General features: G+C 41.1%; 1 protein-coding gene and 2 long non-coding RNA genes across 5 annotated transcripts in view; 1 reads left to right on the top strand and 2 right to left on the bottom strand.

Annotated features, from left to right (window-relative positions):
* Positions 1-7,721: 7,721 nt before the first annotated feature.
* LOC131723361 (uncharacterized) lies at positions 7,722-12,245 on the bottom strand. The gene is made up of 3 exons (XR_009320245.1): positions 12,194-12,245; positions 9,029-9,055; positions 7,722-8,507 (listed from the first exon to the last, which is right to left on the bottom strand). It is a non-coding gene; the product is annotated as an uncharacterized LOC131723361 (long non-coding RNA).
* A 952-nt stretch (positions 12,246-13,197) lies between these two features.
* LOC117966590 (uncharacterized) lies at positions 13,198-16,104 on the bottom strand. Its single transcript, XR_009320247.1, has 7 exons — positions 15,976-16,104; positions 15,126-15,359; positions 14,889-14,915; positions 14,418-14,456; positions 14,296-14,331; positions 14,067-14,093; positions 13,198-13,400 (listed from the first exon to the last, which is right to left on the bottom strand). It is a non-coding gene; the product is annotated as an uncharacterized LOC117966590 (long non-coding RNA).
* Positions 16,105-44,918: 28,814 nt separating this feature from the next.
* LOC117966612 (butyrophilin subfamily 3 member A3-like) overlaps positions 44,919-60,948 on the top strand; it is a gene marked incomplete at its 3' end in the record, with an annotated part of 19,129 nt that continues 3,099 nt past the window's right edge. Inside the window, 4 exon segments of one of the 3 annotated variants that reach the window (XM_059017010.1) lie at positions 44,919-45,072; positions 45,311-45,406; positions 55,217-55,246; positions 55,597-55,754. 3 annotated transcript variants of the gene reach the window in all.

Here is a 60,948-nt window from a genome sequence, read left to right as displayed (position 1 = left end):
CTGGAGATATTTCTGAAACAGCAGGGTTTCGGCTTGCCCTTGTCCACTAGAGCAATGGCTCTCATCCCTGGTCCTGGGGACACACTGTCCTGCTGGTTTTTCTTCCAACCGAGCTCTCAGTTACTTAATTGAAACCTTAATTGAACTAATAATTTGCTTAATTTGACTTTTTAAATCGATTAGCTTACAAAATGTTGGAGAATTCAAGTTCCTTATATAATTTTATATTTAACTTGAAATCTCTGATTAGTTCAATTAAGGGTATATACAGTATATAGTGTAGTGCTGGGTCAAAAGAGACCAAAAATTGGGACTGCACGATGGGGGGGGGTGGGGGGAGCGTGGAAGCGTGTTTCGTGTCTAGGCAGTGCTGGCGTGCTGTCCTGGGTGTCACGTGCACAGTGCAGCTGTATTATTATTATTATTTATTTCTTAGCAGACGCCCTCATCCAGGGTGACTTACAATTGTTATAAGATATCACATTATACAATATTTCACATTAAACAGATTTCACATTCTTTTTTTACATACAATTACCCATTTATACAGTTGTTTTTTTTTACTGGAGCAATCTAGGTACCACCAGTCAGCTGTTTGCGTGGGACCGAGGGTCTGAGCGATTGGACCGTGTGTATGTACTGTACATATATATATATATATATATATATATATATATATATATATATATATATACACACATTAAGTATATATATATATATATATATATATATATATATATATATATATATATATATATATATATATATATATATATATAATGACAGGGAGATATCCCTGCTAGCAGATGGTAAAAGAAAGACATTTTTTCAATATATTTTCACCTGCAGTGACAGGTCATGGCCACTAAGGGTCGGTAATGGGTTCATTTGTTGTTTTATTTGACCTGTTTCTGGGTTCGGGGTAGGGAATTGGCTACAGCTGGTTAAGTACCAGTCAATTTAGCAATTGGGACCCAGCTGTAGCCCATATAAAGTGCAAGCCAATAGACAAAAGGTGGCTACCAGTGTTTCTGGGGTTGTTGTTGGATGAAAAGTTTAAATGGACTCAGCAGATAGACAAAATAATTGTGAGATGTAAGGCAAGGATGAACCTGCTGAGGAGTAAATCAGGGAACTCATGGTGAGCAAGTATGAACACTCTGTTAATGATCTATAGGGCGCTGATCAGGCCTATACTGGATTATGGATGTATGGTATATGAGGAAGCAGCTAGTAAGGAGCTGGGAACACTGGATGTGGTACAAGCTAGGGCTCTGAGAATATGCAGTGGAGTGCTGTGTTCATCGCCAGTTGCAGCATTGCAAGTAGTTGCTGGGGAAATGCCTCTCTTTTTAAAAAGGAAGATGATGAGAATTAGGTATTGGGCTGAGATAATGAATGGAGGAGATGGAAACCATGTTCAAAGGATTTTTGAACACTATGAGTGTGATAAAATATTAGGGTGAGAATTAAGAAAGATATTGAGGAGCAGGTAACATTGAAAGACTGTATAGGAAGGGTGAGACAATAAAATACAAACTCTGTCATCAGTCTTTAAAAATCCCGTGATTGATCTGTATTTATAAAAAGTTAAAGGAGGAAAGAGGGGTTTTCTGTGAACTGGTGGGGAAATGGGTAAACCGTTTATGGGAAAATTACTGTAAGATTTTTACAGATGGGTCTGAAAATACAGCTAATGGTAGGGTTGGATCAGCTTATTACATTCCAGAATCTGAGGTAGGAAAATGTGTACGTATTACAGATAACGTGTCTATTATGACGACTGAACTAATAGGGGTTATTTTGGCATTACAATGGATTATAGAGGTTAAGGTAGAGAGGGCAGTCATGTTTCAGATTCGTTATCAGGGCTACAGGCAATTAAAAATTAAGTGAAAGGGGATAGAAGGGATTTAACACAGGAGGTAATGTATCTAGTATCAGAATGTGTGTGTTTAGGATTGTATGTGGTTTTTGTGTGGATTCCAGCGCATATAGGAATAGAGGGGAATGAGAGGGCAGATGGGTTAGCAAACATGGCAGTGAAGAAAGTGAATGTGGGTATGGATGTTCATTATGGGTCAAGGGAGTATTATAAAATAATAAAAAAAAAATATAGTAGATGAATGGCAGAATACATGGAATAGAGAAAAAAGGGCGTAAATTATATAAATCACATGGATGGAGGGAATAGATAGGAGGAAGTGAACCTAATAAGGCCGTTTATAGTGCATTCAACTTTAAATGAACATTTATATAGAATCTGAGCGCATGAGAATGGGTTATGTATGAGATGTGGGGTTATGGAAACTGTGGAACACCTTTTGGTTGAATGTGCTAGATATAGGGAAGTGAGATTAGAGGTAGGGGGATTTGAACATTCAGAATCATATTTTTTTTTAGGGCTGGTATAGGGGATGGTAATATAATAGATAAGGGTATGGTCAGGTATATAGGGAAAATCGTTAGGAAAACAGGGAGATTTAACCAGTGACAAAAATAAAATCAGGAATCAAAAAGTGTTCAGCTCATAATAACGATAATCAAAACAAACAGTAGGTGGCGACAATAAGCTTCAGCGGAAGCTTGGTGGTCATGGCGGGCAGGAGAGAGCAGTGTGAAAGCAAGAGAACGGTGAAACCTTAAGAGCAGAATTATGTGTTTTTCTGTACATTTTGTCTGTTTTTGTTTTTTTGAATGTTGAACTGAGTGTTTAACTGTGTGTGGAGGAAAAGAGGCTAACTCTCCTCATAGTCAGGGAAAACCCCTACAGTTTAGTTAGTGCCTTTTATGGCAAGGTTTTGTTTGTTTGAATCTTTGTGAAGTTGTTTATTTTGCAGCTTGTTTGGAGTTAACTTGTGTGCTTATAATTAGGGGTCTACCTAAATCGCGATTTTTGCGGAAATCGGGAAATTGAGGGGTCCCCGCTAAATTCACCTCTTTTAGGGGCAAATGCATACCGGACAAGCACGGAGAGAAAAAAAAAAAAGATACCTTGTTTAAATGAACTACTGTACAATGCAAGCGACGCAAACTACATATCTTCCTTCTGTAGATAGGCTTTTTTTTATTCCTTCGCCGTCCTGTGTGCATTGCACTAAGGCAAAAAAAAAAAAAAATGAAAAAACGTCCTTAGACAAATAACATTTTCTTATTTGCAATGTCTGAAACTGAAAATACAACCTTGCAAAACTATTTTTTTTACTCTAGTCTAATTATCAGCAGTATTAGGATGTCACTGTTTAAATCATTCCAAAAATAAAATGAACAAAAAAAGTAATGAGAATGTGTGCATATCTATCTATATATCTATCTATACAGTGCCTATAGAAAGTCTACACCCCCTTTTAAAATGTTCACCTTTTGTTGCCTTAAAGCCTGGAATTAAAATGCATTACATTTTTTTTTCATTTATCTATGCATCACTACCCCACAACTTCCAAGTGAAAAAAAAATATTCTAGAAATTTGGAGAAAATTAATTAAAAATAAAAACTGAAAGAGCTTGGTTGGAGAAGTGTCCACCTCCCTTGTAATAGCAATCCGAAATTAGCTCAGGTGTAACCAATCGCTTTCAAAATCACACACCAAGTTAAGCGGCCTCCACCGGTGTTAAATTGTAGTGATTCACATGATTTCAGGATAAATTCAGCAGTTCCTGTAGGTTCCCTCTGCTGGGTAGTGCATTTCAAAGCAAAGACTCAACTATGAGCAACAAGGCGTTTTGAAAGTTGTTGAAAGGCACAGATCAGGTGATGGGTATAAAAAAAATATCAAAGGCCTTGAATATCCCATGGAGCAAGGTCAAGACGATTATTAAGAAGTGGAAGGTGTATGGCACCACCAAGACCCTGCCTAGATCAGGCCGTCCCTCCAAACTGGATGACCGAGCAAGAAGGAGACTGATCAGAGAGGCTACCAAGAGGCCAATGGCAACTTTGCAAGAGCTACAGGCTTTTATGGCCAAGACTGGTCAAAGTGTGCATGTGACAACAATATCCCAAGCACTCCACAAATCTGGCCTGTATGGTAGGGTGGCAAGAAGGAAGCCATTACTCAAGAAAGCCCACCTTGAATCCCGTTTGAAGTATGCAAAAAAACACTCAGGAGATTCTGTAGCCATGTGGCAAAAAATTTTGTGGTCTGACAAAACTAAAATGGAACTTTTTGGCCTAAATGCAAAGCGTTATGTTTGGCGCAAACCCAACACAGCACATCACCCAAAGAAGCATGGTGGTGGTGGCAGCATCATGTTATGGGGATGTTTCTCATCAGCAGGGACTGGGGCACTTGTCAGGATAGAAGGGAAAATGAATGGAGCAAAGTACAGAGAAGTCCTTGAGGAAAACCTGCTGCCCTCTGCAAGAAAGCTGAAACTGGGACGGAAGTTCACCTTTCAGCATGACAACGACCCAAAGCACACAGCCAAAGCTACACTGGAGTGGCCAAGGAACAAAAAGGTAAATGTCCTTGAGTGGCCCAGTCAGAGCCCCGACCTAAATCCAATCAAAACTTTGTGGCATGACTTGAAGATTGCTGTCCATCAACGCCCCCCAGGAGCTTGAACAGTTTTGTAAAGAATGGCCAAATATTGCCAAATCTAGGTGTGCAACGTTGATAGAGACCTGTCCCAACAGACTCACAGCTGTAATTGCTGCCAAAGGTCCTTCCACCAAGTATTAACTCAGGGGGGTTGAGACTTATCCAATTATGATCTTTCAGTTGTGTATTTTTAATATATAATTTTTTTCTCAATAAAACTTTTTTCCCCCTTAACAGTGTGGAGTATGGTGTGTAGATAAGAGAAAAAAAATCCTAATTTAAATGCTTGAAACTCTGAGGCACTGACACAACAAAATGTGAAAAAAGTTCAAGGGGGTGTAGACTTTCTATAGGCACTGTGTATATTGTAACATAGCAGGGAGGGGGTTAAAATCCTCCCTGCAAAAAAGATTTACGCGTGTACATTTTGTTAATTATTTTATTGTTAATTATCCCTTGCACCTGGTGGTAATTGTAAATTAGAACCAGGTGCAGGGTATTTAAGAGAGGCAGTCAGTCTGCTCAGGACTGCTGTGTAGAAGGAGTGCTCTGCTTCCAAGCAGTCATTAAAAGAAAAAAAAGTTTCAAGAACGGAGTGTTTTGTTATTGGTCAGGTAAACGGCTTAGCCGTCCTGTGTGTTAGTTTAGGTTGCTGTCTGTGAGAGCTAGGTGTTTATTTTTGTTTGTTTATTAAAATTAGCGCGTCAGCTCGTTTGAAAATCTATTTCAGTGTCCTGGGTCAATTTTTAAAGGGGCAACAAACTACGAAGGGTGAAGTTCTGTTACTATGTTTATATATACACACACACACACACAGAGTGCTCCCTCGCTATAAGGCTCTCGGTAATTGGGGGACAAGCCTCAGCATTTCTTGCAGCAAAAAAATAAATACATTAGGAACAATAACCACGTAATAGGCCTATTTAGTTATAAAACGAATGCTGAATAAGATGTCTGTGTTATAAAGTGCCAGCACAGCTTTTCTCCAGTTCAGATATTGTATCAAAAGGGAGAGACAGAAATGCAAGTTATACTGAGAAGTTGTTTACAGTTTGAACAACACCAGTATTGTATTTACTGTAGAAATATTGCATGAATCACAGAACATGCTGTAGGAGCGTTATATCCGAGGTGCGTTATAACTGAGAGCCTTATAGTGAGGGAGGGAGCACTGTGTGTGTGTGTGTGTGTGTGTGTGTGTGTGTATATATACAGTGCCTATAGTAAGTATTCACCCCCCTTGGACGTTTTCAGTTTGTTGCGTTACAACCTGAAATCTTAATGCATTTAAACTGGATTTTTCCCCCTTTGATTTACACAACCTACTCAACACTTTCAATGTGTGAAAAAATTGGGGGGGGGGGGGGGGTGAAAAAACAAATCAATTAAAAATTGGTAAGTATTCACCCCCTTTGCTATGACACTTCTAAATAAGCTCAGATGCAACCAATTGCCTTCAGAATTCACACAATAAGTTAAATGGAGTCCATCTGTGTGCAATAAAAGTGGTTCACATGATTTCAGATTAAATACACCTGTCTCTGTAAGGTCCCACAGTTGGGTAGTGCATTCAAAGCAAAGATACTACCATGAAGACCAAGATGCTTTCAAAACAACTCCGGGATAAAGTTGTGGAAAGGCACAGATCAGGGGAGGGGTATAAAAAGAATCTGCTTAGAGCAGGTCGGTCGTCCTCCCAAACTGAGCAGCCGGGTAAGAAGGATATTGGTCAGAGAAGCCACGAAGAGGCCAATGACAACTCTGAAAGACCTACAGTGTTCCATGGCTGAGATGAGAGAAACTGCCCATGTGTCAACAATAGCTGCGGTACTCCACAAATCTGGCCTGTATGGAAGAGTGGCAAGAAGGAAGCCATTTCTGAAAAAAGCCCATGGAATTTGCAAAAAGGCATGTGGGAGACTCTGAAAACATGTGGCAAAAGACTCTGTGGTCCGATGAAACAAAAATTGAACTATTTGGCCTAAATGCAAAGCATTATGTCTTGTGCAAACCCAACACAGCACATCACCCAGGTAACACCATCCCTACTGTGAAGCATAGTGGTGGCAGCATCATCAGCAGGGACTGGGAAGCTTGTCAGGGTAGCGGGCAAAATGGATGCAGCTGAATACAGGCAAATCCTTGAGGAAAACCTGCTTCAGTCTGCAAAAGACCCAAGACTGGGACGGAGACTCATCTTTCAGCAGGACAATGACCCCAAGCATACAGCCAAAGCGACACTGGAGTGGCTTAAAAACAAGAAAGTGAATGTCCTAGAGTGGCCCAGTCAAAGCCCAGACTTGAATCCGATTGAGAATCTGTGGCAAGACTTGAAGATTGCTGTCCACCAACGATCCCCATCCAACTCGACAGAGCTTGAACAATTTTGCCAAGAAGAATGGGCGAATATTGCACAATCCAGATGTGCAAACCTGGTAGAGACTTACCCCAAAAGACTCACAGATGTAATTGCTGCCAAAGGTGGTTCTACCAAGTATTGACTCAGGGGGGTGAATACTTATCTAACCAAGACATTTCAGTTTTTTTTAATTTTCATTATCTGTTGTTTCACATTAAAAATTATCTTGCCTCTTCAAAGTGTTGAGTAGGTTGTGTAAATCAAAGAAAAAAAAAATCCCATTTAAATGCATCAAGATTTCAGGTTGTAACACAACAAACTGTGAAAATGTCCAAGGGGGGCGAATACTTACTATAGGCACTGTGTATATATATATATATATATATATATATATATATATATATATATATATATATATATAACTTTCCTAAGCAGATGCAGGGCTTGATCTAAGAAAAGTAATTCTCTGAATTCAGCTTTTTAAATGAGGTTTAAACATACTAGCATAGTTTACATGTTCATAGAGTGCTGTGGTTATATCCACTCATGAGGATAGATCCAATGGAGCCCACAGTCGTGGATTAACTGCAATATTCTATGAACCTTTGTGGTGTATTTTCTTTTTTCTTTCTTTCTTTCTTTCTTTCTTTCTCTCTCTCTCTCTCTATCTATCTATCTATATAATTGTGACAATATATATGTTTTCATAAATAAATAACAAAACTCCTTCATTTCATTTTTTTGTAAAAATATTTTATAAAAAAGACAAGCACATTCTCGACAGGATTCAAACTGCACTGCTCTAAAAGGCTATTCCTGAACATGGATCGTAAGCACATGTATGCAGGTACTCTTTTCCAGTATGCATAATCTGTGCCAGGCTTGTGGTGGTGACACAACACATTGACACTGTACGAAAATAGTGCGTGGAGACTGACCCACTGGGGACACCCTTTCCCAGCCCAGACTGCAATGTTGGATATTTGCATATTCCCATTACTTAACGCCTCACCTAAATCATTATAATGACTCTGTGGTGATCCATACACTTGGGTCACAATACTGTTATGTTGAGACCCTGCCATTATAAAATGTCTATTTATTATGATGTTTAACACCGACGATTATCAAGGGGTCTCCATCATGTGATCCTGGGCTGAAGATAGGGTAGACCTGCCCAGATAATCCACCTTCAATAGTGTGAATGTGAAATCTGGTCTTGGCATTAAAAACATTGTAAAATGCTATCTTCTTTTCATCATAATCAAGACAAACACCCACTTTCTCGAGCTTCTTCTTTCCTGGCAGTGCGATCGTGACAATGGACTGGCTCACAGCCTCATACTTTCCCCCTCCCAGTCTCAGAAGCCAATAGCCCTCCTCTGGTTTCTCAGGTATGTTCTTCTCATCAGGGTGTGTGGAGACCCCCAGAGCCCAGTAGCCCCTTTCTCCCACCTTCACCTCCCAGTAGTGCCTCCCGGAGGTGAACCCCTCATTGCCCCGCACACTGGGCCACTCTGCTGATTCTTCTCCTACGAATGTTATTAATCTGTTTTTAGACACTGTGAGGCTCCGGTTTGCTGGATCAGGGGGCAGAGTCACCTCAACTGTGGATAAGGAATGAGAGGCACAAAATGCATCACACAGGAGTGTTATATTACTATGGGGCTGTCATCTATTTACTGTATACATAGTTCTGTATAACTTCAAGATATAGAAAAATGAAAGAAATAATGCCCATTTTTGGCACCTGGTTCTACACAAACCCATGTTACATTTGCATCTTTCTTTATTTTAATTTAGTGTCCAATTATTTCACCCCAATTGAGAATTATGGTCCCTCAATGCAGCACCGCCACTCAATAGAACATTGGCAAGCCAATCGCCTCTTTACACCCAGAAGCTCCACAGAGGATGTGAGCTACTGGCCCTTGGAGGACGATTTTGCCTCCCTAACCTGTGGGAGCATCAGAGCCACAGCTCCCTATGGACTCTCCAGCGATGATCAGCAACTTGCCATAGTCAGGACACAAACCTGCGTTCGTATTTGTTTGCATATTAAATGAATAACAATCTCAGTAATGCAATGAATTGAATTATTTAGTTAGTTAAAAAAAAAAAAAAATACCTGCTGTCCTGTGGATTTTTGCCCAATCTAGAATAAACAGAAAATAGGAAAATAAATAAATAGAAAAGACAGTTGAATCTTCATTCTTACAGCCAAATCTTGTTGTATCTGTTAACTGAGAGGGATACTTAATACTAGGGATGGGTTAGTGTAGTCAAAAACACGATTACACGAAAATAAAAAAGAAAACTATTCGAATAGCATATTACATATTCGAGTATTCAAAAAAAGCGTTTTTAAATGCTGATGCTTGACAAGTGTTAAACCCTAAGTAAGGCATTTTTATTTGCATATTAAACATAAGGACCCTAATTAAATATGCATGCTTGTAACAGCATGTGGCGGAGTGTCCCGCCCCTTTGTTTATTATTTATTTATATTATGATTTATGTTTATATTACGGCGAAGCGCTGCTTATTTGTTATTGTTTTAGATTTTAAAAACCTCGTGAGGATGCGTGACTGACCAGCTACCGATTATTTAACTAGCTGACAGTTGTGCATCCTTTCCAGACGCGTGCAGACTGTGGCCAAGGGGTAATAAGATAATTAACAGCTAGTTAACCCCTCGGCCATAATATAAAAGCCTGCAGCCCCCCGCGCTCAGGGGGAGAGTGTACAGAGGAGAGTACGGGAGCGCAAGCAAGAACAGAGTTATTTAAAAACTAAACAACTGCTAAGCGTGCTGGTTTTTACCAGCACGAGACTTATTTGTTTGGCCAACGCGCCTTTTTGTTTTGTAGTGTTTTGTGTTTGTTTAAATATTTTGTTTTATTATTTAATAAAATAGCTGCAACAATGTCACTGCAACAACAGCTTGGCCACACAGCAACATTCTACAGTAAACATATTCTATTTGAAATTGTTGCCAATTTGATTTCCTTGTTTTCAGCTAATGTTAATAGATCTCTGCTTGAGTTCCCCTGTAATGACTGTACACAGCAGCTTCTGCAGCTGTTGCTAGGCATTCGTGAAATGAAATAAAATAAAATGTTTATAGCAAGTGCTAAAAGAAGTAAGCCAAACTTGGGTAACATTGAAATTAGAAAGGTAATTTAACTTTATTATGAATATAAAGACATACTAAATGCTAAGCAGAACAATGCAGTGACCAATAAGAAAAAGTAAGATACCTGGAAAGGAGTTATTGCTTAACTTAGACAGCAGTTCAATGTAAAACATCTACTGTTGACTGTCTGTGAAAGGATGGTGTAATGTCAACATTTGTACTGACCATTACAAGTACAACCAGGTATGTTCCTTCTTTTGAATTATTTACAGGTTATTGAATAAAACAAGTAACTTGACTTAGATTCATCTGAGGCCAGTGCTTAATGGCTAGTTGTAATTGGTAGTAATGCTAAAGAATAAGTAGCAGGGTTCTGAAAAAATATAGCTTTACATGTCCCCACGTGTTGCTACAACTGTTTAAATAAACGTACCTGTAATTTTTATTTTCATTGTTAACATCCTGACAACTTTTTACACTTATAACTTTAAAGTCTGTTACAAAGCTCTGTTGGAAATGTCTGCTCTAGTGCACTGGGGTTTGAGATCTGTCCTCTAAATCACTGCAGGAAGAGTGATTTAAAAAACAAAACATAAGAACAAGTGCTCTGGCTTTTCTGTTCCGTACCACATCACAGATCATTATTGCTGTGTTACCTGTTTGACAATGTGGGCAGTAATCCTTACACTATCAGTGCACTAGAGCAGACATTTTGAAAAGATCTTTGAAACAGGCTTTAAAGCTGTAAGTGTAAAGTTGTCAGGATGTTAACAATGAAACGAGGACAATTGACGTGTAATGCTATATTTTTCGGAACCTCGCTTTAAGCTATTGTAATGTTGGAATGTATTTTCTATTGTTTTGGCCAGGTTACAATATTTGCACTACTCAGATTATTTTATTATTTCTTAGAATTAAACAGACGTAGAATATATAGGTTGCTATATGATAGGTGGTGTTTTATTCTGAATATAGATTATTTGCTACTCTGTTTTGTACTGCGCAGCATTATGCAACTGGAAGAGATGCACAATGAAGTGATGAGGGACCAGGAATCAGCAGCAGCTTCTCATCCAGAGCGCTGTCTTTGAGATACATCCTGAAAAACCGACGAATACCAGCAAACAACCAAGCTCTTCAACGGGAGAGAAGGGGGGCAATAATGTTGCCAGTGCTGATAAGTGGGTGTGGCAGGGTGCCCCCACCCCTGTGCGTATTTTGTGTGTTATGTTGCGTGTGGCGTGTTAGTGTTGGTGTATGTATTGATGCATGGGATATAATGGGGCTATGTAGCACAAGTGATTTAAATTATATAGTTGTATTTAGGCACAAGGATTGCACAATCACTTCACGTGCAGATAAAATGTGTATTAATATGTGAGCACAGGGAGTGCACAGATTAGTTCACGTGCTGGGATTCAAGTGAATGATTAATTAGTAATTACAGGAGGCTGTGTGGTCCAGTGGTTAAAGAAACAGGCTTGTAACCAGGAGGTCCCCGGTTCAAATCCCATCTCAGCCATTGACTCATTGTGTGACCCTGAGCAAGTTACTTAACCTCCTTGTGCTTTGTCTTTCGGGTGAGACGTAATTGTAAGTGACTCTGCAGCTGATGCATAGTTCACACACCCTAGTCTCTGTAAGTTGCCTTGGATAAAGGCGTCTGCTAAATAAACAAATAATAATAATAATTGAATCCCGGCACAATTGTATATATACTGTAGATGCACGAAGCACTCACTCGGGGTTGTGTGTTCGGGAGAGAGAAGGAGAAAATAATTAAAAACTAAAAAGCAAAACAAATGCTACTTGTGCATGAGGACTCGCATGATACTTGTTTTGGGGTTCATCCACGGTTTGTTTGTCTGTCTACTTCTTTTGGCCACCGCGCCGTTTGTTTTGTTCAGTGTTTTGTTCAACCTTTTTATTTTAAACCAGCGCATCCGCGGATTTCATTCACATTTCACCCTCAGTACTGTGTGCTCTTCCAGGTCTGACGTCCCCACCAGCCAGCCTGTTCACAGTGGGATAATAATATTTTAATAAAGATTTGGTTGGCGCTCCTTTGAAGTCTTTAGGTATAACCAGAAAAGTTAAGGAGTTATTTATAATAAATTGTAAAAGAGAACCATTTTAAGATAAAATACAAATATATACCTGAATTTAGGACATATTCTTCAGCATCTATGTGAAAAAACAGTAAGAGGACACTAATCACACAGTAAACATGCATACATATTTACAATGAACTAAGAACGAAGTACAGTGCACTCCGTTTAGAAGAATCACATCCGTCCCGGGTGTTTTGATTCTTATAAGCGGTTGATTCTTAAAAGCAGAGCGATATGATTACTGTGGTGCAGAATCAAACTTAGTATGAGAATGATAAGAGCGTGTTCCCTGGCTGCAGTGTAATGGCTTAACCACTAGATGTCACAAGTTCCTGCATGTATGCACGCTCACGAAAAATCTTACTTGTTTTCTGTTGCAGTGCAAATCTCACAGTTTTTCATTAAGCGGAAATGCAAAGCTCCGTAATCCCCCCTCCTCCTCCTCACCGTGCCGCAATCCCACTCCCTCTACATGCATATCACACAATAACACTGCTGCACTCACTATGTATTCAATGAATGTGTATTCACTTTATTGAAACATATTTTCACTAACAGAGAACACAAAAAATCATACCTGCACAATGCAGTGGCGCAGTGTTTCCTGCATCACTGCACGATCCATGCTGTGTATGTGCCTAATCACGCGAGATGTGATCAAATTCAAATTCAGAAACAGCTTTATTGGTTGTACACGTCATTGCACTTGATACAGTATCGTATTACATGCAGTCAGTTTGCCCCGAAATGATTCTTAAAAGTGGATTGCTTGATTCTTACAAGCGGATTATTTTACATTGGTTAGTATAGGAATGATTTTATCCCAGTGGTTTTGATCACTATATGCGGTTGTTTCTTACATCAGTGATTCTTAAACAGAGTGCACTGTATAAACAAATACCTGCAAGAAGCGAATGATATATTTTCTTCATTAATGCCATTAAAAAGGTTCCTTAATGTGAGTCTTTCACATTGGAAAACATGATGAAAATACATATGAAATAGATTAGCTGGATTCATTGTGTTAGCTTTATTCTACCACACCCCGCACCCACCAATCACAACAAGTATAGTGACAGATGTATTAATGTATAGTAACAGCTGTTTCAGTTTCACCCCACAACTCAGACCCATTTCTTCCTTGCTTGCTTTCTTTCTCACTAAATATATTGCGATCCCTGAATAGATACACAATACAATGAAATAAAATATATAAATGAACTTACTAAAATTTTCACGCAGTTCTTTGCATTCTGGAAAGAAATAAAATCCTGTTTAATTAGCAGAAAATTAAAGCTTCACTGTCCTACAATCCTGTTCAGTTTGACACTACAATATAATCCCTTCTTCTTGGTGTCTGTGTTAGTTTACTACATTCTGAAAAGAGTTTAGTTTCATTAAAGCTGCAGACAGAGACAGACAGACAGACAGACAGACAGAGCCCCACAATCCTGTTCAGTTTGACACTACAATATAATCCCTTCTTCTTGGTGTCTGTGTTAGTTTACTACATTCTGAAAAGAGTTTAGTTTCATTAAAGCTGCAGACAGAGACAGACAGACAGACAGACAGACAGAGCCCCACAATCCTGTTCAGTTTGACACTACAATATAATCCCTTCTTCTTGGTGTCTGTATTAGTTTATTACATTCTAAAAAGAGTTTAGGCCTTTCTTTATGAGAAAGAAAAAAAAACACCTAATTGACAGTAAGGTTTGTTTGCATTCCCCCCCCCCCCCCCCCGAAACCTGCTTGAAAACTACATGGGTGTCACTCTGAGGGCCGAATAGAGTAGAATAGAATAGAAGATTATAAAAGTGGTTGCGTTAATCTCTTTCTTTTTTATAACTATAACGTGCAGTACGATGCATGCTTTTTCTGTACCAAATATTTCAAAAGGTATTTATTTACCAGACTTACCCTCTTTAAAACGCTCTATCTCAGAATCTATTGGGAGAATAGAAAAAGGATGACATGTAAGGACCAGGAAGGTTTCTGCTAATGCCTTCTTCTGTGTAATGTGTGTGTGTGTGTGAGATATTGAAAGTGTCTGTTTATTCTCCTGCTTGTTTATTGACTGGATCTTGTGATATTATAGGGAGTTCATCCAGAACTTCAAATCAGAAACCCTGCACAGGTAAAAACGTACCATTGTTTGCCAGCTCCTTATCGGTCTGTACAGAAGCTAGAGAAACAGAACAAAAGAAAGAATGAACAATTCCATCTATGACTTTGCCATTTTACAGTTTCACATCTTGCAGTTAAACTTACCCTCTTGGAGGGGCAAATGTTTCTTGATCTTTCCAGCATCTGAGACACACAAATGGAAAAAAAAGAATGTCTTTAATTCTGGATATTAAATTTGCACTTCAATAACAAAGAATTGAAATCCTGTTTAATTAGCAGAACATTAAAGCTTCATTGTCCCAGCGTCTGTGTTAGTTTACTATATTCTTCCAGAGTTTAGCATTTTCTTTATCAGAAAGAAAAAAAGAAAATAATACCTAATTGATAGTCCAGTTGGTTTATATTTCCCTCAAAATGAACAATGTTCCTCCCCCCTTGGAACCTGCTTGCCACTACATGTGTGTCACTGTGACCCCAATAGAATAGAATAGAAGATTATAAATGTGATTGCCTTTCTTTCTTTGTTCTAACTACAACGTGCAGTACAATGCATGCTTTTTCAGTGCATCTCCTTCTGTACTGAATATTTCAAAGGTATTTATTTACCAGACTTACTCTCTTTATAACGCTGTAGCTCAGAATCTATTGGGAGAAAAGAGAAAGTAAGACAAGTGAGGACCAGGAACATTTCTGGGAATGTCTTCATCAGTATAATGTGTGTGTGTGAGAGAGAGATATTGGAAGAGTCTGTTTCTTCTCCTGTGGGTTTGTTTGTTGAGTGGATCTTGTGATATTCTAGGTAGTTCATCTCGAACGTCAATCACTCAAAAAGAAAAAAAAAATCCCACTTACCCAGTTTCTTACAAGATTCACATCCTGCAAACAAAAACACAACACTTTAAATCACATTCCATCCCTTTTTAATATGGCCATATAGTAAATGTTACTCACAATGCATTACTGTATTCATGTACAGCATCCCAATTCACTCTGCTAACACTTAGTGCCTGCTTGACACACTCTGCTCCAATACTCTGTTATCAAGCTTACCTTCACTGAGGGGCTGTTTCTCATTCTGCACAGACGCTAATAGAAAAATGAGAACAACGATCAGCTTTAATATTCAGTCAGACACTACAATATAGAACTAAATCCTTCTTGGTGTCTGTTAGTTTACTGCATTCTTCCGGAGTTTAGTTTCATTAAAGTTACAGACAGTAAAACTGAACAGGATTGTGGGGCACTGACTATCTGTCTGTCTGTAAACTCTGGAAGACTGTAGTAAACCAACACAGACACCAGTTTACTTCAGTCTTCCAGAGTTTAGTTTGATTAAAGCGCAGACATGCAGATAGACAGCCCCACAATCCTGTTCAGTTTGCCAATACAATATAATTCCTTCTTCTTGGTGTCAGAGTTTAGTTTCAATAAAGCTGCATACAGACAGACAGACAGACTTTGACTCACAATTTTCTGGATTCTAGATATTACATTTGCACTTCTATAGCAGAGACCAAAGATGCTTTACTGGAATTAAACATAACTTCTTTTGCATGTTGTTTGTTTGTCTGTACCATTGCTAACAAAGGAAAGAAAGTGAGAAAGTAGCTTTGCTTTGACTTGATTTCAAATTGACAAGGAAGATATGAGTACAACAAAGTTAATTCTGGTGCATGAGGGAATGTCACATTAAAGAATGTACCTTTCACATGTTTTTTGCATGAAAAAATAACCAAGAGCCCAATGATTAAAAGTGCAATGGTTAGTAGTATTGCAGCATCTGTAGTCAAAGATGTCTTGCTGGGCAAGTTACTGGAATCTCTGCTTTCTGTTGAAACAACCGTGTCGTCTGTGTCTCCTGCAGAAACACAAATATACCAAGTTAGGAATCAAATGAATAAATGCAGAAAGACTGGAGGGGCTGATTAGCTTGTTAGTTTAATTTATTTCAGAGATCTGAGCAGATTCAACTTTCTAAGAAGTAGTAGTAGTAGTTGTGACCAGGCCTGACCCTGCTGCTGCTGCTGTTAGTTTATCTATAAGCTCAAGGGCATGATACTGTTTCTCTCTTGACAACCGACTTACTTCTTCCAAAATGTAAAATAAAAGTACGTTCAAATTCAGATTTATCAAACGGAACAGAGTTGAAGAGCACAGGGTAGTAGACTGCAATGACTTTAGTTATGACATCGGCTGTTGGTGCAGAGCAGCCAGACCACCAGTGCTCCAAGCAGGGAGATAGTGAAAGATAGGGGGGCGATAGTGTCATTTCATAGGCGCTGTCAGCAATAACACACTCCAGAGTGTTCAAATATGGTCCAAAACTTGGCTTCACCTCATGTCAAACAACAACCCTAAGGTGTGCGGTTATGGGACCATATTGGAAAACCCTGGAGTGTGTTATTGCTTTCATATTGTGATGAACATGACAATGGAGACGGCACACCCCTCTCTCTGGTTGATTGCTTGATTGTTTATATCTGAGTCAAGTGCACGCAGGAGATTCGGGGCTGCATTTAAGGCAGTCTGACTCTTGTGTGGGGCAGAAGCTGGACTGAATGCTGACGAGCTGTGAGCGAGAGGCTCAAACCGAAATAAGCTCAATTGAAAACAAAACTACAAATAACTAGATCGAGAGGCTCACTTAGTACGAGACTGTGTAAAATCAAGAGCAATGAGCTTTGTGTTTCCTTCAGAATAGTTTTAGCTGCAAGTAAACAGAGGCAGTGTCAATTGGTGTCTGCTAAGAAATAATAATTGCTTGACTGACGGCAGTGCACATTTAAGTAGAATGGAGGAACACCTGAACGTCAGAGACACGAAAGGACGCCAGGGGGCAGGACTGGGGAATGCTGTCAGTTTAAGGAGGACTTGGTGATCGAGACTTTTGGGAGGGTTTCCAACTACCAATGCAAGGGAAGTTTTTAAATACTTTTCTTTTAATTCTGTCCTTTTAATGTACTTTTATTGATTGTATTTCTGGGGTGGGATTGTGTATTGTGAGGGGAGTTTTTAATTATCCTGATTAATAATAGATGTTGTAATTTAGAGCTAATGGGTAACTAACTGAGCTGTATGTTGTCTAAATACCCAAATGAACTGCACATAAGCCTATATTTGATTCAATAACTCTGATTCTATCTGTCAACTACATGTTTGCAGATTCACTGGTGTTTTTATAATAATGAGTGTTTTGGTTTGGTATTGATTTGGATTCACTTTATGTTTGCTCTGTGTATTTTTTACTTGATTTAATGGATTCACTTTATTGTTTACTGTGTGCATTTTAGATATTTCTATATACTTGTGTTATTAGTGGTAGTCTGATTTATATGCAGCCTTATTGACTCCAGTTAGGTGGAATGTTTTAATTATTAATAGTGATTGGTGATTTTTAATGCTCTTTTTTTGTTGTTTGCCAATAAATGTGTGATTATTGTTTTATACAAGTCTTATTTCCTGGTGCTTCTTTTATTGTATAGAACACCCAGCAATCCATTATTTCTGGATTTAATCAAAGGTGGTGGCAGCTACACGCTACTCTCTGCAAACCCATTTGTTACACTACCCTACCTTGGGAAAGGGATTCATTACAATATATATATATATATATATATATATATATATATATATATATATATATATATATATATATATATATATATAAGAACACAGCTTTTATAAATCCTGTTTTAAATTTAAAAAAGAACACCGTACATAGTTAATGTCGTTAACCATGTCTTCAGAATATTTTTGCCAGTTGACCCATAGTAGCTGGGTTCATGTTTAGGGGAAAGAAAACAGTCCAAGCAGCGTTTCTTGAGCTCAAAAGTGTAGATTTTGTATTCAGGATGCAGGTGATAAACTCCATACACGTTTACTATTGTTAAGTTAAAGTTTAACCACCTTAACTACTACTAACAGCAGAGGTATCACTAATATAGCTTTAGGAGGAGGTCACATGACTATCTGGAAAAAATAATTGAGCCATTACTTTTTAATAACATACTTGTTCCCAATATTGTTTGTCGTAGACATTCTGTTTTAAAATCAGTGTCCTGTCTGCCAAAATTAAAATAACCCCTTTTTATTAAAAATGCCAAATTTGAGAACTGGCTTCAACTTCCTGAACGAAGTGAAGGCCCCACCCCTCTAATAGATCACCATCTTGTTTTTTCTAGGCCTTAACTTTAAACCACTGCAGTAATAGTTGTTCATATCAGAACATACACAAATTCAGTAACTAAAAAAAATTGGATAGAAAAGATTTAGGTTTGCTGGCCAGCAAAAGAGAAAAGATAAGAAAACAAACATTGAAAATGTTAATTCACCACACTCCCATCTTGTGTTCAATAGGCAGAGTGCTCTGCCGTGGTGCTACTTAACATAAGCTAGCTCTTATTGAACAGTGTGTTACAAAGAGAGAACTTTCAAGATGGCGGAAAACACAGCGTTATTTTTTGGATGAATTTATGAAAGATTGTGCAGAAAATCTGCTATTTAATGCCTCTATTGCACTACCATGGCTTTAGCGGCAGTGAATTCAAACACATGCAAGAGTCCTGTATGGATTGGAAACTATGTTGAGAGCATTTTTGTTGCATTTTTTATTTAAAAGGTAGCTACACGACAGTTTACGCTTGCAATTAATATGTTTCTATTATATGTAAGTATTGTTGTACAGCAAAATAAAATAAAAAAATAAAAAAACTGTCCACAAATAGAACAATGTATTTTTTCAACAATTATTCAACCCAGTAACATTTTTATACAGCACATAAAAATGAAAAACGTTTCAAAGAAATTATTTATTCAAGGAATATTTGAATACATCTGTGAATGACTTTAGAAGTTTGTTTTGCAACCTCAAGTGCAACCTTGTGCATTTCCATGCGCTCCTGCAGCTGCCTTTTCAAAGTCTTGCAAAGTCTTACAACTGAAGTACTACTGTTTGTTTTTTTTCTCTCCAATATTAAGTCTTATAGTACATGTATAATTTTGTTTATAATGTGCTCTTGGTTAGATAGAAATGAAACATGGCAAAAGTACCTCATTTTAGTAAAGCTCTCTTACTCTAACATCCCCTTTCTGCCATGAAAAAAAAGGGTTTGAAGTTTTCAGTGTAGCCTATAATACTGCTGTGGTTTTTCAGCCAAGATACAATGTGAAGCCTAATAATCTCGTAGAAATAGCAAACTATATAAAAAAACAGCGTTACATATAGTTCACCTTTAACACAGCGCTATTTGTGCATTACATTTCTTTTTAAATGCAGTTAAAAAAATATTCCTTAAAGTAAGGACGACCGAACAAACAATAACAAGCAGAGCGTTTCGAATGCTGCATGTGATGCTGCAGATTCACTGCGTTTAAAAGGAAAAAGTCCATTAATTATGCTGTTAATTTAAATAAACTATCAGATTATTTTGGTCAAAAAGTCCAATATGTGGGGAAGTTCCACCACAGCCGCACTAGTATTGTATCTCTGCCATTTTGAAATGCGGACCGAGTAAGCTGGCTCCTCAGAAAGTTAGCTAACGTTACGAAGCGCTCTCGGCCTGCAGGTCGTTTAATAGAAAGCGCCACGTAATGCTCTGGAGCGCTCTGCCTATTGAACGCACCCCATGTTTCACTGCTACTGCTGGTGCAGATGCATGCTGGGAGCTGTAGTTTTATTCCAATTCCTTCTCAGTATTTCCAGTATAAAACACAAATATTTACAGAGAGAGACAGAGGAACTGTCTAAAATAAAATAGTGTGAAAGAAAGAAAGAAAGAAAGAAAGAACCACCTCACCTCCATCAACACTGCGCTGCTGAGAGGTGAGAGACGACAGGGCAGGGTCACTGTGTCACCCACACGGGCAGAGACCAGGGCCACCGGCACCTCCACTGAGAATGAGGAGTCTGGGATGAGGGAAATAAAAAAGAAAACGTGTGTCAGTGATCCCGTGCCGCAGCTGGACACAGCTAGTCTTATAAACTCCCCTCAATAGCGGCTTCTCAGGTGTTTGTGGTGTTGCGATCAAACAGCGGCTCCCAACCCACCCTGCAGCAGTGAAGCCAAACTGAGTCCTTCTATTAAAACAAAGTGCAAACGAGACGATAAGAGACAGGCTCAACTGTACATATTTTTATGTTTATCTTTGAGCAGATTACAATCCAAGAAGAAGTGCTGACCAGGCCTGACCCTGCTGCTGCTAGTTTATCTATCTGAGACCAGAACTGTGTTTTTGGTATTAACGGGAAGTTACTCACCACTGAAGGCAGCCTTTAACTCTATTTGCCCATCCTTGGATCTCACCACACAGGTAATGGTGTTCTGTTGCTGGGGGGCGTGTCCCTGTTGCCAGGGGAGGTGTATCTGGCTGCGCACAGTGACCAGTCCTCTGCTATCCAGCTCCTCACTGCTAATGAAGTGTGCTGTCCAGTCTGAGCCCCTCTCATCAGTCCACAGCAGCTCTGGAGGGGGGTACCAGCCCTCCGACACACACAGCAGACAGTGACCCCCCCTGGCCGGGGCTTCAAGCAGGGAGACAGAGGGGGGCTGCCCTTGGCTGGGGGAGTAAAACAAGGTGGTCACACACAGCTGTGTTTCCTATGCAAATTTATTTTCTATATTTTCCTATATTATAGTGCAATATGTGACAAGTACAAGCAGGCACAGATTTCACCTATTTATTGTTTTGGGGCTGTAGTGAACATAAGAACATAAGAAAATTCACGAACGAGAGGAGGCCATTTGGCCAATCTAAGCTCGTCCGGTTCCTAGTAGCTGATTGATCTCAAACCTTTTGTCACGTTGGGTCTTGTACGAATAAAATGAATCTTAAAAAGCCCACATCAGAATTCCCCTCTTAATAATGATGAAACCAGTTTTCTTCATTATTGCAGCATTTTCTTATTTGTCAAATACATTTTTGTACCTGTGAGAAAATAAGATTGTATACTCCTGTAGTAAACATTTACTACTAACTACATCCCTTCAAACTGACCTGTGAGTTGCAGTTGCACGGCGGCCTGCTGGCTCCTGGACTGGGTGGATACAGAGCAGGTGTATGTGCCCTGGTCTGTGACTCTGGTGCTGCTGAGCAGCAGTGACACATTGCCTCTGCTCAGCTCTGCTTCAGGGAGCTGGACCCTGTGCCTGTAGTCTTCATGCTGTGCCTCTGTCACCTCCTCTCCCCTCTGGTAACACAGCACCGGGGCTTCACTCCCGTCCCTGCTCCACCTCACCTTCATGCCCACAGCAATGCGTCCCGGGTTCAGCTGGCAAGGAAGCACAGTGTCCTCACCCACGAGAGCAGACACCGTGCCCGCGGGCACCTCCACTGCAAACACGGCTGAGCGAAAACAGAGAAAAAACACAATTTGAAAGTGTCCTGCAATCCTACCTTCTGATCTGAACTACAGCTCCCATCATCCCCCACTAGTACTGCTAGTGCACAGGCATGCTGAGAGCTGTAGTTTCTGATTCTATACTGGGGAGCGCATGTATTGAGAAAACAAAAGGAACACTCACCTACAACCTTCAGTTGAATCTCTGCTGCGCACTGCATCCCTGCTGAAAGCACACAGCAGGAATACGATCCTTCATCAGAGCTCCGGACCTCTCTCAGCTGTAGAAACACATTCCCCTTCTTCTGTTCCTCCCGAGACAGGCTGGTGCGCCCCCTGTACTGCTCACTCTGTGCTTCGATCACATCTCTGTGGATCATGTAGGCGTGCACTAGACTCTCTGGCTCTCTGTACCACCTCACCTCCATCTCCTCTGCATTGGTATCAGGGGGGAGGAGGCACAGCAGAACTGCATCCTCTCCCTCCTGGACAATGAGAGGGGAATCAGGGACCTCAAAGGTAAGGGAGGCTGTAGGAAACGAGAAAAAATATTTAAATGATTCAGACAGTCCCTCTAAATTTCAATCTCCACAGTTTTATATATTTTACAGCAGTGACACCAAAACATGATTCAGACTGGATTACTGCATATAATAATAATAATAATAATAATAATAATCTCAGATTAAATACACCTGTTTCTGGAAGGCCCCAGAGTTTGTTAGAGAGCATATCTAAACAAACAGCATCATGAAGACCAAGGAACTATCAAAACAAGTCCGGGATAAAGTTCTGGAGAAGCACCAATCAGGGTTGGGTTATAAAAAAATATCCCAAACTTTGAACATCCCCTGGAGCACTGTTAAATCCATTATTAAAAAATGGAAAGAATATGGCACAACCGCGACTCTGCCTAGAGAAGGCCGTCCACCAAAACTCAGTGAGCAGGTAAGGAGGGCATTAGTCAGAGAAGCAACCAAGAGGCCAATGGTAACTCTGAAGGAGCTGGAGAGATCCACAGCTGAGATGGGAGAAACCGTCCATGGGACAACTATAACCCGGACGCTCCACAAAGCTGGGCTTTATGGAAGAGTGGCGAGAAGAAAGCCATTGCTGAAAAAAACCCATATCAAATCCCATTTGGATTTTGTCAAAAGGCATGTGGGAGTCACAGCAAACATTTGGAAAAAGGTTCTCTGGTCTGATGAGACCAAAATTGAACTTTTTGGCCTTAGCGCAAAACGCTATGTGTGGCGCAAAGCCAACACTGCTCATCACCCTGAGAACACCATCCCCACGGTGAAGCATGGTGGTGGCAGCATCATGTTATGGGGATGCTTTTCATCGGCAGGGACTGGGAAACTGGTCAGGATTGAGGGCAAGATGTATGGAGCCAAATACAGGGAAATTCTAGAGGAAAACCTGTTTCAGTCTGCAAGAGACCTGGGACTGGGGCGGAGGTTCACCTTCCAGCAGGACAATGACCCTAAACACACAGCCAAAGCTACACTGGAGTGGTTTAAAAACAAGAACCTGAATGTCTTAGAATGGCCCAGTCAAAGCCCAGACCTCAATCTGATTGAGAATCTGTGGCAAGACTTGAAAATTGCTGTTCACCAACGGTCCCCATCCAACTTGACAGAGCTTGAGCAATTTTGCCAAGAAGAATGGGCAAAAATTGCAGGATCCAGATGTGCAAAGCTGGTAGAGACTTACCCAAAAAGACTCACAGCTGTAATTGCTGCCAAAGGTGCTTCTACCAAGTATTGACTCAGGGGGGTGAATACTTATGCAAACAACAAATGTCTTTTTTTTGTTTAATTAAATTTTGTGTCACAATAAAAAAATATTTTGCACCTTCAAAGTGTTAAGTATGTTGTGTAAATCAAATGGTAAAAATCCCAATTAAATCCATTTTAATTCTAGGTTGTAACACTACAAAATGTGGAAAAGTCCAAGGGGGGTGAATACTTATGAAAGGCACTGTATATATATATATATATACATAAATTCATTAGGCTAAATTATAAAAATAGGTCTTAAGCCTTGATTTAAGAATAGCCACTGTGGGTGAACTTCTAACATGATTAGGCAGAGAATTCCACAGTTGCGGAGCCCGAACACAGAAAGCAACCTCTTTTCCTTCTGAGCCTAACCCTTGGAACAGAGAGAAGGCCACTATCAGTTGACCTCAGCACATGCTGAGGCTGATAGGGGGACAACAACTCAGACAAGTAATCAAGTGCCAAACCATTCAGTGCTTAAAGGTGAGCAAAAGGATTTTAAAATCAATTATATATATTACTGGGAGCCAGTGCAAAGAAGCCAGAACTGGAGTTATATGAGCTCTCCCTTTTGTATTGGTGAGGACCCTTTCAGCTGCATTTTGCACAAGCTGTAGTTGTGATACGGCTTGGCATCTAAGTCCAGCAAACAGAGCATTACAGTAATCCAATCTCGAAGGTATGAAGCCATGGACTACTTTCTCTGCATCGGAAATAGACAGAAAAGATCGAATTTTGGCAATATTTCTGAGATGGTAGAAACAAAGTTTTATAATCTTTTTGATGTGTGACTCAAAACTTAAGTAGAGTAAAAATAACACCTAAATTTCTCACTTCAGATTTCAAATTAGGAGTTAGGTAACCCAAGTTTATTTTTGACAGGTCAAGTTGTTGCTGAGCACCCACTATCAAAACTTTTGTCTTATCAGAGTTAAGTTGCAGAAAATTTTGGGACATCCAAGTCTTTATGTCAGTAAAACACTCCAGAAGGACTGATGTTGTAGTGATATCACCTGGTTTCACTGAGATGTATAACTGCGTGTCATCTGCATAACAGTGAAAATTTACACCATGCTTACGAATTTGGCCTAGAGGTAGCATGTATAAAGAGAATAAAATTGGACCAAGGATAGAACCCTGAGGGACACCACAGTTGATATTTGCTAAAGAAGACATTGACTCCCCCAGTGAAACAAAAAACTTAGAGAGGTAGGATCTAAACCAGTTTAGTACATTACCCGCCAGACCCACCCATCCCTTTAGTCAATTAAGGTCACTAAGGTCCAAAAGAACCAGAATGGAAATTCTGGAAACTAAATTTGAATCTGCACTCATCAGTAAAATATTTGTTACTCTAACCAGGGCAGTCTCTGTTCTGTGATTAGAACGAAACCCAGATTGAAACTTTAAGAATATTGTTTGAACTCAAGAAAACATTAAGTTGTTTAAGTACTATTTTTTCAAGGACCTTTGCTAAAAACGGGAGGTTTGAAATGGGTCTAAAGATACTCAGAAGTGAGCTATCTAAGTTAGTTTTTTAAGAAGGGGCTTAACCAGGGCAATTTAAAAAGAGGACAGAACTATTCCAATTTCCAGTGAACTATTTTCATAAGAATATCATTGCACAGGAAACTAAAGATATCCTTCAGAAATCTAGTTGGAATTGGATCTAAAGTACTAGTTGCAGGTTTCATCTGCATTACAGTCATGTTTAATTCCTCAGCAGTAATCAAAGCAAAAGATTCCAGCACTGTTTCCCCCAATCTGTCTGGGATACTTAAGTCAGGGCCATAAACTGGAATTTGATCCCAAATGGACTTTATTTTATTTTGAAAGTAATTAAGAAATTCTTCATACTAAAGATCTTGAAACAGAGTACCTGTTGTAGAAGACATAAATACTTTAATATTGCATTACTCACCTGCAAATATAAATCCAACTAGAACAGTTGTCACAGTAAATTCAATAAGAAAATCCATCTTCTTCATTCCTGAAACATTCCAAAAGGTTAGCCTCCAATGACAAACAAACATGATTAATATGTGATATGGGGTCCCATTCACAAAGTCAATTTTAAGTTATAAATCCAACTATATATAAGTGTTGAGAGATCTAGCATCGTAAAATAAATAGTGAAAATTTATTTAACTGTATCTCATTTTGGAATATGCATTCATTCAAATCCAGCGACAGCATGAATAAATTACAGGAAATTGACCAACATTAAGGTTAATACAACTTGTGCTAAATTCGACTAAAAGTGTGAGGTCCTTAATAATAAATAATTTAACACACCTTTTAGCGTGGTACATTTTAAATGCTATGGGCTCTATTCATTATTAACTGTCATTGTTTTGGTGGTTTTGCGATAGCCCATGGCATGCTTTCACTATGCATTCATTAAATGCTTTTGGGAATTCATTTTTTAATGAATCATGTATTCCTTCGTGGGAATGATCCCTCATTGATATTAATGTTCTAATTAACATTGCATTCCACACTCCTTTATAAACGTTAATCTGCGTTTTCATCGGCCACGTTAGAGATGGATGAAAATGATTGTTCACAAAATGATACGAGAATGAAAAGCTGTCTCAGAAAAGCTCAGTTCAGATCAAAAGAAATTAGCTTTTAATAAAGGAGGTGGTTAAACAGTGTTCCTCTTTATTTGGATCAAAAGCTTTATCGACTTTGGGAAGAAAAACAATATAGGAATTCATAACAAACAAACTGTGCTTTAGGAGGAAACCATCGTATTGTCGCCGATGTACAGAAGTGTGGGCAGGAATTGAGAGGTTCTATAAAAACCTGGTTCATATTTATCAAATAATATATTTTTTTATTTGTTTCTTGATTTATTTAAGTGTGATCTTATATAATGCATTATGTCCACATTTATTACAACCACTGGAGTGAACCAACCACAATGCTAGAAATGAAGTACACATCAAACCATCAAATCGAGCCTGAAAGTAACCTGTTACATGTCCGACCACAGAAATCAGTTTGAGAACATGATCAACTCTAACAAATATTCCACTGCACTCCAAACATTTTTAGAAGACAATTCTAAGAAGCTGACCACTCAAGATAAAAGTGCATCCACTAGCTATGTTTTCAAAATGGGATCTGTCAGACTGAATCTAACAAACAGTTAGCAAAAAAAAAGGCCAATGAAATCTACTGGTTTAAAATGTAGAACAGAAAAAAAATGCAGTCATTCATAAAATAAAATAAAATACTGTGAAATGTTACACAAAGTAGCTTTGTAGCCCAATACCGTAATAAAAGTTTAAAAAGCATTTCCCCTAGGTTGCATTTTGGAAGGATGTGTGAATAAACAGCAGTGTCTTGTGTGCAAATAAAATGTCAGAGGAGTATCTTTGTGTCTGGGTGTGTTTTAATCAAGCTGGTATATTTGGAAAATATATTCTTTGTCTAAAGATTCTGTGTCTGCTTTAGTTCTTTTTCCGCATCTTTCATTATAGCAGCAATGAACCACTGCCCTTTTTCAACGTAGCAAAATATATCAATCAAATGCAAGTACAGAAAATGATAGGCATAGGGGTAATTACGTTTATAAAATATTAGTAGAGTACATAGCAACTTAAATAACGAATCCAAGCAGGTCGTGGCACTTAGGTACACGTTAGTTGTTGAAGGAAAACGAGAGGCAACTAAAGTTCCAAGTTAGCACAAAGCAGCAAACAAAAAACACTGTAATGATTCATTTTAGATCCTAAATTTCCTAATTAGAAAATTAACCCAAGCATAATGTGAAAAACAACAATAATGAATAGAGCCCTATATGTATATTTATAAGAACTTAAACTAATATGAAACTCATGGAATTTATTTTATCAGTATACACACACACACACACACACACACACACACACACACACACACACACACACACACACACACACTACAAAATATGAGTAGACTAAGGCTAATTTACACATATAAATAGTGAAATTTGCACCCACTTTCACCCTTTCTATGACACTCGGAAGGAGAAGAAGGAATGGCCTTACCTTTCCTTTCTCTTCTGAAATGTTTTTTCCAATCCACTCTTCACCGAAGGTTGTGACCCTTTTAGAAAAAGTTAGATTTTATTTTAGTTTTAAGGCAGCTTTCTCACAATTAAACAACATGAAGCACATTACACACACACACACACACATATAAAATTTTATTTTTTTAACTGTGTGCCAGACGAGCATGCACGCTTCACCGAGAGTATAATTACACCTCTAGTGAACTTTGGACTTAACTTCCAGTGCATTTTTTAAAAAGAAGCGGGGAGACCAAACACAATAAACACCAGTGTGTAGTGTAACCGTCAGTCTAAAATGGGAAAGTACTTACACACACATACATAACCCATCAAAATCACGAAACAAGCATAGTCTCCCACAATCATATTCAATTCCTTCTTGGTGTGTTAGTTTAGAACATTCTTCCAGAGTTTAGTTTCATTAAAGCTGCAGACAGTGACCCACAATCCTGTTTAGTTTAACACTACAATGTAATTCCTTCTTGATGTCAGCTACCTTACTACCTTACTACTTTACAAACCGCTAACCAAGATCATGCAACAGTCTCTTGACACAGGGGTTGTACCGACAGACTGGAAAATAGCAAACGTAATACCGATCCACAAAAAGGGAGACAAAACCGAACCAGGTAACTACAGACCAATAAGCCTGACTTCTATTATATGTAAACTTATGGAAACTATAATAAGATCCAAAATGGAAAATTACCTATATGGTAACAATATCCTGGGAGACAGCCAGCATGGTTTTAGGAAAGGGAGATCGTGTCTAACTAACCTACTTGACTTTTTTGAGGATGCAACATTGAAAATGGATAACTGCAAAGCATACGACATGGTTTATTTAGATTTCCAGAAAGCTTTTGACAAAGTCCCGCATAAAAGATTAATTCTCAAACTGAACACAGTAGGGATTCAAGGAAATGCATGCATATGGATTAGGGAGTGGTTAACAGGTAGAAAACAGAAAGTACTGATTAGAGGAGAAACCTCAAAATGGAGTGAGGTAACCAGTGGTGTATCACAGGGATCAGTATTAGGTCCTCTGCTATTCCTAATCTACATTAATGATTTAGATTTTGGTATAGTAAGCAAACTCGTTAAATTTGCAGACGACACAAAAATAGGAGGAGTGGCAAACACTGTTGAAGCAGCAAAGGTCATTCAAAATGATCTAGACAGCATTCAGAATTGGGCAGACACATGGAAAATGACATTTAATAGAGAAAAGTGTAAAGTATTGCATGCGGGCAATTTTTGTTTATTTAAAAATGTGCATTATAAATATCATATGGGAGATAGTGAAATTGAAGAAGGGAACTATGAAAAAACCTAGAAGTTTATGTTGACTCAGAAATGTCTTCATCTAGACAATGTGGGGAAGCTATAAAAAAAGGCTAACAAGATGCTTGGATATATTGTGAGAAGTGTTGAATTTAAATGAAGGGAAGTAATGTTAAAACTTTACAATGCATTAGTAAGACCTCACCTAGAATATTGTGTTCATTTCTGGTCAGCTTGTTACAAAAAGGATATTGCTGCTCCGCAATTTCACTTAAAAATAACTACTATCTTTAAACATAACGGAATATATCAACATTTGTAAAAATTGTATATAAAACACTCAAGTACAAAAATGAAAAGCTTTCAACATATGCTAAAGGATGTTTGCATTACAACAGGTGTTTGGGCTGCTTCTCTGTAGACCGGCTAACATTGTTCTTCTGAAACTATGAGTCGTTACTAAAAACTGCTGCTTCCAATTAAAAATTCATTAATAGCTATGGAATTGTTGCTGAAAATAGAGCTATGAAAGTAAAAAAAAAAAACACTAATAAACTGGAAATACATTTTTACAATTTCATTCTTTTTTTTCATATTGGTGGGCATACAGTTAAAATGTACATATTTTAAGGTGACTTAAAATATGAACAGCCTATTGTGTCCTTGATTGTTATTGACCTCTCTTTTTTTTTTCTTCTAAATACTAGACTTAGCCCAGTTATTTTTTATAAGGTATCTGTAACACTTCGGTATCTGCAGAAAGATTGATTAACGACCATATTTGTTCCTTCAAGAATAAACTTATTTACCGAATTAAAATCACAGTGTCTGTGTTTTTATCTGCTGTACATGGATAAACTTATGAAACCACCTTGTTTTAAATTTAGTGCTGCCTGACCGTCGCAGTCTCCCATTATATGCAATATATAAATATATTGTTTGAAAACACTGCATAAACTTTTAAATATATGAATGTCAATATATTTATTTACAACATATTTTACAATGTATTTTGAATACAATTTAGAAAAATAAAATGTATAAATGTGAATATGTTGATTTACAAAATACATTAATAGTATATTATAAATATATTTAAGCAACATGTCATGTTTAAGAAAATATATTATAAATACATTTCAGGTTTAAAAAAAATATAATTCCATATATTAAAAATATATTTATTTTCCGTGTGGGGGGGGGAGGGGGCAAGGTTCCCCCAATTGTTTCTACTAACTTGGCTTGTGTTTTTGATATCTCCACTTTAAATGGCTGGGCACTTTTGATAACTTGCTGTTTTTTCACACTTACAATGTGTTTTTGTTTCAGATATCACTTCTTTTTTCACTTAATGGATATGTATATAGTGTGTGTGCGTGCGGGCAGGTATTACTATCAATGTGCGGACAAAATCTGAGAAAATGTCCCCACAAAGATAGTAACTCCTGAAAAAACGATGTTGTGGAGACGTCCCCACTTTGTAAAACACCTTTTTAATAACTAAATATGCCAAAAGTTCCAAAATATTTAGTTTGCTGTTGTAATGGGTGTGCAATGTGATTTATTATTTTTACTTTTAAAACATTGATAATGTGGTACGGCTCCTTTAAACCTCCCGAAAACTTTTGCGTCTCCATGATAACTGCAGTGCTAACTCCTAATTGGGATTAGGTGTATAAAAACACGTCAGGTCAACCAAACAAGGGAGCTACCGGGTTTTGGAAATTGTGAGCTGAGAGCGTGGGTCTGTGAACTGCCATTTGGTGAGATTGCTTAATGTTTAAACTGTATTATTTGCATGCGCTGGAAATTGGCTGGGGCACTAGGTGCTAATGTTAAACTTTCACTATTCATATTGAATAGTTTGGTCTGCTTTATATAGTGTGGTTTGGTACAGTAACCCTCGTGCTCTCAGACCGTGGTAGCTATTTTGTATGTGTCTTGTCTAAACAAAAGAAAACGTTAGGTTACTTACCCTGGTTCCCTGAAAGAGAAGATGACCACCAAGACATTACGTATGGGATATTCCTGCCCATTGGGTAGGTATTGCTGAGCTCTTTATACCAGAGCTGCCGATAGGCCCCTTCCTGGGATGATGCACTCAGTACCGCCCACTGAGGAGATAAAACTGCCATCCAAAGGAAGCCATTTCTCTTTTTCCATTAAACCCGTGAGGGCAACCGATACGACCTCGTGGTTGGTGGTCGTCTTCTCTTTCAGGGAACCAGGGTTACGGTAAGTAACCTAACGTTCCCTTTCAATTCGAAGACGACCACCAAGACATTATGTATTGGATAATGTATACCAGAGCCGTTGCGAGGGAGAAGGAACGGCAGCAAATGAGGAACGCACAATCACTGTCTAACCCAGAGGTTAGCGGTGTGAACTTACACCCTCAAGGACCCTTGTGCCTACAGTAGACAAGGCAGGGTCTACCACATTAAGACGGTAGAACCTGGAGAAAGTATGCGGCATAGCCCAGCTAGCCGCAGTACAAATATCAGACATCAAGGCACCTCTGAAGCGGGCCCAAGATGTAGCCAACCCTACCAGGTGGGGGCAAGCCAGCACCATTATACCCAGTCAAGACTGTATTCACAATCCAATGTGGCAGACGCTGCTTAGAGAGGGGCTGTCCTAGGGACACAGACGAAGAGCTGGTCAGATTGACGCAGAGTTCTTGTCCTATGCACGTAGCATCTCAATGCCCGCACTGGGCAGAAGAAATTCAATCTCTCACCCTCTGTTGAAGCAACGGAGGTGGATGGAAGGACTCCAGTTCCACAGACTAATGATTAATGTGGAAGGCTGTGATCATCTTGGGGAGGAAAGCAGGGTTGGTGCGCAGAGACACCCTGATGCCATCCTCCCAAATACGCATGCAGGAGCTGTGCACAGACAGCGCCTGCAGCTCACTGACCCGCTTAGCAGAGGTGATAGCCAAGAGGAAGGCTGTCTTCATAGACAAGTACTTCAGCTCTACGGAGTGTACGGGCTCAAACAGGGCCTTCAGTACATATTAAGGCTCCATTCGGGGAGACCAGTCCTCCTGGGATGGCGTACTCGCTGAGCGCCTTTAAGAAACGGGTAGCCAAAAATGCGCGCCCGGAGACATTGAATCTACGGGGTTATGGCAAGCAGAGATAGCCGCTAAATACACCTTCAAGGTGGAAGGTGACCTACCAGCATCAAGCAGTTCTTGCAGAAACTGTAAGATGACTGGCGTAGGGCAAGATATGGGGTCATGGCTTCTAGCCAGACACCAAGCTGGAAATACCTCCACTTATAGGTGTACAGGGACCTAGTGGAGTCTGCCCTAGTGCTCTGCAACGTACCCACAACCGCATCCGATAGCCCTAGGGCTAACCAGCAGTCCCTTTCAGGGGCCAGACCCATAGCCGGAACCTGCCCGGTTCCGGGTGGCAAAGAGAGCCGGGGCAACCACCGGTGCATGCGGGGTCAGCTCCGGGGCCAGTGTTATCGGCTGAGCTGGGGCCAGAGCAAGGGCTTGAGCCTGCTGCCTAGCCACGCCGCGTATGGCTCAGCAGTGTATTGAAGCACTCAGGCACCAAGGGTGCAAACGCACCAAGGACTCTATATGAGGTAAAATACAGTACTGGTGCACTGATGGATCGGGGCACCAAGTGCAGGTGTTATTGACATGCTGTGGCGCTAAGCACCGAGGCATGGAGCATCTAAACACCGAGGGCGCCGAAGCACTGAGAGGCGCCTAGCCTTAACCCAGTGAAGTCACCACAACCCGGGAGCGCATAGCATACACTGGGGTGGATACCCAGGCTCGAGTTGCTGCGGTAGGCAATCAGGAGAGCAGTACAGGTGAGCCCACGGTGCTGCACCACACACAGTACAGAGCGGCAATAACCTGGTTGTGGAGGAATCATGCTGCTACTACTATTTCTTTTTAAACTGCTAGGCAGTAAGAAAAAACACATAAAAACACATACACACACACACAACAGCAAAGTTGTGAGGGTAAAATAGCAGTCAACACGGCAGCGCGTTTTTTTTTTTTAAACCAGCGCGCCGAGTAATCGGGCTGAAACAAGCGGTGGGTCCCGGTGGAAGAATCACGCTTATTATTTATTTATTTCTAAACTGCAACACAGTAAAGAAATGAATACATACACACCACAGCAAGCTGCGAAGGTAAAAAATAACAGTCACCGCGGCAATGCCAGTAACTGATTTTGTTTTGTTTTTACCAGCCCACCAAGTATGTGGGCTAAAACAAGCCGGCGTAAGCATCTCAACAACGGGGCGCAGCTGAGCTGGGTCCCGATGGAGGAATCGCGTTTGTATTTTTTTTTTATTTCTAAACTGCAAGGCAGTGAAATAAAACCGCACATACACGCACACAGCAGCAAGCCATGAGGGTAATACAGCAGACACCACTGCAACGCGGGTGAACTGGAATTTTTAAGCGCACAGAGAGGGCGGGCTGAGGCAGTCCAGCAGAGTCAACTCCACAGCGGGGCACGGCAGAGCCGGGGTCCAGTGGAGGATAACACGTCTCTTGTTCTTTTTAAACTGCAATAGCAGAGGAAAACACAAAACAGCGACCGCTGTAAGGTTTTAAAGTAGACTGCAATCGCAAAGCGATGTAGGCTGTTAAACAGAAAAAGAGTAAACACAGCGCAGTAACTGGACAGGGGTGTCTAGCCTGGACTACCTGTAGTAACACGACCGGGGCAGCGCGTAGCCTACAGCGGAGTGGAGCACCGTCTACAGGCAGAGGGTAACGAGGCACCTCAAGGGCGCTATGTGCACTGAGGTACTAGAAACCTGCCTACCGAGCATCGTGCACTATGTGCACCGTGTACCATGTAGAACTATGCGTTCCCGCAACTAGCGTTGTAGCAGTGGGTACCAAGCACCGTGTGCACCGTGCGTACCAAGCACCGCGTGCACCGAGTACAGAGCACTATGTGCTCCGTGCACTGATGCTGAGGCACTGGGCACCACTTGTGCACCGAGATATATCAGTATCAAGGGCTATGTGTGTGCCGCGGTACCGAAGAGTGCCTACCACTAACCTCGTGGTCACACACACCTGGTCAGCGCGTAGCATGCACCAGGGGGACACAAGGGCCAAAACCACGGTAGGCGAGTTGAAGCAGACAGCAAAAACACGTTAGAAATATAGTATAAAGGAGAGCACGCTGAGGTGGACGGGCCTATGCAGCCGGCGAGGTTTACTCGACATCAGGGATGCGGCAAGGCCTAGCCCCGTGGAGGAACTGTGTACTCTAAAGAAGAAAAAGACAACCACTCGCGGGTGATTGCACAGGCAGTCGCTCAGACATGATAGGCAGATATCTATTCTGTATAATGTGTATAATGTGTAACAATTATAACATGTACAGTAGAAAACAGAAAGTACTGATTAGAGGAGAAAACTCAAAATGGAGTGAGGTAACCAGTGGTGTATCACAGGGATCAGTATTAGGTCCTCTGCTATTCCTAATCTACATTAATGATTTAGATTTTGGTATAGTAAGCAAACTCGTTAAATTTGCAGACGACACAAAAATAGGAGGAGTGGCAAACACTGTTGAAGCAGAAAAGGTCATTCAAAATGATCTAGACAGCATTCAGAACTGGGCAGACACATGGCAAATGACATTTAATAGAGAAAAGTGTAAAGTACTGCACACAGGCAATACAAATGTGCATTAGAAATATTATATGGGAGATACTGAAATTATTATTATTTGTTTATTTAGCAGACACCTTTATCCAAGGCGACTTACAGAGACTAGGGTGTGTGAACTATGCATCAGCTGCAGAGTCACTTACAATTACGTCTCACCCGAAAGACGGAGCACAAGGAGGTTAAGTGACTTGCTCAGGGTCACACAATGAGTCAGTGGCTGAGGTGGGATTTGAACCGGGGACCTCCCGGTTACAAGCCCTTTTCTTTAACCACTGGACCACACAGCCTAAATTGAAGAAGGAATCTATGAAAAAGACCTAGGAGTTTATGTTGACTCGGAATTGTCTTCATATAGACAACGTGGGGAAGCTATAGAAAAGGCCAACAAGATTCACTCACTCTCCTGTCTCCACAAGTAATACTAAAAAAAAACGAAAAAAATGAAAAAAACTGCAGTACCCCTCTTCAGTCCAGGAGGCGCTGGTGATCCCACGCTGGACACCACCTGTGACAGGATGCTGTGTCGGCGACGTCACGGCAGAAGCAGGAACGTAAATAAACTGACACCAGGCACTGCAGTTTCAAAAGAAAGACGCGGCTGACCGCCGTTTTATTAAGCAAAAGTAACAAAAATAAATAAAAAGTTTAAACAGAAAAACTCGAACACAAAAATAACACAGGTCAGGCTGGGCAATAGCCTTCACTGTTCCTGTTTTTCTTTTAGTTTCGTTTTCTCTCCGTTTTCTCTCGCTTCTCTCCTCGCTCTCTCTCATACACTCCTCTGAAACACCCACCACGAGCTGGAGAGCTGCAGGCTTTTTATACTGTGGCCATCTCCCGATTAGCAACAAAATTAATCACTTAATTAATTCGGGAGATGGTCACCTACACGAGTTTATTAAATTATTCCTGCCAGAGGACGAGCACCAATCTCACCTCTGCCAGAACGTTTTAAAATAAACAAACAAACCCCGCGGCACTTCGCCGTCACAAATACATAAATAAAACAAAACAAATTCAAAATACACTGCACAGGGGCGGAGGGGGAGACCCCGATCTAAAAATAAATAAATATGTACAGGACTCTCTACCGCCCTGCTACATATCCCCCCCTTGTGCAATGCACACATGGCCCCAACGGCCACCTCCCCCCTCAGTCTCCAAGTCCTGGAAGAGGGGGAATCAAGGTGTTTCTGGGGGTGGCCATGGTGGAATGTCCTCCACCCCCCACTTCTTCGTGGCTGGCAGCTCCCTCTTCCGGGGCTCCCACCACACGCTATCCTGCCGAGAAACTGCTGCGGGGGAAGCTGGTCTCCTGACTTCCCCCCCCTTCTTCGTGGCTGGCAGCTCCCCTCCATAGGGCTCTGGCCACAGTGTTTTCTGCTGCGAAAATGCGGCTGGGGGAGCTGGGCTCCTCCTTTTTTCATGGCCGGTAGCTCCCCTTCATGGGGCTCCAGCCACATTATTTCCTGCCGCATGGCAGGACTGGTAGCAACCCCAGGCTAAGCAGGACCCTTGACGACCCCAGGCGAAGCAGAGCTCTCGGTGACCCCAGGCGAAGCAGGACCCTCGACAACCCCAGGCGAAGCAGGACCCTCGACGACCCCAGGCGACGGCAGCAGCAGCGGACCCTTGGGAGGCGACGGTGGCAGAAGCGGACCCTTGGGAGGCAACGGCGGCAGCAGTGGACCCTCGGGAGGCGACAGAGTCAGCAGCGGACCCTCGGGAGGCGAACTCGGGAGGGGAGCCCCTGGCCATGGAGGCGGCAGCGGGAGCTCCACTTCTCCCTCGTACCCTGTACCCTGTGCGGAGCAACAGGCAGCCCCAGGCGATGCGGAGCAGCAGGCAGCCCCAGGCGATGCGGATGTGGCATCCTTGGGCGGTTCGAGGCTGGCATCCTTGGGCGGTGCGAGGCTGGCATCCTTGGGCGGTGCGAGGCAGGCATCCCCAGGCGATGGCGAACTGGCATCCCCGAGCGATGCATGACAGGGCGGCAGCGGTCCCTCAAGAGGCGACGACGGCAGCGGACCCTCGGGAGGTGATTGCAGGAGGGGAGCCAGGACCAGCGGTGGTGCTAGGGTTGGCCCTCTTCTCAGCCGCTGCGACCCGGCGGTTTTCCCCCTTGCTCTGCTCAGCAGCCTATGCAAGGGCGGCGGCGGACTGCCAGCCTCCTGTTCCGGTCGATCCTGTCATGAAGGGAGAGGCAGCTCCTGCTCCTCTCCCTCAGGTGGTGGTGGGGGAGGCAGAGGCAGCTCCTGCTGCTCTGCTCCTGGTGAAGGCGGCAGGGGCTCCTCCCCTTCTGGCTGCGAAGGCGGCAGGGGCTCCTCCCCTTCTGGCTGCGAAGGCGGCAGGGGCTCCTCCCCTTCTGGCTGCAGCGGGGAAACCAGCAGGCATGCTCCCTCTGCCGGTGGCGGCGATGGAGGCGGAACCAGCAGGCATGCTCCCTCTGCTGGTGGCGGCGATGGAGGTGGAACCAGCAGGTACTCTTCCTCTGCTGGTTGCAGTGGTGGAGACAGAGGTGGTGGAGGTGGGATCAGCAGGCTCTCTCCCTCTGCTGGAGGCAGCTCCTGCTCCTCTCCCTCAGGTGGTGGTGGGGGAGGCAGAGGCAGCTCCTGCTGCTCTGCTCCTGGTGAAGGCGGCAGGGGCTCCTCCCCTTCTGGCTGCGAAGGCGGCAGGGGCTCCTCCCCTTCTGGCTGCGAAGGCGGCAGGGGCTCCTCCCCTTCTGGCTGCGAAGGCGGCAGGGGCTCCTCCCCTTCTGGCTGCAGCGGGGAAACCAGCAGGCATGCTCCCTCTGCCGGTGGCGGCGATGGAGGCGGAACCAGCAGGCATGCTCCCTCTGCTGGTGGCGGCGATGGAGGTGGAACCAGCAGGTACTCTTCCTCTGCTGGTTGCAGTGGTGGAGACAGAGGTGGTGGAGGTGGGATCAGCAGGCTCTCTCCCTCTGCTGGTGGCGGTGGTGGAGGCAGAGGCAGCTCCAGCTGCTCTGCTCCGGCCGTTGAAGGTGGTGGAGGCGGGACCAGCAGGCACTCTCCCTCTGCTGGCGGGACTGGGCGCAGTAAGCGCCCCTCTGGTAGGAGGGGGCAGTTGAGTGGGGTATGCCCCCGCTCCCCGCAGATGGGGCACCAGCAGGATGCCTCTACAGTGCAGAGGAAGGCCTCCCAGCTGATCTCCTCTGTTGGCTGTGGTGGGGCTAGCAGACACTTTTCCCCTGCGGGTGCCGGCTTGGGCTGCGGATGTTCGGGCTCCTCCCTCCTGGGTGTTGGCTGGGTCTGGTCTCTCATCCAGAACCACTCTGCCGCATCCCCCACCAGGCCCTGGTTCCAGGCCTCCTCATACTGAGGGTCTCCATAGGGGCAGTCCTCCCTGTCATGTCTGAACTCGCCGCAGGCGTTGCACATGGGGGCCCCTACAGCCCTCCATTGTTCCTGCTCAGCCGCCCAGTCCGGGGGTCCAAACTGACTGGGGACTCGGGACCACCACCTCTTGCACAGCTGTTCCAGCTGCTGCTGTTGCAGCTGCTGCCGCTTCTGCTGCTTTCTGCAGCTCTTCCTCGTTCCTCCCATCCTTCCTCTTCTTCCTCCCATCTTCTTTCCTCACTCTCCTGTCTCCACAAGTAATACTAAAAAAAAACGAAAAGAATGAAAAAAACTGCAGTACCCCTCTTCAGTCCAGGAGGCGCTGGTGATCCCACGCTGGACACCACGTGTGACAGGTTGACTGGGTCGGTGACGTCACGGCAGAAGCAGGAACGTAAATAAACTGACACCAGGCACTGCAGTTTCAAAAGAAAGACGCGGCTGGCCGCCGTTTTATTAAGCAAAAGTAACAAAAATAAATAAAAAGTTTAAACAGAAAAACTCGAACACAAAAATAACACAGGTCAGGCTGGGCAATAGCCTTCACTGTTCCTGTTTTTCTTTTAGTTTCGTTTTCTCTCCGTTTTCTCTCGCTTCTCTCCTCGCTCTCTCTCATACACTCCTCTGAAACACCCACCACGAGCTGGAGAGCTGCAGGCTTTTTATACTGTGGCCATCTCCCGATTAGCAACAAAATTAATCACTTAATTAATTCGGGAGATGGCTACCTTCTGCACAAGTTTATTAAATTATTCCTGTCAGAGGACAAGCACCATTCTCTCCTCTGTCAGAACACATTTTAAAATAAACAAACAAACCCTGCGGCGCTTCGCCGTCACAAATACATAAATAAAACAAAACAAATTCAAAATACACTGCACAGGGGCGGAGGGGGAGACCCCGATCTAAAAATAAATAAATAAATACGTACAGGGCTCTCTACCGCCCTGCTACAGGATATATTGTGAGAAGTGTTGAATTTAAATCAAGGGAAGTAATGTTAAAACTTTACAATGCATTAGTAAGACCTCACCTAGAATATTGTGTTCCGTTCTGGTCACCTCGTTACAAAAAGGATATTGCTGCTCTAGAAAGAGTGCAAAGAAGAGCAACCAGAATTATCCCGGGTTTAAAAGGCATGTCGTATGCAGACAGGCTAAAAGAATTGAATCTATTCAGTCTTGAACAAAGAAGACTACGCAGCGATCTGATTCAAGCATTCAAAATCCTAAAAGGTATAGACAATGTCGACCCAGGGGACTTTTTTGACCTGAAAAAAGAAACAAGGACCAGGGGTCACAAATGGAGATTAGATAAAGGGGCATTCAGAACAGAAAATAGGAGGCATTTTTTTACACAGAGAATTGTGAGGGTCTGGAACCAACTCCCCAGTAATGTTGTTGAAGCTGACACCCTGGTATCCTTCAAGAAGCTACTTGATGAGATTCTGGGATCAATAAGCTACTAACAACCAAATGAGCAAGATGGGCTGAATGGCCTCCTCTCGTTTGGAAACTTTCTTATGTTCTTATAACAAAGAGCGGCCTACCACGCAAGAGAGGAGGTCGCTGAAAGACAGAAAGGCAAAAGGCTTGCACGAATGCAAGGGAAATACAATCGACTTGATTCGACTCGAAAGGCTCTTTTCTATCAACGCTCAGCTTGAGAAGGAAAAAGAGAAATGGCTTCCTTTGGATGGCAGTTTTATCCCCTCGGTGGGTAGGACTGAGTGCATCATCCCAGGAAGGGGCCTATCGGCAGCTCTGGTATGGAGAGCTCAGCAATACCTACCCAATGGGCAGGAATATCCCATACGTAATGTCTTGGTGGTCGTCTTCGAATTGAAAGGGAACTGCTCTTTTTGAAAGAAATACCTTGATACCTTATCCTTAACTATTGCCGTCCTGAGTATACCGTGGTAGTTTGTTTGAATCTGTGTGCAATTTGTTTGAATCTAGGGGAGTAGTGGTTAGGGCTCTGGACTGTTGACCGGAGGGTCATGGGTTCAATCCCAAGTAGGGGACACTGCTGCTGTACCCTTAAGGCTACTGTACCCTTGAGCAACATACTTTACCTAGATTGCTCCAGTAAAAACCGAACTGTATAAATGGGTAGTTGTATGTAAAAAAAATAATAAAGTAATATCTGTATAATGTGATATCTTGTAACAATTGTAAGTTGCCCTGGATAAGGGCGTCTGCTAATAAATAAATAATAATATATCTTTGAGTACTGTGTAACAGTGATACAAATTCCCTTGTGTATTAGTGTGTTTTAAATTTGTAGAACTAGTGTTTTCTTTACTATCACTTTGTGTACTTACTGTCTATTCACAATATATTTATCTGTATACGTTACATCAAACTTTGATTGCAGACTTGTATGTTAGCAACATGTATACTGATTAAATGGTGTCTACTGGAGTGTTTATAATTAAGCATTTAAAGTTATATGGTGCTTTATGTCTGTCATTTTTTTCTATGAAAATCACAATTTGCTGCTCTTTTGAAGTGTTGTATTTGGAGTTGCATGGTGTTTTATTGCTGTTTGTATCATTTACGAAGATCACTGCTTGTTGCTTATTTGTGAAGTGTATTATTTAAAAGCATATGAAGTTTTATTCGTTTTTGAATTGTGCTTGTGAAAATCACTATCTTTTTGACGTGTTTGTGTGAAGCTCACTATTTAAAATGCTATAGTACTTTGGGTCTGATTTTGAATTGCTCTTGTTGACCATTGTTTGCTGTTATATTTAAAGTGTGCTGCTATATGTGAAGATCTGTATGGTTTTAGCTATCAAGTTGCTGAGTGATAACTATTGTTTTACTGCTAAGTGTATTTGTGGATGGAAATTAAGTGCTAAATTATGGACTAGTTTGAATGTGTTAATTGTCATACTCTGTCCAAATAAAATCTTTGTTACTTTTTATGTTGGTGTCTCCCTCGCTTTATACACTTACCTTTCTTGATTGTTAAAGAACATGTTATTTATTTGAAGCTAATTTAGTTTCAAATTGGCGTAGTCATTAAACCTACTTAATTATAGCAGTAAAGTTACAATTTTTATTAACCAGACAAACAAGATTTTGTAAATAATTATGTGTTATCCCGATTGCATTGTCACGAATGAATCTAAAACATGTTGCTCCGCATCGCCTGGGCTGCCTGTTTCTTCGCATCGCCTGGAGAGCCACCAGTTACAGGGAACGAGGGAGAAGTGGAGCTCCTGCTGCCGCCTCCATGGCCAGGGGCTCCCCTCCCGAGTTCGCCTCCCGAGGGTCCGCTGCTGCTGCCGTCACCTCCCGAGGGTCCGCAGCTGCTGCTGCCGTCGCCTCCCGAGGGTCCGCTGCGTCTGCCGTCGCCTCCCGAGGGTCCGCTGCGGCTGCCGTCGCCTCCTGAGGGTCCGCTGCTGCTGCCGTCGCCCCCCGAGGGGCCGCTGCTGCTGCCGTTGCCGGCCATGGAAAAGAGGGCGGGGGTCAGGAGACCAGCTCCCCCAGCCGCACTTTCGTGGCAGGAAATATTGTGGCTGGAGCCCCATGAAGGGCTGCTGCCGGCCACGAAGAAGGGGGGGGGAGGTCAGGAGACCAGCTCCCCCAGCCGCATTTTCGCGGCAGGAAATACTGTGGCTGGAGCCTCATGAAGGGGAGCTGCCAGCCATGAAGAAGGGGGGGGGAGGTCAGGAGACCGGCTCCCCCCGCAGCAATTTCGCTGCAGGAGAACGGGTGGCCGGAGCCCCATGGAGGGGAGCTGCCAGCCATGAAGAAGGGGGGGGGGAGGTCAGGAGAACAGCTCCCCCCACAGCAATTTCGCTGCAGGAGAAAGGGTGGCCGGAGCCCCACGGAGGGGAGCTGCCGGCCATAAAGAAGGGGGGGCAGGTCTGGAGACCACCCCCAAAATTTTTTTGTCCGGAGGAGCCGGCCTGTGCGTGGTCCACTGGGATGCTACAGTTGTTGGGGTGGGAGGAGGACATCCCGGCGTGGCCGCCCCTGGAGACACCTTGCTTCCCCTGTTCCTGGGCCGGGACTGCTAGCCGGGACTTTAGGGAATAAGGGGGGGGGAGGTGGCCGAAAAGGCCATGTGTGCTGCGCACAAGGGGGGGCATGTGTGGCGGAGTGTCCCGCCCCTATATTATTTGTATTATTGTTTGCGGCGCGGATAACAACGTCACGTATTTATTATTTATATTTAAGAACCCCGTGAGGATGCATGACTGATCAGCTACTGATTATTTAACTAGCTGACAGTCATGCATCTTTACCAAATGCGTGCAGACTCTGGCCGAGGGGTAATAAGATAATTAAAAACTAGTTAACCCCTCGGCCAGAGTATAAGAAGCTGCAGCTGTCCGTTCTGCAGGGGTTGAGTGTACAGAGGAGAGTACGGGGAGCGGAGAGAGCGAGCAAGCAGAAATAACGACATTTAAGAACGACTGCTAAACAGCACTTGTTTATTTGTTTGGCCCTTGTGCCTTTTTGTTTTGTGTTTGTTGATTGTTTAAATCTTTTGTTTTGTTTATTTGATTTAATAAATCCACCTGAATGCCGTTGCATTCAGCTTCACCCGCCCATCCATTGTTGTGGTTTCAGTTACTTTCTGGTCCGTGACGTCACCACACCTCACCACTGCGAGCCAGCCTGCCACACCCATGTAGCATCCATCTTAGTTCATAGAGGTCAAAGTCAAGGAGTTTTCATAACACTGACAATATGAAGTCAGCATCTGAAATGGTTTATGAGTTGCAAAGCAGTAGCAGCAGCTGGAAGATGGAAATTGCTACGGGGTGTTTACAAAAACAAAAAGCTCCCTGACTGTAAAACACCATCTGATAAGATTAAATCACTACCTGACTCTTACATTTTCAGATCTACTTTCCTCTAGAAAGATGCAGCAAGAAAGAGCATGTTGTATTGAGAAGATATGAAAGGATTAGAGATAACACAATGTTTTACTCCCTTTATTTTGTCACATGTAAGCAGTAAAACAAAGGTTACTATCTATTCTTCTTACAGGACAGTATTTTAAACATTTGGCAAAGCATGTGTTGTATGGTCCAGATATACAACATTGCTCATATTAATAAGTTGATGATAAAAAAAAAAATCTTCAAATCTTCTCTGCATAAGTAATATATAATATTTTATATAATATTTTATATATATTCTGTTTAAAATATTTAACATATATTCTACTTTGTTATTTATGAAATATTAAAAAAATAAATCTAAAATGCAGTGCTAATACATGCAGGGCAAAATACATAAACAACATTTAATTAAAACAAAATGAGTCACATTTGTAATATGAAATATGTAAAAAATATATTCTTTAAGTATATATAAAATTAATTTTATGACTACCATGTATTAAGATTGCTGATATATATATAGTTTGTCAATATATAAGGTGACCATATGGCTTCGTGTTCAGCGGGACAGTTCAGGCTTTTCAACTCTCAACCCAATGCATTCTGGTACGTTTTACCTGTCTCGGGTACCATTCTTACCTTTAAGAGAAGCAGGACTACACTTACCAGCATGCATTGGGTTGTGAGTTGAAAAGCCTGAACTATCCCAAACTGTCCCGCTAAACATGGAGCCATATGGTCACCTTATCAATATAGTATTATGTTTTCATGACAACCTAGACTCATTTGGATTATGGATAATTTTGATCCATGTAGTTTAACTTATTTTTTTTTAACAAAGAAGAAAAACAGGACTTTTCCCAGTGAAAGAATAAAAATTCTCAAAAATACAACTATCCAACAAAAATGTATTTAAAATACATTATGAATACATAAATACATACCTTGTACCTTTCTTTCAAATGTGACCTTGGAACAAAGAGGAATTCATTTCAAGCAATCAAGCTTTTTCTGACAGTTTTTTGGTTCCCCAGAAAATGTTTTCATACCAAATAAAATGGCAGGTTATTAACCATTTACTAAAATAGAATAAGAGGATCAAATAAAACTCACTGTAAGTATCTATTTGGACCTGCTGCAGGTTTTAACAAAATGCTTTCACTTTGATTGTTGTTCACAATGAGTTGCACTTTGGACCTTAAAGCTGTTGACAATGGGAGTTTATTACACTTTGAAAACAGTAAATGATAGGGCTTTATCAACAGGGACACAATATGGAGGAACTCCTGCCTGTCCACCTGCCCTACCGCTGTCTGCATGCAGGCAATAGGGTACAGGACAGCACTGATTGGCCATGGCAGGTAGCAAGTCTGCAAGGAGCCTTTTTAAATTGTTCTGAGATTTCTTAGTGAGGTGAATAAGAAATATGGAAAGGTTTAGCAGTGCACAAGTGACGTATTGTGATTAAAACATGTCTAGTTATTTAACATAAAATAAACACATTCATTAATTACTGATTATCATTGAATGTAGCCCAGTTCCTTTGATGCTTCCAATGTCTCTCACACATTACACAGACTAAAGAATTTGCAGAAACATTTGTCTACCTACTTGTCTTTAATAGCAAATAATAATAAAACATCACAATTGAAATAGCAATATGGGAATAGTATGCCACACCAAAATGCCATGCAAACTATATCTGGCTGTTGCACCATACATTCTGATAGCCTGTCTCTTTAAACCTATTTTTGTTAGTTGTTTTTGATCTCAAATGACATCATAGCCATTGTATAATGGCAGTGTGGCAGTCCAGGGTGTGTGTGGGATAGCGACACTTCTCTGATTGGCTCCTGTTGCACCTTATCGTATTGCTTAATCATTAACCTTTTGGATTGATTGCCTTAATGGCACAAGGCCTAAAGAGGAAGGTGAAGGGCATAAATGAGAGACTGGCAAGTTAGCCTGGTGTCTGTCTCTTCAAGGTCTATTAAAAGACTATGTTATGCGAGCAGGTTTTTATTTTTATTTTTGTGGGTGTCATTTTGGATCACCAACCAGCCTGCAAAATGATCACTTACTGACACGCTCATCTTCAACAACATGAATATATACAAAATAGACCAAAAATGATAACATTCAGCTCACCCTTCCCCCTCTCCTCCCCTCCCCCCTCCTCTTCCCCTTCCCCCTCACTTCTCCCTCCCCTTCCCCTACCCCCTCCCTCCTCCCCCATCCCAGATAAGAGTTCAAAGACCACACTGTGTTCTTTGCACGGTATGAATCGTGTTTCCTGTCAGGTGTTAACTTTATTGCTCTTTATAGTTATGAAAACAGTCACTCCTTTTTTTCCTGCAATAAATTTGATACAAAGGTAAAGCCATTAAAGCTTCCAGGACAGCTAAAGTCAGCTAACAAGACTTATTTTCATCTTGTGGCAGGTAAGCAAATGAGCAAAGAAATATGTTTTTTTTTAAATTAATATTTGGCTTGTATGTTGGGGTTTTCCATAATGACAATGCATATACACCCACTATAAAGTTTCCTTCTTTCTAAAGCGGGCTGGGGTTTCAAGGTGATTTGACTTGGCCTTTGTAAACGATACTGAAAAAATAAAGAAATGAAATGTATGCGGTAAAAAACATAACCTTTGTTGTTTTTTTACACTTACTGCTGCAGGTTGAACAACTATAGTTAGCAACGACGACAACACTTTAACTGAACTGAAGAATGTATTGGTATTTTTAACTTGTGTGGTGTCTTGCCAGGGCCAAGGTAAGTACAATAAAAATAACAATTAGAAGTCCAATCATAACACCTTGGCTTATTTACATCTCTCGGTTCCTAACCCTCCTAACTACATAAGGCACAGAAACAGCGATCTGCTGTGTAGTACAGTATTACCTTGTGATATAGACCATGCTCTGAAAAAACATTTCCATAATATATTGGCAAATGTTCTAATTCTATGAACTACTTATTAAGAAAGACCAGACTTTAAAATTGAATTATATAGGGAAACTTGCCTACATGAGTACAAGCAGGGGTGAGATTCTCAACAAAAAAGTGCAGGTACTCATATACACAGCCGCACGGAGCAGACCTGTGGTTCATTTTTTTCCCCTACACGTAAACATTAAAAAAATGAATAAAGATACGTTTAATACAAAATAAGCCTTCAAAAATAACTGATAAAATATAACCAATTCACCATAAACAAACAAGTTGAAAATACTGAAAGCTTTGTACTACACTGTGCAGTAACTGCTATAGAGAGGGAGTTTTGTTTCATGATATCCTAAAACATGGATGCTGTTATAAAAAAAAATGGTATAAAACTGTGCTATGAAAGAATGGTACAAAAAGGTCTAAGTCAAACAAAGCACAATAGGGGCTGGGATGCCCCTCTAATATTAAATGTAACAGGCACTGCTCTTTAGAACATTATGTACTTGACTTAGCCATTTTAAACTCCATAGTTTTCTCAGCAATCATCCCCATACTTTCCAGACCCTGGGTGCTGCCCTACAACAGGACCTGGCCATGCTACAATAATAGCATTGGATTAGAACATATATCCCTGTATTTTATGTATTTATTTATTTATTTTTACTTATTACTTCTAATATAAACTGGAGACAAAAACCTGGCGTTTTGCTAGATTTTTTTAAAATTATTATTGCACTGACAACAGGTCAAACTTAATAGGTCAATCAATCATATAAATTGATAGAAATGAATAAAATATCTAAGCTAAAGTACATTACTAATGTATTGAAGTTAAATAAAGCAAAAACTACTTTCACTTTCCTGTTCTAATCACTTTCTGCTCAATCCCCAGCTAAATCTAACAGAAGTATGATGATTTGCAATGCTGTTATGTCATAAAATGAAATGCACAACTGTAGTATCCAGGAATAATAGGTTGTTAGGCTTTACTTTGTCCCACTGAATTAACTACAAACAGTAGTTAAAGCTATACATTTTTTTCTTGTGTATTTCAGGCAGAAACAGTTTAAAACTAGACATCACATTGTTTTTTTAAAATCCCCGAGACTGTAGTTTCTGCACGATAAACAAAGTGTCAAAAATACATGTCCATAAAGTAATAGCATTACTGTGGTTTACTTATGCCTTTTTTAGATGTACACATAAATGAAAACTCAAATATAACTGAAACTGTAGAAAAGGGGACACTGTACAAAGAAAAAAAACTCTCCTTTTTGTTTTCGTTTATCACCTCATAACAGAAAATAGGATAATAATAAAACAAAACTTTGATCACTATACAGAATTAACATTTACCTCGCAAGTTGGGCCTGTGTTTGGAAAGTATGAAGCATTTTCCAGTAATGTACCTGCATCTGTATCCCCTGATTCTGACTTGCTTGTCAGCTTTGTTGATTCTGCTTTTTATGTTAATCCCTACTGTCCCACACATCACATGGCTTTAGAAACTGTAGTTTCAGTTCACTTCAGCTCTTCCTACATGGCACAAGGCAGCCCCAGCTCAAAGGAGGAAGCTGGTAATCAACGAGGTGCAAAAGCAGGAGGAGAGGATGAGGTGCATAAAGGCCGTTTCCCAGGCCAAGCAGGGAGAACGGATGAGATGGGAAAGTGTGGAACAGCGCAAGATCGGCTGGCAAGACCTATGGACAATGGAACAGAGTAGGATCAGTTTCCTCATCAGGCCAACATATGATGGTTCTCCCATCACCACAGAACCTAAACCTCTGGGTAGGAGAGGATCCCTCATGTCCTTTGTGTTCATCACCTGCAACATTAAGGCACATTTTGACAGGATGTAAGGTGGATCTTAGCCAAGGACGGTTTTCTTGGCGCCATGACCAGGTGCTGCGATGTTTGGCCTTAACATTGGAAGATAAGTGTAACATGACCAATAAGTTGCCACCAGTTCCATCAAAACATTACACACAAAAGACAACATTCCTCCATCCAGGAGAGCAACCACCAAGAAAAGGTGTTAAAACCAAGCCTCGCCCAGGACAACTGGAAGCTGCTAGAGACTGGAGAATGCTGGCAGATGTTGGTCAATGGCTTATTTTTCCAGCTGAGATTGCCACCACTAACCTTTGACCAGATATTGTCTTGTGGTCTGGATCAGCACGCCTTGTTCACTTGGTAGAGTTAACAGTGCCATGGGAGGATGCTGTAGATGAGGCGTATGAGAGGAAGAAACTGTGGTATGCTCAACTAACCGCTGAAGTGGAACAGCGAGGACGGAAAGTCCGGGTTTACCCAGTGGAGGTGGGTTGTCGAGGATTTGTGGCACACTCTACAACCCGGTTTCTCAGAGACGTCGGATTCAGTAGCCAAAAGTTGCGTCTCTCAGTGAAGAACTTATCTGAAGCAGCAGAGAGGAGCAGCAACTGGCTGTGGTTGAGACGGAAAGATTCTGGCTGGGGATCTCAAGCACAATAGAAAGAAAGAAACGCTGATGTACAGGTAAGTAAGCTGGGCTGAGTTGAGTGGGGGACGGAGGGGGGTGATGCTGGGACGCCAGAATCACAGTCGAGCCCTCTTGAGGTGTCGTGGGCTAGTCAACGAAACACTGAGGATGGAAGGTGCCCACTTGAAGACCCCAGAGATGTACCCTACTTAGCTTAATCCAGTCGGTTGTCATGCTGATGCGCTGGGGAGACCGCACTGTGGTTGAGCCAGCATCGCAGCTGTTGTGTGTGCTGATGCACTAGGGAGGCAAAATAAACTGATTCTTTGAGCCAGCATTACACTTCAGCCATCAGGCAGAAGGATATCTACATCATCATATGGAAGGAATCGCAAATGGATGGAGAAACAGATGGATCACATTAGTTTACTGGAAAGCTACGTCTTAGTTGGTGCTTATCTTGGCGAGAATCGAGTTCAAATCAGCATGAAGTTTTAACATCTACTCATGAAATGGAAATCATTAGGAGATGGTAAACCAGTGCAATTCAAAACATGTTATGACAATTATTTCTAATATTTATCAATCATGTAATTTATGACGGACACTGACGTAGATTTATTTATTTATTTTTTTAATTTAGTAGTTGCCAATTATTTTTTATTATTTTCTCCCAATTTAGAATGCCCAATTATTTTTAGGCTCAGCTCACCGCTACCACCCTTGCGCTGACTCAGGAGGGGCGAAGACAAACACACGCTGTCCTCCGAAATGTGTGCCTTCAGCTGACCGCTTCTTTACACACTGCAGGCTCACCATGCAGCTACCTCAGAGCTACAGCGTCAGAGGACAACGCAGCCTGTCCGGGGGAACTCTGTTCTCGCTGCTTAGCGCCCTCACAGGTCGGGAAGGAGATTTACCCTCAAGAATCATTGTATTTCTGTCACATATCCCACCGCTTAGAGTGGAGCCGAAGGAACACTTGGCTAAATCTATCTTTCCCATTACTCCCCCCTCCCGGGAAAAAGAATCTGCATTTTGATGGTCTTTCCCCGCACGGTGTACCATGTGGTACATGAAGGGTTGCAATGCCAGATACCACCGAGTTATCCAGGCATTACTGTCCTTCATTGTGCTTAACCACTTCAGTGGTGCATGGTCTGTGACAAGATCAAATGAATGTCCCAGCAGGTAGTATCGTAAAGAGTGAGTAGCCCATTTAATGTCCAAACACTCCTTTTCGACTACGGAGTAGTTGTGCTCCTGAGGGAGCATCTTTTTATTGAGATACAGTATTGGGTGTTCTACTCCGTCTACCTTTTGGGACAAGACAGCACCCAAACCCACATCCAACGCATCGGTGTGGAGGATGAATCTCTTGGTGAAATCAGGTGTGTTAAGGGTGGGGGCCTGGCAAAGTTTACTCTTAATAGTATCAAACGCCCCCTGACACCCAGCTGACCACTTAAGCCTTTGCGGTCTTATGTCGGACCAGGTCCGACATTACAATTTTCCCTGTCCGACATCATCAAAAAGCACAGGTCTCTTGTCGTTTTTTCTCCGGAAAAAGCAGAGAAACCCTTTCAATAAAGCTTATTTCTCCTCAATAAGCTTACACAGTTCCCGTTGCTGATCTGGAACCAATTGTTCCCCCAAATGATTTTAGTGATAGGAGTCTGGACAGGGCATAAATCATCCTCTACATTGCCTGGGGCTATAAATAAGACCTCCCTTGCCTGTCACGGCTTTAATAAATTTATATGATAAATTTCCCGTTCATTCTGCCGATCGGGTTGTCTTGTGGCAACCGCCACACAATGTGCTGCAAGAAGCGTAGCACCTGTGCATTCTTAAGTGAATGCCAGTAAGCCTGGCCAGGCAATCTAGTTATTTCATGACAGCGTTTTTTAATTAGCTCCTTAATATTTTGCTATATATGTGTATATATAATCACTATCCTTGCCTGGTTTAAAAATAAACGCTTGGGGGCAATTCTTGTTTTAGTTCGTGTGCTGAGTACATTGTTTATATTTGGGATAAAACGCTATTTTCATAGCTAATTCACTTTAGGTATTTTGGCATTGACTGTTTTCCATAATTGTGGGTGGAGCTTCCTTTGTTTGAGAGCTCGAGACCAATAGAGTATAAAAAAGGTCTTGAAAGTCTGTTTAAAAGAGAAAGAGAAATAAATAAATAAATAAATAAATAAATAGTTAGATAGGTAATTTATAGGCAACCTGTTCAAACGGCAGAAACAAAAAAGTGTTAGTCTGTGTTTAGCATGCTTCTAGTCTTTGTTTAGTCAAACATTGTTTTGATTTTTAACCACTTTCTATATCGGGTCGACTAATACTAATGCAATAGCTATTCTCACACGCTGCTCAGTCGTGTTGGGCAATACTTCCGTTTTGTGTCCTATATCATTTAGTTGGTTTGATTTATATATTTACTTTGATTCTTTATTGCTGTTACGTTACAACGGATCAAGAGCAAACATTTTCAAGCAATTGGTGACTCCCAACATTGTATGAACTGGAGGACTTGCACACGGATTCACGACCGGGTGAGATCGATCCTTTTCTATTTTTTGCTGCAGCTTGGATTACAAATATTTTTTGAATGGCCATTCGGGTTTTTTGTTTGAAGAGCGTTCTTATTTGGGTTGCTGGATTTTTGTGTTATTTTTCTAGAACTAATATCAAGACCGGGACTGAAACTTTTAAATACTCATACACTTGTATATAACTATTGCAACTGTGAGGGCCATAGAATGAACAGCCTGATTATTGGTTGGCCTACCTGTAGTTTTTTGGTGTCTCCTTCCCTCTCTTTTCTGTTTACTCAAGTTCCAACAGCGAGTCAGACTATTAATGTTTTTTCTATACATTAGTATTTTGTTATATGTATCTGTAAAAAGCATATATATATATATATATATATATATATATATATATATATATATATATATATATATATATGTGTGTATGTGTGTGTGTGTTTTGTCTTTTCCAATTGCCATGTTTATGTGATTAGCATTGCAGTGTTGGTGTGTTCCTTGAAGAGTTATCTGAAGATATACTGGGTAGTTTCTTCTACTAATAGTTTTACTTGATATTGCTTGTTCTACCAACCTGGATGTTTAGTTTGCTTACTATTGAGTCAGGGTTGATATTTGCCAGATTTCTGTTCTTAATTAAGACTTAATGTTCCAATTACTCCAGGGTACACCCTTTCTTAGTACTATATATACATAGATATAATAAACCTATCCTGTTTTAAAATTTATTCCCTTGGTTCTTGTGAAATCATTGTTTTTTGCTGTACCAATTTACCTGCTGGGACTGTGGTATTGAATGTTTTATGCCCGGTGCTAGTATTCACTTATGGCCTAGGTGTTTTGTTATTGTACACTAGGTAAGTTTGTTACAGTCTAATTTCATAACTCACCTTTCCTATAGCCCGAATCACTTCATATGGCCCCTGCCATTTAGCACATAATTTCGATACTGAGGAGGGAAGCAGCAGCATTACCTTGTCTCCAGGTCGAAAGGTTCAAATTCTTGCATTTTTTATTGTAATGCTGCTGTTGCCGGTGCTGAGCCGATTTGAGGTTGTCCTGGGCCAAATGACCGACCAAATCAAGGGGATCTCTAAGTAGGAGCGCATGCTTCACTACATTTTTGGATGAGCCTTTGTGCTCTTCCCACCCCTCTCTCAACAGATCGAGAATGCCGCAAGGCTGTCGGCCGTACAATAGCTCGAAGGTGGAGAAACCTGTCGAACTCTGCGGCACCTCTCTCACTGCAAAAAGGAGGTAGGGAAGAAGCAATGCCCAATGCTTTTGTGTTATAAAACATCTCAGCATCCGCTTCAAGTCTGATTAAATCGTTCCACCAAACCGCCTGTCTGTGGATGATAAACAGATTTAATATTTTATATACCTGCTGTAACGTGTTAGACAAATAGTTGGTTCCATGATCAGTCAGAATCTCCTTGGGGATCCCTACTCTAGCCATAATCTGCACTGTGTGGCTACTGCAGCAGCACTAGTGGACCTCAATAGAACTGCCTCCGGGTATCGTGTTGCATAATCTACCACTACTAATATATGTGTATACCGGAGTCAGAAGGTAGCAAAGGGCCCACTATGTCCATTGCAATGCATTCAAAGGGGGTGAAAATAATCGGCAGTGGAACCAGAGGTGGGGCACACTCGACTCGGCGCTACTCGCTGGCAGTCTGGGCATGTGGCTACATATTTCGACATATCAGTATGAAGACCTACCCAACAGAATCAAGCCAATATTCGTTCCTTTGTCTTGTCCGCTCCGAGGTGCCCTGCAAAAGGGATATCATGCGCCAGCCTCATGACCTCGGTCCGACAAGATGGGGGAACAAGTAATTGTGTTACAGGCTGTCCTGTGCCCATAGCTAGATTTACTCTGTACAGTAATTGCCCCTTGATACTGAAGTGTGGATATAGCGCCCCAGCGCCATCAACAACCTTACCTTCAATAGACCGGACCTGCCCCCAAGCATGCACTAGTGACGGTCATTATGTTGGCCCCACACTATGTCCGTGCTTGAGTACCACATATCCGGTATATTGAGAGGGGCCAAAGTAGCATCTGCCCTAGATGGCCCAATAACCTCTCCCTCTCGGTCACACTGTGTTCTAACTCCCTTTGACTGCTGTTTGTTACCATCCGAGCACTTTCCCAACAGACCCCAGCCTTGTCTCAGTGATGCTGCCTCCCATTTTGCAGTCCTTCTCTCTTTATTCATTTTTCTAGGACGGAAAATAGGAGGAAACATTTCAGCTTGAAAAGGAAACACATAACCAATTCATTACCTTTTCTTTTTTTGTGTCGTTTACGTGTGCGGCTGAGACTGCCATTATTTGCATTCTTTAAATTTTGGCCAGTCTCGGCCCAGAATAACTGGGTGTGGCAACCTTTCCGCCACCCCTACTACCAGGTGACGTTTTGTCGGTCCTACTGATAAGTATACTTTTAGTGTACTTACCATGGATACACGAGATGGCCATCTGACCTTGTGGCCACCACGACACACTGCCCAAGACAGCTGTTCTAATCAAGGTTTGCTCACACCCTGTGTCCACTAATGCGTGGGTTTTCACATTTTCTAAAACCACATCAATCATACAATGCCCCTCCCGACCATTTTCCCTGCGCTTACCTATCTTGGATGCCCGTTTACATGCGGCCACGTCACACTCCATTGCAGCGGGGCATGACCTGGCCAGATGTCCAGGTTGGTTGTACTTAAAACAAGTTGGGGGGGACAGAGGGAGCAATGGTTAAATATCTGTCCCGTTGCCGGTTTGGCAACGGGGCAGGGGCAGCACCTCTACCCCAGCTGGGGGCCAACCTTAGTCTCCATGAAGAGGAGGCAAGGGGGAACATTGGGGTCGGCGGTCTTGGAGGCCTGGTTCCCGGGGCTGGTGGTGGTGGTGGTGGCGGAGGAGCGAAAGGAGTGGCTCGGCTGTGTGCTGGCTCTTGGTGACAGCTCTGGAACTGTGTTAGCTGTCTAGTAACGTACAAGACAATTACAAACAAACAAAACACAACACTCACGATACACCTTTTAGTTAACGGGTCTCTCACAGTCCTTCTCGGTTCTTAGTAATTCAAACCAATGTGAAGGAACAGATTATGATTCTCCATCCCCTTTTATGCTGTCACACATGACCCCTTGGTAAACAAGTGCAACCGCCTCTCCAATCTGCGGCTGACACATTGTTTCCCTTCTGGGTCAATGCGTTAATGCAACTGAGTCTCGCCCCCTTTCTAGCTGGCCGAATTCCCCTGAACCCTGGTAAAGAACTGTCAAGTCAGCCCGTCCAAGGAACTCTGTTCTCGCTGCTTAGCGCCCTCACAGGTCAGGAGGGAGATTTACCACCAAGAATCATTTTTGTCACAGTATTTGTCACAGTGTCCTATCTTTCAACTTAATTTTCTCAAAATGGCGTATTCTAACTTTGGTGATTTCAAAATGTCATATCTCAGGCCCTGTTTGAGATATATCGATAAGTTTTGTATAATTTTAAAGCGTATTGCATGCCTAATCCAGTGCCACAAGAAAATAGTTTTTGAAATTTTCACTTATCCCTATCTCAATTAAAATACAATGACACCCACCTCATACCACAGAATACACTCCAGCTTCCATGAAACATTAAAAGTTGCTGGTTGTATACTGTAGGTTTACGCTTTCATGCTTTTAGTGCAACTCCTTCCTTCCTGAGGTTCGGTGCACTACCCAAAAAATTTACAAACAAATAAATAGAACAGCTCAGACTTTTCCCATGTCGACAGAAAATAACAGAATTCTACCAAAAACATAGAAACCTCATCCGTGAATTCCCTTTTTATTCCTTTCAGATTTAAAACAGGAGAACCAGACAGTTACATGTGGAAAGTTAAACAATAAATTCCCAATAATTTCAATCATCCTCTATAGACACTGCTCTGAAATACATTCCCATATTATTTTTTACTAATGTTCTAATACTATGAACATAATATTAATTTCATTATAGAGGGATCTTGAATTATAGAAATATACAACATACAAAGGGGCAAAGCTGCAGTATCAGTACAACTACTGTTTCCTGCTTTGTTCAGGTTTTAAGATTGGGTTTTGTGTGATACTATTGTAAAAGTGCCTAAGCGTATTGTAGACATTTAAGAAATGGCTAAACTTACATTATAAATATATTAGATATATATTTTTTTTTTAATAAAATGCAGTAGAATCACTATTGACAGTGAGTAAGAAGAAACAGAAATAAGACTCCCAAAAAAGTGATGTAGATGGTATGGGTAGAATGACTTTAACACTAAGACCTAATCACCACATAGAGAAGCAGCAAGGAAAACTGAGCGAGTTCACGTGTGATCAGATCAAGAAGAGTTTATGACATTGCAATACAATCAGCATTCCCAACCTTTACAAATCTATATTTTGGAAATTGGACAAAAGGAAAATATAATCCCAGACAGAAAGCTTGCTTTAAAAAGAAAGGGTATGGGGTTTAAAAAAAAAAAAAAAACTTTTAGCAAATAAAACAGCTTTGTTTAAAACACATTGTATCATTATTTATATGGTTATTGAGCTGGAATGCAAACTATACCTTTTATTTTCTGTTTCAGACGCTGAACGAATACAGGAAGTACAAATGGGTGAGTTCAGAAGAAATATTTGTAAAACTGGTCTGCAACAAAAACGGAATAGCTTTTGATAAATCTTACTAAATTATCACATACATTAATTACAGTTACACATAAGGCTCCAACATAGTGTAATAGAATATAAATACACCAAGACTTTCATGAAAAAAAAACTGGTGAACACCACAGCGACAATGAAGTCCTGAAACCACTGGTCATATACTGAAGGTTTGCTGTTTGCGACTTTGAGCGCAATTGCTTCCTTCCTTGATTATTCAAATATGGATTTTTTATGAAATGGTTTTTGTACCGAGATCTGCTGATAAATAACTGATTGCAAACAACTTGTTGTGACTCAACAGGTGGAAGTTCAAGCAAGAAATTGCGAGGAGGGGAGTTTCACAGAGGCAATATGGCAGCATCCAGGGAAGGCATGTTAAATTGAAAACAAACAGTTGTACATAAAACAAACACTCTGTTTTTGTTTTTAAGAGAGTGAACTTTTACATTTCAGGAACAGGTAAAACATACATTTTACATTGTTATATTGACAACTGAAGCCTCTGCATTTTAACAGTTCCAAACTACCTTACCTAAATAATCATTTCATTTAAAATAAGTAAATTTGGTCATGTTGTCATTCTGGTAGTAGAACTCAAATGATTATTGAAAAGAATTTGATCAATCTTGTTAATAATAACACTAATCATTGTAACGCTTACCATATTTACTTATTAACAAGTAGTGTGTGAATCCAAGTCATCACACTCCTATTTCTAAGACTAAGACATAGTCAACAAATACAGAAGCAGCAAGGAGAACTGAGCAAGTTCACGTGTGATGAGATCAAGGAGTGTTTATGAAATTGCAATAATCAGAATTCCCAACTTTTACAAACCTAACTTTTAAAAGAAAGGGTATGGGGTTCAAAAGATGTTTAACAAATAAAAACACCTGACTAACTGAGTTTTGGTTGATGGTCTAAAGCCTGATGAAGGCTTTATGCTAACAGAGGTAGGTCTCAGTTTTTCAACAGCCGTTTAAGGGCGCATTCACACTGGCACGTTTCCCCATGATATTCCGTTTCCGAATACGGATCGGAACGTTTGACCTTCAGTGTGAAAGCACCAAAAGTTCCCGGGTACGATTAAAACGAACTGTACTGAGACCACCTGAGGGAGGTGTTCTGGGTATGGTTGCATCCGTACTAGGCACGGTTCGCGTTTTTTTGCTTCAGTGTGAAAGAAAAATGTACTCGATTCAGTTGCGAACGTCAAGACGGTGTGTAACAAACTTACCTAGTGTACAATAACAAAACACCTAGGCCATAAGTGTATACTAGCACTTGGCATAAAACATTCAATACCACAGTCCCAGCAGGTAAATTGGTACAGCAAAAAAACAAGGATTTCACGAGAACCAAGGGAGTAACTTTTAACAGGATAGGTTTACTATATCTATTTATATATAGTACTAAGAACAGGTGTACCCTGGAGTAATCAGAACAAAGTCTTAAGTAAGATCAGAAATCTGACAAATATCAACCCTGATTCAATAGCAAGCAAACTAACCATCCAGGTTGGTAGAACAAGCAATATCAAGTAAAACTATAGCACAAGAAACTACCCAGTATATCACTAGATAACCCTTCAAGGAGCACACCAACACTGCAATGCTAATCACATAAACATGGCAATTGGCAAAGACACCCATATATATATATATATATATATATATATATATATATATATATATATATATATATATATTATATACACATATATACACATATAGGCTTTTGTACAGGTACGTATAACAAATGTATAGTATGTACAATGTATAGAAAAAACATTAATAGTCTGACTCGCTGTTGGATCTTGAGTAAACAGAAAAGAGAGGGAAGGAGACACCAAAAAAAATACAGGTAGGCCAACCAATAATCAGGCTGTTCATTCTATGGCCCTCACAGTTGCAATAGTACCAGTGTATTTGGATTTAAAAGTTTCAGTCCCGGTCTTGATATTAAACGCACCCAGAAAGTAACAAAACAAAACAAAAACAGACAAAGTTCCAGAAAAATAACACAAAAATCCAGCAACGCAAATAAGAAAGCTCTTCAAACAAAAAACCTGAATGGCCATTCAAAAAATATTTGTAATCCGAGCTGCATCAAAAAATAGAAAAGGATCGATCTCACCTGGTCGTGAATCCGTGTGCAAGTCCTCCAGTTCATACCATGCTGCGAGTCGCCACTTGCTTGAAAATGTTTGCTCTCGTTCAGTTGTAACGTAACAGCAATAAAGTATCAAAGTAAATATACAAATCAAACCAACTGAATGATATAGGACAACCTGTCAAAGATCTTTTATTTGGGCTTTAAAAATTAAAAACCTGTCAAGGATGGCACGTTAAATTTGCTCAGGTTTATTTGCCCTCTGTTTACTGTCATGTCATGTACAGTACTTAAGATAGAAACTTTAATTTATATTTAAACACACTGGAGTTAGAATATGTTGATACATATTTAGACTCAGTGCTACATTTTTAAATCAGGTGCTTAAGATGCTTATGCAACATAAATAAAGCGATTAATAATTGACATGCTTTCATTAGTTAGCGTGAATGTTTGCTGCGCAGTCAGGTTCCGAAAAAAGACAATAGTGCAAGGGAGTGTCAGTTTCAGGCAGTAAGAAAAGGAAATTAGATGTCCATTTATTTCTCATGAATTTAACTTGTAACGATTCAGCTTATATTAATATTGCACTGGAAAGTTATGTGTTTAATATGATACCGTAGAACACAAAAAAAATCCTAACAGAGCAAAAGGGCTCAACTCTCCTCAAAACAAATTCACCTTTGCTTCCAATAATAATAATAATAATAATAATTCCAGTAAGACAGAGTGACATACTATTACTGGCATGAAACAAACCAAAATAAATGTTGCGCAAAACACGTCTGCAAGTATGTTTAGAAAAAAGAACACATTGCAGTTCACAAAAAATAAAATCCGGTCGGATTTAACAAAAGTAACAAGCCCCGCAAAGTGAGTCCAGATGCTCAAGAAAAACACAGGCCACAGCAAGCCTTTTAAGTTGCAGTCTTGAGATATCAACTGACAGAAAAAAGTTCCTAAAAAAATGTTGTAACTCCAGGCATCAGCCATGTAGTCCAACAACAAGGATGTAATTCGTAGTCCTTTGAACTTTTCAGTTAACAAATATTGCAGTAATATATATTTTAACAACTGAAGAAACAAATCAACGATTGTCCTAACCCAGCTGGATCCTGAAAAGCTACATGTGGAGTTTGGGGTTTGCCCTCATTGCTGCAGGCCTCCCTGCAACAGGAACTTCCTCCCTTCCCCCACAGGAAACACCAGTTTGATTGACACTTTAGTACATTTGACGTTCGCAACTGAATCGAGTACATTTTTATTTCACACTGAAGCAAAAATAAGCGAACCGTGCCTAGTACGGATGCAACCGTACCCAGAACACCTCCCTCAGGTGGTCTCAGTACGGTTTGTTTTAATCGTACCCGGGAACGTTTGGAGCTTTCACACTGAAGGTCAAACGTTCCGATCCGTATTCGGAAACGGAATATCATGGGGAAACATGCCAGTGTGAATGCGCCCTTAAACGGCTGTTGAAAAACAGACCTACCTCGGTTAGCATAAAGCCTTCGTCAGGCTTTAGACAATCAACCAAAACACAGTTAGTCTGGTGTTTTTATTTGTTAAATATCTTTTGAACACCATAACCTTTCTTTTAAAGTTAGGTTTGTAAAAGTTGGGAATTCTGATTATTGCAATTTCATAAAAGCTCCTTGATCTGATCACACATGAACTTGCTCAGTTCTCCTTGCTGCTTCTGTATTTGTTGACTACGTCTTAGTCTTAAACCAATAAGCCTGACTTCTATTATATGTAAACTTATGGAAACTATAATAAGATCCAAAATGGAAAATTACCTATATGGTAACAATATCCTGGGAGACAGTCAGCATGGTTTTAGGAAAGGGAGATCGTGTCTAACTAACCTGCTTGATTTTTTTGAGGATGCAACATCGACAATAGATAACTGCAAAGCATACGACATGGTTTATTTAGATTTCCAGAAAGCTTTTGACAAAGTCCCGCATAAAAGATTAATTCTCAAACTGAGCGCAGTAGGGATTCAAGGAATCCCTACTGCACATGGATTAGGGAGTGGTTAACATGTAGAAAACAGAAAGTACTGATTAGAGGAGAAACCTCAAAATGGAGCGAGGTAACCAGTGGTGTACCACAGGGATCAGTATTAGGTCCTCTGCTATTCCTAATCTACATTAATGATTTAGATTCTGGTATAGTAAGCAAACTTGTTAAATTTGTAGATGACACAAAAATAGGAGGAGTGGCAAACACTGTTGCAGCAGCAAAGGTCATTCAAAATGATCTAGACAGCATGCAGAACTGGGCAGACACACGGCAAATGACAGTTAATAGAGAAAAGTGTAAGGTACTGCATGCAGGCAATAAAAATGTGCATTATAAATATCATATGGGAGATACTGAAATTGAAGAAGGAATCTATGGAAAAGACCTAGGAGTTTATGTTGACTCAGAAATGTCTTCATCTAAACAATGTGGGGAAGCTATAAAAAAGGCCAACAAGATGCTCGGATATATTGTGAGTGTTGAATTTAAATCAAGGGAAGTAATGTTAAAACTTTACAATGCATTAGGAAGACCTCACCTAGAATATTGTGTTCAGTTCTGGTCACCTTGTTACTAAAAGGATATTGCTGTTCTAGAAAGAGTGCAAAGAAGAGCGACCAGAATTATCCAGGGTTTAAAAGGAATGTCGTATGCAGACAGGCTAAAAGAATTGAATCTATTCAGTCTTGAACAAAGAAGACTACGCGGTGATCTGATTCAAGCATTCAAAATCCTAAGAGATATAAACAATGTCGACCCAGGGGACTTTTTTTACCTGAAAAAAGAAAAGAAGACCAGGGGTCACAAATGGAGATTAGATAAAGGGGCATTCAGAACAGAAAATAGGATGCACTTTTTTACACAGAGATTTGTGAGGGACTGGAACCAACTCCCCAGTAATGTTGTTGAAGCTGACACCCTGGGATCCTTCAAGAAGCTGCTTGATGAGATTTTGAGATCAATAAGCTACTAACAACCAAACGAGCAAGATGGGCCGAATGGCCTCCTCTCGTTTGGAAACTTTCTTATGTTCTTATATTCTTATGTCTGGAGATTACAAAACTACTCAAGATCGTTATCGCTTCAATGACTACAGCAGAGGCAGAAGGTGTTTCTCAACACTGAAGTGGATAGAAACCTTCTTGAGAAACAGTATGAAAACCGAACGGTTAAATACTATAGCCATGTTATCAATTGAAAAAGACTGGTTCCTGCCCGTGCTGTACAGTGAGCCTGCTGGAACAAACTTTGACATTCCCGATGATCCTTCTCCGCTTGCTCCACTACATTCGGATTGTTTCCAGTTGGGCAGCTGTTGCCTGCAACATGGTTTTTAGAATGTCTTTCATTGCCTTTGAATTTTTTTCGTCACAGAATATATCCCATCCTTGTTGCCACATGTGATGCAGCACCTTCCTTCTTATTGCCACAGAAACCCTGTCTTCTTTATCATATAGCAAGCTGGAGTCAATAGGAGGTTTAATGTGCGTCAGTGCAATCTTTATTATTTACA

The sequence above is a fragment of the Acipenser ruthenus genome, chromosome 54 (assembly GCF_902713425.1).
Source record: "Acipenser ruthenus chromosome 54, fAciRut3.2 maternal haplotype, whole genome shotgun sequence".
In the NCBI taxonomy this organism is placed as follows: domain Eukaryota; kingdom Metazoa; phylum Chordata; class Actinopteri; order Acipenseriformes; family Acipenseridae; genus Acipenser; species Acipenser ruthenus.
The sequence above is the reverse complement of the archived record's forward strand: the minus strand, read 5'-3'. Positions and strand labels throughout refer to the sequence as shown.